The sequence below is a fragment of the Dasypus novemcinctus genome, chromosome 22, assembly GCF_030445035.2.
Source record: "Dasypus novemcinctus isolate mDasNov1 chromosome 22, mDasNov1.1.hap2, whole genome shotgun sequence".
NCBI lineage: Eukaryota > Metazoa > Chordata > Mammalia > Cingulata > Dasypodidae > Dasypus > Dasypus novemcinctus.
The window spans coordinates 70,373,765-70,445,853 of record NC_080694.1 but is presented as its reverse complement, the minus strand read 5'-3'; the positions used below and the strand labels follow the sequence as shown (position 1 = coordinate 70,445,853).

Sequence of the window (72,089 nt, the reverse complement as noted above, 5' to 3'; positions counted from 1 at the left end):
GCCTCTCTTGTTTATTCATTTAATTAATCCTATTTCTTTAACTCTGTACCTCCTTGTACAGAAATGTTTCATTAGGGCTAGCATGTGAAGAATATGTACATCTCTTTGTAAGAGGATTTGATCTAAAAATATCTGTAGTTCAATCAGTATATTTAATTCTTTGTGTCCAATCACCTTTGTCAGCATTTTAAGAGTTATTATCAGCAAGCCAAATGGAAGAATAGCAATTTTTACTCCAAAATGAAAGACAAGCTATCATATAGTTCCCAAGTTTCTTTCTGTATACTGCATAGATATCTCCCATATCCTGTTTTTTTAGAAAGTTTATTGTATAATGGTTGATGGCAAATGGCTTGACACAATTAAGAGCTTTGTGCATATGTTGTGCAAAAATACTCAATATTTGAAAGACCATTCCCACTTCCAATACATTTCATTAAATTTTAATCACTTCATTTCTTACTTTATTGTACAGACTATAATGTTCATGTTAGGAATAGGAGAGAAAGACTAGATTGGTTATCTTAATAAATTTATAGTAGAAAAATAGGAAAGGAAATTCACCTTCAAATAATGTAATGTAATCAGTCATTCTATTAATTGTAACTCATGCTTACCCATTTCAGATATGTTTGGTCAGTGGATATATAGTTAATTTCCCAACAAAGAGTGTTGAAGATAGGATCAAATGTCAGCTGTCTTTTGAGCTAATATTTATCCAATAGTGACTTCTTCCTCTCTCCCAATCTTCACATATTTTAATACAATGAAAAATGTAAACTCCCTTACTTTGTTTATTTTATATTATATACATATATGTATATATTGTATTTTATAATCTATATAATATACATATACATAAATACTATATACATATATGTATATATTTATGTATGTATATTTCATTTTGCAAAGGTATATAGGAAATGGAATTATGTTTCAGTTATCACAAACATCGGAGTTTCTCTAAGAGAACTTCAATATCTGTTTTTTTCTCAAACATGTCCATATTTTACAGTGTTTGCAGTTTGCTAGAAAAGGTGGAAAATAGATTTCGTGATTGACTCTAGGATTTTCAAACACACTGGACTTTTCTGGATTCTCTTTATTGGAATCATAGCGGATGTTCAAGAGAAAGGATTTACTGGTTGCCATTAGATTGAGTTAGTTAGCTAAATTGTTAGGCAGACAGAATTAAAGAGATAATATTGCTGGGTTCACTCCCTATTTGCAGACCTTATATTTAACTAATACAAATAGATGAGTATAGCAGTTTGAAATTATTTTATGAATTCCAAAAAGAGAAAGACTGTGTTTGTGAACTAATCCATTCCTTTCAACTGGACTACATCAGTGAGGGTGACTCAGGTTGAGTCTCTGCCGTTTTGCTGGTCTGATGTAAATGGAGGCACATAGAGACACACAGGAAAAGGGAGCTCTGCCATGTTTGATCCTGCCTGTGAGAGAAAGGTCTCCTGTGTGCCCACAGCTGAGCTGCAAGGAGAGAAGCCCCCAAGAGGCTAAAAGAGGTAAGACCCAGGAAGAAACGGTCCATATGCTGAGAGCTCACAACTGAACTCGGCAAGAAAGCAGATCCACCGAGACTGAGAGAGAAGGCCCGGCAGGAGACAAGCCCTGTGCCAGACTTGCCCACAGCCCCAGAAAGGAGGAGACCTCAGCAGAGATTGGTGGTCATCTTGCTTCAACATGTGTCCCTGACTTTGATGAGAAAACACCTCCTATGGTACCTTGAGGTGGACATATAACAGCCTTGAACCTGTAAGCTATTACCCCAAATAAATCCCCTTTATAAAAGCCAAACTACTTCTAGTACTTTTGCTGCAGCAGTTCTTTGCCAAACTAACACAGTGAGGGCCTCTGGGCAGAGTCTGTTATCTTTCATTGGACATCTTTTGTGACTTTTCAGTGTAGAAGAGGTACAGGATGTCCAATAATTTGAATCCTTGCAGTATTATTTGGCTCTATATCTTGGTCTCATATGGTAACTAGAACCCTAGGAAATTTTCATTAAAAATATTTAACTTCAGGATTGGGTTGGTTATCATTGAACTTAATTGTCTTGTTTCCAGTTTCAAGGATGAAGGCTCTTGCAGGCTTTTTAAGTCAAATTAAGGATGCTCCTTTCTGTACTTAGTAAGCTATATTTTCATTTTAACATGAATGGATGTCACAGTTTATCAAAGTCTTTTCAACAACTATTAAAATGATCATATTATTTTCCACTTACCTTGCTTATACAGTATATTATATCAGTTTATTATCATTAATTTTATCTTGCATTCCTGGAATAAAATAAATTTGTCATTATCTATTTTCCTTTTGATATATTCCGAGATATAAAATGTTAATAATTTGCTCAGGAGTTTTGCATATATTCATGAGAGATGACCCTGTAATTTTGCCCTCTTGTAGCAGAGGTCAGCACCACTGGGAGGGGCCACATTCTCCCAGGGCTTGGCCAGGCTGGGCAAAGAAAGAGAAGCAGGTGAGAGAATAATAGATGGACGTGGGGAGCAGGGAAGGGGTCAGGAGAGGTGGGTAACAGAGTAACAGAAGGGGTGAGGAGTGGGGGTCCAGGAGAAGCAGGTGAGAGAGTAGCACATGGGGGTGAGGAGCAGGGAGTGCAGGAGTGGCAGGTGAGAGAGTAATAGATGGGTGTGGTGAGTGGGGGTCCAGGCAGGAGACCATGATGATGGCTGTGTTAATGCCAGGGTCAGGATGTAGGAAGTTATTTGGAAACAATCTTACTTTTCCAAACAAGAAATTCCTCACTTTATAGATTTTTATCAATTATATACATAATCTCATAACTATCCATACTTTAAAATTGAATGTGATGATATTTGTGTATATTTCATGCATTATAATCAATCTATCTTTATGTCATTTACTTTTTAAAAAAGACTTCATTTATATAAACCCAAGCAGCAATGTTAAGGGGTCTTTTATCTTTCAGTTTGTTGTCCTCATTTCCTTCTATACACCATCATCAGGATCAAATAAAAACAGGAGTCCCACCAGAATAGAGGTTTCACTTCTTAAGCATGATTCTCACCGACCTCAGCAATGAGTTGCAACTCTGCACAATTTCTGTTCCCCTTTTTTTTTCAGAACTTTTGCTCAATGCTTATTATTTGTTCTAGACAAATCAATCCCTTTACTACTCTACTCAGAGCAAGTCCTAACTTCTGGTTCAAAATCGTTGCCAAGTCTAGGTCTCCTCCTTGCTCCCACTGTTCTACTTCCTTTACCTTAACAAATTTACTCACCTGCTAATAATTACTTCTAGACCAAAGTCTTCCAGGAAGCACTCCATCTGTTTTCTAAAAAATACTGCTCTTCTGCCCTACTTTGTTGGTAATCACTTATTATTTATATAAGGCCATTTGAGAAGACCATGTGTCCTCACATGGAAAGTAAACTCCTAAGAGGCAAAGCTATTTCTCTCAAATATTTTTCTTATTGTCATCTGCATGCAGGCTTAGGTTTGGAAAATAGTAGGCATCAAATAAACACAACTTAAGTAAACTAGTGCCTTTACTCATTCTATCAAACTGCTTTTCTCCTATTTCTCCACTCCTTTCTCACAAAATTTATGTGTTTATAACATATATTAAACACATAGCAATATAATACATACATAGTAGTGTTCACTAAAAAGCAAATATGCATTTCAAAGGACACATCACTCACTTCAAGTCTTTAGTCAAGAAGTATCAATGTCCCCAGGAAAATCAGGCCAGTTCTTTAAAATGTTCTGCTGTGAAATACACTTCCCAGAAGTGTTCCGTGTTTCCTGAAGGTAAATAATACTTATAGATAATTAAATACACATGTTTAGTGGTATATATATTTACAAACATTTCTACTGATACAATTTTCATGTCCCTATTTATGTAACTCAATCCAGTTCTACTAATTCTCTCATACTTAAGAAAAGAGAATCCATAAGCATCAAGATTTATTGCATCCCACATTTTAAACTGGTATTTCTCCAATTCTCTACCATTCTTGAGAAAATAACGTGTTCTAGAGTAAAGGAGCAAGAACACATATATACTTATACACATATGTAATTACATACAATCCGCTTCAGTAACACCTATGGATCTAAATTCATGAATAATTGGAAAGAATTTAAGAAAGCTGAGAGAGAAGGAAATTTTCCAAGATATAAAGAAACCCCCCTTTTGGTTTTTCCTCCATTTCTCCTTCTAGAATGTACTTTCTTCAAAATGAAGGCAATTGTACAAATATAGTTTACCTTAAGTAGAACTCCCTTCTCAAATAATAAGTCTAGGTAATATGGTACTCCAAAATAAAAACACTTCATAGAAGGCAGGTATGAAAACTGAGTGAAATATCATTTGGGTGGGTTGAGAAAGTTACATGAGCAGCTGAAAAAAACAATTTTAATATACAGAAATCATAGAGAATTTGTCATTTATGCAGATGTGCAAGAGAAAGGATGGCCCTAATTATTTCCTAATCTCTGAAAATTCTGCCACAAGTCAAGAAGACGCCACTTGTGCATGCACTTTCCAGAACTATGAGGTCCTGAAATAAAGACCAGGTTTGGGGGGGGGTTATTTTTGGAGGCATAAAGCAGTGGACTCCGTAGCTTCAGTAGGAAATGATATCAGCCCAGAATGGGATCTTGAGAACCATCTATGCCCATAGCAGAAAGTAACACCAAGCGCAAGAGTGACCAAGAATAAGGTTTCATGGGAAATTGCATGGAAAGAATTACTTCTAAACACTACTATCGTCAATCTGGATGGCTCTTACAATATGCTATCATACAATCTTAGAGAGTGAAAATAAATCACTACCCTCAGTGAGGTACATGTATGTTTAATTAAATAAGTTTTCACATGTAGTTCTGCTTTGAGAAGCTATAACAGAAGATTTAGTAGTTACATATTTGATTTAGTCAGCATTTCCCAACCTTATCAAAAGTTCATTTGGTCAAATAAGTTTGAGAGACCTTGCGTACACTATTCATAGAAATTCACAAAGTACATTTTTACAGTTCAGGATATGCCAGGATTCATTTGATTTCTTCCAGAATATCCCCAAATATTTTGGCCACAAAACATTAAATTAAGAAACATTTATCAATATCTTGTGTAAATAGGATAGTGGAAGAAAATTTGCAAGACCCTGTCATAGAAATATACATTTAAGAATGAAAAGTAGCATTGAATATTGGCATCCAGTGTAAGTCCCTAGTTATAAACACAAAGAACATGGAACTCATAGAGAGTAGTCAAGAATTTTCAGAAGGGGTGGGAGGGTCAGGCTAGGGTGCACTTAATAAACACATCTCTCATCATTTCGAGAGGATCCTGAAACTTGACTCAGTTCATTACATGTCATAACCTAAAGATAAACTGAAAGTAGATGTCGGAAAACAGATGTATAAAGACATGATCATTGGAAGCTGAAATTGAGTTCTGTCTTGAAAAGATTAATATTTAGCTGGATTTAGGCACAAGGCAAAAAGGATAAATATGTGGCCCAATCTCCTAAATACAGGACATACTCTGTTCTATTTACCGTTCAAGAAATGGGAAAAATTATGTGTGAGAGAGGAAATAGAGATATATTGAATAGGAAGGAAACATGAGAATCACAATCTAAGTCTTGGACGTGAGTGTACATAGATATCCAGTCCAAATTTGGACCAGTTCTTTAGAATTCCTGCAACAAGAACATGGAAACACTTTCTTTTTCAACAATTATCACACCCTAACCAACATGCTACTTACATGTAATGAAATGAGTCAAGTTTCAGGATCCTTTAGAAGTGATGAGAGATGTGTTTATTAACACAGATGTTATTTATAGTTTACCTTTGCCTGATTTTGAACTTTATATAAGTGAATTCATTCTGGGCACAATGTTTCTTGTTGGCTTCTCATTCAATAATTCTAATAGTTTGTATATTTTAAAAATGCTTTCTATACCCAAATGTGGTTTCTGTACCTAATGATATCTTTTTTCTTTCTTTTAACCCCTTTATCATTTTGTTGTTGTTGTTATTGCCTTCTTTTCTTGACTGGTATGGTTAGGACTTCTGAGACAATATGAAATAGAAGCAATACCTAAATATATATTTTTATGCTTAGAGTAAGGATATATCAAACCCATTTCAAAGTAGTCTGCAACATTTCCTATTTACTTTTCTTAAGCTAAAACCTGCCTCTCAGTATATCAACTGGTTAGCACAGGGTGAAGGAAGAGAAAGAATAAGGTCATTCTACATATCTGAGGTCCATTAAAGATTTTATAGACTGTTACAAACTATAAATTCCCAGTGTCTTTAAATATATTACCTTTAGTAGTTCAGTGTGCTCAGAAAATTTAGCAAATGGAGAGCATAAATGCATTCTTGGGAGTTAAGCTATGATGGCCCATATTTGAATAGATTATGAACAGATGAATTAATGGTTTGTCAAATCAAGTTGAACAAATAAGCCAGAATATAAATGAATAGATCATAGATATGAATTATGAGAGAAATTTAAGACACCAAGGAGATACATATGATATATATCCTTTGAAATAGTGGAAATTTAAGAAATTTAAGACACTTAAATATATATATATATACATATATATATATGTATATATCTTTTTGAAAAGAATTTAAAATGGAAGACAAGAGAATAGAAGATGTTAAATTTTTAAAATGTTAATGCTAGATTTATGTCCTTGAACTGAAAAATCATTTTTTACAGATAGGATGTACTTAAACGATAACAATTGGAAAAAATCCACTCATGAAATTCCAGTATAAACTCTGAACTCCAAGGATAAAAAGCAAAACTACAAGTCTCCAGAGATGGAAAACAGGTTGCCTGAAAATAAGGAAAATCCCAGTGGCACTTGCCTGCAATTCTGCAACATGATGAGGAAAAAGTGAATGAATATCTACAATCGTGCATAGAAAAAGAATTATGAACCTAGAAAAAATGCATATAATTAAAAAAGTATTTAAGAGGAAAATATTTTCAGATATTCATTGAATCAGTACACATTCTTACAAATTATTCCTGAGAGTCTTTTAGGAAAGCTGTTCTCAAGCAAAGCAAAAACCTGGATATAAAAATAGGGAATTCAAGGCATGTGGGAGTTTGGTGATAAAATAAACTAGTGAAATATGTGAGTTAATAATTAAGTATAGTAAGATATTTCTAAATAAATGTTTTAAACTAATCAAACTACAAATTAAAAAAAGAAAACAATGGACTATACTTAACAGCAATACTGTATTAATGCCAAAGATATACAGTGTTAATAATAGGGGGTATGGGGAAAATACACCAAATGTATGCTAAAGATCATAGTCAGTGGTAGTGGTCGGGTGGTATTACCGCACGGTCTGCAGCAGATGTTCCACGACAATATGGTGTGCTTGGTGGAGGGTGTTGTATGGGAATTCCATGGCTGAGCATGATTTTTCATAAGTTTGCAACTTCTCTAATAAAAAATTATTTCAAAAAAACCATAGATGAGCATGAGAATTATGAAAGAATGAATAAAAAATGTTAAGCACTAAAATATCCTTAGAAAAAAAGAAGTGTATCAGTTCAAATCACAATTTGGCAGTTAATCTCAGTAAATTAGATCTAGGCTATATAGTGTGTACATCATAAGAAGAAACAATGAATCTCAACCAATTGGTAATAAAGGCAGGAAAAAAATACAGGAATGTGTTTTAAAAAAAGGGGTAAAATTAAAAACTTGTAGTGAATAAAAAAACATCAATAAATTAACGGATAGTTTTACACATTAAAGAAAAAACTCATAATATAGATTTAAAAACAGGAATACAATACTTAAAAGAGATATAATATCATAAATACATGAAATAACTAGCCACATTTACAAATGCTAAAGGGAATGAGTACAAAGTAGAACTCATGGCAGGAGTACTGAACAATAAAAAGACGAAGTGTTTTAATTGCCAAAAGGTGCCAGTCATTAAGATAATATTAGCAATTACAAACTTTTATTCATAAAAATTATAATAGAAATGTGTGAAGCTGAAACTATTAGATATACAATTAATATGACAACAATCATATACTCTGGTAACATACTTCTTTCTGAAAGTAAAGATTAAAGAATAGGTGAGAGGAAAATAGTTACATACGATAAATACCTTTTGGGATATATAAATGCATATATATACATATATTCAGATATACCTCAAAGTAATAAAGGGATATTTCATGTTCGTGGATTTAGAGACATAATGTTAAATTGCAGTACCATCCAAAGCGATCTATAACTACAGTGTAAACCATTGTCCACGTGGTGCAGCAGTGCTCCAAAACGTATTCACCAAATGCAGTGGACATTCCATAAGGATGAAGGAGGGTGTTGATGTGGGAGAAGTGGGGTGAGGGGGGTGGGGGTGTATATGGGGACATCATAATTTTTTAGTGTAACATTTTTTTTTAAATAGAGAAAAAAATTCAAAGCTATTCCTATCAATATTCCATTGACTTTTCTCGACAGAAGTGGAAAATCTGATACTCAAATTGCAAGAGGCCCTAAATAACCAAAACAATATTGAAAAAGAAGAACAGTGTTTAAGGACCCACACTTCCTGATCTCAAAACTTATTACAAATCTACAGTGATAACATGTGTGGTATAGGCATAAAGATAGATATTTAGACCAGTGAAATAGAACTTAAGAGTTCAGAAGTAAACCAGTATTACCAATTCATAATTTATATTTGACATAGATTCTAGAGACCACCCAATAGGGAAAGATTAGTGTCTTCAGCAAACGTTGGTGGGAAAACTCAATATCCACTTGGAAAAAACAAAATTTCACCACTTCTTCACACCATACACAAATATTAACTCAAAATGTGTCAATAGCCTAAATGTAAGAGTTAAAACAATAAAACTCTTAGAAGAAAACATGGGGGGAATCTTCACGACTTTGAGTTTGAGGATGGAATCTTAGATATGACACCAGGAGCAAAAACAACGAAAGAAAAAATAATTAGGACTTCAACAAAATTCAAAGTTTTGTGCATCAAAGGACATTATTAAGGAATTGAAAAGACAACTTGCTGAATGGAAGAAATTATTTTAAAATCATATCTGACAAGGTTCTAGTATCCTGAACATGTTATATAAAGAATTCTTATAATTCAACAATAAAAAGACAAAAAAGATCCCCAATTAAAAATGAACAAAGGACTTGATGGATATTTCTTCCAGGAAGATATATAGTTAAAGGCCCCTGAAAAGATGTTCAATACCATTATCATTAGGGAATTGAAAATCAAACCCACAATAAAATGCCAGTCCCACCCACCATGATGCTATAATAATAAAGTAATAATAATAAAAACAATGGGAAATAAGTGTTGGTGAGGATGTGGAGAAATTGGCGTTATCTTGCCTTTGGGAAGGAAAAGAGTGGAAGTTCAAGCATAATTACGATATGTCCCTGCAGGGAGTTGCTACCCAGCACAGACCTGCTCAGCAAGCGATGGCTTTATTACCACCCGGCACTAAGGGTCCTATAGGGCAGGGGAAGGGGTCGCATCGTGGCCATCTCCAGGGCAGCCCCTCTGCTCAGGTCAGAGGATGGTGCCAGCTCCCACGCCCACTTCACAGTGGACAGGAGAGAAATCTGTGCTCTCCAGGACAGGCATCTACACAGCCCAGGATGAGGGTCCTCCACCAGAAGGCCTGCTGGTAAGCAACGGGCACTGCTTTTTCCAGGTTCTGATTCATGTAAGTCAGGCTGACCTGTTAGATCTAACGCCTGTCTGGGGCTCCAAATCGGAAACATGTTGAAACATCTGCACCTGAAGAAGAGAAGGGGGTAGGCAAAAGCTGCGGGATGGCTACTGAGCAGGTCCCTGGCGTCCCCAGCGACTCATCAATGCCACCCTTATCCACATACTTCCCCAAATTAGAAGCATGTGTTCAAATAAATGCTGTGCACGAATGTTCCTAGCAGCACTATTCACAATAGCCAAGAGATGGAAACAACTGAAATGCCCATCAGTGGATGAATGGGTGGACAAAATGTGGTATATTTGCACAATGGAATTTTAATCCATCATAAAAAGGGTCGAAATACTGATACAAGATGCACCTTGGATGAGCCTGAAAAACATTGTGCTAAGTGACAAAAACCAGATACAAAAGGTCCTATACTGTATTAGTCCTTTTTTATGGAATATCCAGAATAGGTAAAACCAGAGTTACAGAAAGTAGATTGGGCGTTGCCAGGTCAAAGGGAGGGGAGAAAGGGGACTGATGGCTAAATGGGTATTGCTTTCTTTGGGGGTCATGAAAATGTTTCCAAACTTGGTAGAAGTGGTGATTACACAACGTTTTGAATGTAATAAATGTCACTGCATTATAAACTTCAAAATGGTTAATTTTATGTTATGTGAATTTCACCTCAGTAAAAAAATGCATAGGCTTCATCTATATATTTTAACATGTCAAAATCTTTAAAGCAAAACTATGCTGAGTCACTAAACCACTTTATCACATGATGCCGTGTGCTATTATAACAATATTATATATTGCTTATGGAGTCTATAGTTATAAAATATAACCTGGAACTCGGAAACCAACCTCCAGAGTGTAGGTACTTTGGAAGAGGGAATGGGGAGAAGGAACGGAAGCAAGCACGTACAAAAATGCATCTTCAATATTGTGTTTGAAAAAAGACTAAACATGTGTGACAAAACGTCACATATTTGTAGTAATTATATATGAGTATATATAGACAGAGACAGAGAAAGAGAGCAATAATATAGTGTTTAGAATGAAATGGGAGGAAAGATGATTAGTCAAATAATTATATATTCAGTGTAAATTGCAACTTAATGTAAATGAGATGCACCGTGTACTGGAATTAAGAAATCAGTATAAAGAAGGTTTCGGAGACTTCTGAGTGCCACAAAAGTCTTCCAAAAAAAGGGATTTTTAAATCCACTATCTGGCTATTAAGAAATAAATAAACCTGTTCCACCTGGTCTTTGTTCTTTTCCTATTTGCCTTCTGTTTAAATATATCTAAACACTCAAATTAAAGGCAGAGTTTGCTAGGCTCAATAATAAGCAGAGCTAACCACGTGCTGTCTGTTAGAGAAGGATAGCAAATAAAACACGAAGGAAAGTTAAAAGTTAAATGATGGAATAGGATACATACCATGCAAATACTGTTCATAAGAAAGCCAATCAGAGTAGACATAGTGGGTTTTAGGAAAAGGAATATCACCAAGGGAAAATAGTCACATTTCATAATGATTAATACATCAATTCAATAAAAAGACATAATCTTAATAATGCATGCCCCTAATGACAGTACTTCTCAATACCTACCACAAAAACAGACAAATTGAAAGAAGAAATGAAGAAATGCATAATTATAGTTGGATAGTTCCACACAACTGTCAGTAACTGAAAGAAAGAAGAGAGGGAAGCACTAAATTTATGGAATACTGATCAATATTACCAAGAAAATTGATCTAAGTGGCACTTATAGCACATACCATTCATAATAGCATAAAAAAATATTTGCAAGTACACACAGAGGATATTGAGAAATAGACCATATACCAGGTCATAAAGCAAGTTTTCTCAAGAAATTTCAAAGGATTGAAATGATACATACATACCTTGATTCTGACCTCAATAGAATTAAAATAGAAATCATAAATAGAAAAATATCTGGGAAATACTCAAATATTTTGAAATTGAATACTTTTCCATGGAATCTATAAATCAAAGAAGAAAACCAATGGAAATTGGAAAATAGTTTTGACTGAGAAAACACTGAAAGCACATGTATGAAAATTTGTGAGATGCATCTACAATACTCAGAGGGAAAATCATAGCTTTAATGGCTTATTTTTATAATAGATTTAAAAATTTTTTTTAAAGATAGATAATACAAAATGTTACATTAAAATGTTACGCCCACCCACTCCTCCCATATAACCAAACTCTTTCATCACTTCATTTGATGAATACATTTTGGAGCACTGCTACACAGCATAAATTATAGTTTACATTGTACTTTATATTCTCTCCCAGGTCATTCAGTGGGTTATGGCAGGATACCTAATGTATTCCATCTGTCCCTTTAATATCATTCAGAACAACTCCAACTCCTGAAATGCCCCCATATCACGCCTCTTCTCCCTTTCCTTGCCCTCAGCAACTCCGATGGCCACTGTCTCCACATCAGTGATACAGTTTCTTCCATTGTTAGAGTCACAATAATTCTATAGTAGAGTACCAGTAAGTCTACTCTAATCCATATTTTATTCCTCCATCTTAAGAACCCTGGGATGGCAATGTCCATTCCACCTCTAACTTGAGAAGGGGCTAAGATTCCACATAGCTGATGGATGAAATTCTCCTGCTTGCAGTTCTAGACCTTCTCAGTTTCCTGGTATGCTTGTTGGCCATCCCCACCTCCCTCTTAGCTGATCTGGGTAACTCCAACAAACTGGAGAGTAGGTGTTGTAACTCTGCTGAGGTTCAGGGCCCAGGTGGCACTTGAACAGTCCAAGCACACAAGTCTCTTGAGCATACACCAACCCCAGCGCCAAACACAGGTTCAGTAAAAGTAACAGAAGAGTCATGTGTAGAGAAGTCATATCTGAGTCCAACTCCACCACACTAAGGAACACACATCCCAAAGCAGAGCCCACTGGCAAGGCACTGAATTTCAAAGCCATCATGATCCTAGGACCTGAGTGTCTCTGTAGTCCTCAGGAGCACAACTAATTGAGGTTGTACCTACTTTGACTGTCTCTGAGATCCTGCTGAGATATGTGTAATCACAACCCCTCTGATGACCACCCCACTCACTTTCAAGTCTCTTAGCCATATAAATTTGTCTTTACCATTTCCCCCTTATACTCAAGGTCATTTTCTAGTTTCATCACCAGCTGGTGATTGGTAGTGATCCCTTAGCACCAGGGAGGCTCATCGCTGGGAATCATGTCCCAGGCTGGGGGGAAGGTATTGCATTTACATGCTGAGTTTGGCTTAGAGAGTGGCCACATTTGAGCAACAGGGAGGATCTCAGGAGGTAACTCTTAGGCATGCTGCAGCTCTAGCCTAGTAGAAATTTCAAGCACACAGTCCCCTAAGCATTGTCATTAGTATCAAGGACCCATCATTGGATCATCCTTCTTCACTAGTCTTTGCCCTTGAACTTAGGGGATTGTTGCTGCTTCATTGGGGGAGTGCCACAGAATTCCCCAGAATGGGAACACAGCACTCCCTCAGTTGCCATGTGAAACTCTACCGACTACATCAATACCCAAGGAACATCTGAACAGATCTATATACCCTATATGCATGCCCTGGAGAACTCCCACCAGGACATGCACAGATGAAAGCTTTTCAGTCACCCTATGATTCATTTTAATAATCAGGAAAAAGATCTCCAAATTAAACTCAAAATATTTATAAGACATAAAAGAGTAAAAGCAGAAATTGAAACGAATGCAATAGAAAATGGACAAAGAGTAGAGAATGTTGATGAAACCAAACAGTTTTTCTTGGAAAGACAGGTCAAGGAAAACCTTTAGCTAGGCTTATATAAAAAAAGAGACAAGACTCAAATTGCATGATATATATGAAGATTGAAAGAGGGGACATCACTGTAGTGTCCTACAAATATTTGGATGTTAACAATTGGATATGATGAATTAATTTATACTCATTGCAGTTCATTTAAATTCATTCTGTGCCTAAGATTTAAAGCTGATCTTCAGGCCCTGTGATCTATGGTCTGTATTTACCCCACCCTTATTCTCAGGGTGAATTTTTCTGGGTCCTAAGGAGAAAGGCTAGTGTGGTTACTAGCATCTGCTCCATGGTAGGTCCGATTCTCAGGTGCTGGTCCTCAGGTGTGAGCCTGCTAAGCCCACTGCTCAGCTTCAATACATTTCCCAACCCCTTTTGTGGTGGCAGGTACCTGAGGGTAAAGGGATCCCCAAATGCAGGCCCATGTGTTTCCTCATTCTCCACCTCCTGGTCATGTAATTCTGAACTGCTTTGGTAGCTCTCTCATGCCTTCTAAGAGATGTTTAGTTTTTGTACTGTTCCCAGAATGATGGTCAGTCCTAATGACCTAATTTACTATTACTGGGAGAAGAAACATCAATTTCATTTTAAGGATTTGACTACTTATTTCCTAATTATTTTTATTAATTTTTGAATTATTATATGAAAACAGGAGATAGGCCATAAAATAATCCAAAGTTTAAAAATAACTACTATTTTGATAAATTCTTGCTTTATTGGAAAGGTTTGTTGACCAGTTAGAGTGGACTTACTGATATTCTACTATGGAACTATTGTGATTACTAATGGAAGAAAATGTAGCATTGATGTGGAGAAAGTGGCCATGGTAGCTGCTGAGGGTAGGGAGAGGGAAGAAGAGATTTGATGTGAGGGCATTTTCAGGACTTGGAGTTGTCCTGGGTTGTACTGCAAGGACAGTAGCTGGACATTGTATGTCTTGCCATGGCCCACTGGGTGGACTGGGGGAAAGTGTAAACTATAATGTAAACCATTATCTATGTGGTACAGCAGTGCTCAAAAATGTATTCACCGAATGCAATGAATGTCCCATGATGATGAAAGAGGTTGTTGATATGGGAGGAGTGGGGTGAGGGAGGGGGGGGGTATATGGGGACCTCATATTTTTTTAAGGTAACATTTAAAAAAAATAAAGAGAAACAAACAAACAAAAAAAACTAATGATTTTTAGCAGATAACCTTGACTTAAATCTCAGTTCTAGTACATTACTCAGTAAGTATCTTGGACAATCTAACAACAGCTCAAATGAGCTCATTGTTAAATTTTCAGGAATTTTTTGGGCCACTTGTTAAAACATAGGTAGCTGGATATAAGCCATGGGAGTTGTACAAACACAAGGGAAAACAGCAAGTGCTACAGATTAGAGCTTCCTCCTCAACAATACCTGCTTGTTAAACAATTAGCACCACTGCCAAGACAGTTTAACAAGTTTGCTTGTGTGTGTGGAGCTGAGGACATTGCTGGGAGGGACATGACATTCTCTCATGAGATGGGACAGGGCTCCTGACTTCAGCAAAGTCTTCTCTGTGCTGTGTTAGAAGTGAAGATGCTAGCTTTCCATCCTGAATGCTGGAGATAGAGAGGAAATTAGGGAATGTCTCACCTGAAGCAATTTACATCCACTTTTTTTTTCCTTTGGAAATGTATCATTAAAGGTATGTGACCTAGCTGAAGTTTTAAGAAAAGAAGGTTGTAAAAGATGGTAAAGTATGAGAATGGACAGCTGCTACCCAAAGGACATTTTAGTTCTGCCTATTATTTGAATTAGTTTTTCTTTCCTTCTCTGAAGAAAATAATAATTCACTCAGCTTCCTAGTGTTGATGCCATGAAATTGCTCAATGTAGTTTAAAGATAATGCTTTCATTGGAAGTTATCTCCCTTTCGTTGGAGAATAGAGACACCTAGATTTATCCTCTGCATGATTATCCCATTAAATGATACAGTAGTTTCTGCTGGGTTATATTAAGGGGTCACTAGCTAAATGTTAGGTCCTTGTTGAAGTTGCTATGGGGAAATTGTGGCAAGCAATGGGTGATCACTTTTATAATCTTTAATGACAAATTTATGCAAGTTAAACATCTGATTAAAGTTTTGTAGAAATGATTACACAATAATGAAGGTTAATACTTATCAAGTGTTTCTCGTATGTCTGGTACTGTACTTAGTGTTTCATATTCACTTCTAAAGTACTTTACATATTTTCCTATAGCTAATAGAAAACAAAGAAAACTTTATTATGAAAACCGGATTAACAGTGGACTGAGCAATACAAGGACGTTTCTAATTATGTGGAGCTGACCCAAAAAGCATCACTTTCCTGAATTTTTCCCGCAAAGAACTATATAAAATATGCTTGCTTGGATATTGTGGCTGGTACAGTGGCAGGTGACTCCAAACCACTTAGAATTTAAATGTCTCTCATCTCCCTTTCTATTTCTTTTATTCTTCCAGCAATCACCAAAGTCCATCTCATGATTAAAATCCTTAGAACCTTGCCATGTTCAGCAGCCAACTCATCTTCTAAAGCCTTGAGGAGGAATCTACATTATAATTGACCATTGACAGTAACTTCTTATTTCTTCTGATATGTACATGGCCAGTTAGAATAACTTGACTACTGAGCCTTAACATCTGTTATGGTATGGATTGATAATAACAGAATATCCTGTTCAGTTTCCCATGAGCTTGTCAATGTGAGGCTTTGAAGGGCAGGAGGTTTGACATAGATAAAGTGTGTTTTCATGGCTGTGCCATATTTTTCATTCCTGGTTTGCTACTACAATTTCTACATTTGTAACACAGAACAACCCAACAAGAGACATAGGATGGGCCACATTAACTTCCTTTACCAGGAAGTTTGTCAAGAAGATGTGGCAGGTGAGAGAGCAGCGTTGCATTACCAGTTTGCTGCACTGCCTGATACCACTCTTCTCGATAGGTCCCTGATATCTGCCTTGAGCATCTCATGCTCTTCAGTGTAGGTGTCCAAGCAAACTCATGAGCTATACCAAAGCTAATCTCTTCCCCGCAGACCTCAGGCTCCCAAACGAAGTTCAACAGAAGAGGACATTCAAAGGTCACTTGAAAACATAATAAAAACTCAAAATTTACATGGTAATTTAGTAATATTCCAAGTGGCAGTTAGAAAAGGATAAGAGAATTTGCTATATTGTAGTTTTTCCTCCAGTGACTCCTATAAATTCATATTCATATGATTTATTATTTATTGAAGGTCACAATACCAATCTTTTTCAGGTTAAATATTTAAAAATAGAGAACTTTACTCCCCCGGAACCCTATTTTTCCATTTGTGTTCGATCAGCTTTGTGAGGTCTTGGAATGCACTTACACAGGTTACTGTGTTCACTCATCCTGTGAGTCCTACAAATACGAAATTATTGACCCCGGGCACTTGCCTCTGTCAATCAGCCCCTGCCAAGCCCCCACAGACTCTTCCCATTCCCCAGCATCCCTGGCCCTGGCCCTGGCACAGGCATTTGCATTTTCCTTCCACTAGTTAAGAAAGGGTCAGGCATTCCCTTTTGGACCCTGTTCCATGTCCTCATGTCAGTTTCACATAGGAAGCTGCAATTTACCCCAAAGGCATGAAGATATAATGGGTAAGGCAAATATTTGCAAACTTAACTCACAGCTTGGATGCCAGCCTCTCCACATCCGGAGCTCTTCATGCAAGTGCATGCATGACCTATGAAGAGGAGTCAATAGTTTAAGGAAATATTTTGAATAATAACAAAGATAAGTAAGCCCTCATTTCTGTGTTTCTCCTTTCTTTACCTGAACCTTACTGAACTGTGTTGATTCAAGGGAAAGATGAATACTAAAATGGATAAATTGCAAGGGGAATGTTTAGAAGTGCTTTCATATAAGTATAAATGAAATGTAATTGTCTCCTATACTTGCAAGCAATTGTTTACAAGTGCCAAAGCTTTGAGGGAACATGAATTCATTCAGAGTAGCTATGTGACATTTAAGTGTGTTTTGAACCAGTCAATTTGTTCTTCATGCTTAATGTTTTGGATCTTTCACATAACTCAGTGGATACTCAAGATTAGTATATTCAACACGAATCTACTAATTTTTCTATAGTACACAATTATTTTTTCCAAGGATATGACATCTAGGTGAACTTTTGGTGGTTGTTTGCTGTTTGTGCATCTTTAATGCTTTCGCCTCTTCATGATGGTCCAGGAACACAAAAAAATGAAACACAGAGGAAGACAGTGAATAGACAGGTTTGGGGATCAGGAGGCAAACGTTTCCAAAGGGGGCATAAATGAAGGTAAGCTTATTGCAGCAATGCCTGTGTACTTGGACACACACACAGACACTGCAGCATTTGGTACATAGTGAACATTTAACACTCTTTAAGTGTGTGTGGGATTTAACTACCTAATCCTGATAGCAACGCCATGAGGGATTTACTATTAAAATTTCCTTGTATAAATGGGCAATCTGAGGAACAGACAGTTTAAGTAAGTGTCAAAATTGCCACATGTGTTAGATGACTGTACCAGGACTTGAACCCATATCAAATATCTCCAGATATGCATATGGAGGTGTGTTTGTTTGTGGGTGTACACATCTACTTGCATTCACAAGAATGGACATTACTGGATGCATCTTTTTGTGAATGCACCTAGTATGTTTGTTTATTCATAATAATTATGTCTTCAAAAAGCATATTTTTGCTTTAAAAATTCCAGCTTAAAGAATGTTTTGAAAGTTGCAAAAAGGTTTTATATCCCATTTCTACCACTTGCTAGTTTTCTGTCTGATCTCAAAAATATACCTTTATCAATTTGAGCCTCTATTCTTACCCATAACTTAAATTTCTGCTCTGCCTCCTTTGTGTTAGTTATGGATTACTGTTCAGTGAATGTTTAACTGTTGAATCACAGCTAAAATGTATGGATCTTAGAATTGTTACCTTGGAAAGTATAAGATGTCTTTACGTTCTTAAAAAAATAAATCATTATTGACAAACATATGATTAAATCAGAATTCCCTAAATTTCAAAAGTATTCAATGATAGGTAGAACTTAAAAACAGGTAAGATGATACTGTTAAATACTTATATGGCTGTATGTGACATGCTTCCTGCAGTGTGGACTAAAACCACACAAATACAAAAGTACTAGGCCTGAATGTAAAGTCATAGCACTTTGTCTGGAAATGCTGAACTGTTTAGATTGATGATTTGCACAATGAGTTCTAAGTTTTGGGTCTTGTCTTATGCTATATAATAACATAACCTCAGTTTACACTAATGGGAAAATAGAGGCCACAGCAAAGGAGGGGAAATCCTTTCCAGAGCAAAGAACATTGTTTAGACTTCTGGTGAATTATATATCAAAAAGAAGAATCCAAACTTCAATACATCTACAGAAATAAAATGGAAATTTTTTGTCATTTTGATAATCATTGGGTTGAGAAAAAATAACTGTCATATTTGAGGAGATCAGATTTATTTTAATTGACTTCAGGAAATACAATATTCACAAATGGGCATCACACAGGCAGCTGGAGTATAAACTTTAGCATTAGAACTTTTTTTTAAAGTTACATAGCCTTTGTTAAATTATCAGAGTTGTGGCATAAAGTTAAATATGAATAGATTCTGACCCCTTTTGTCTAGGCTACTTAGAGGAAAAAATTAATAAGTAATTTTCATCAGAGTGGAGCAAGTGCTGTCATAGCAGTGACAGGGCAAAGGAAAGGGGAAGGGATTTCTGGAGAGAGGACTTGGAATATAGATTTGTTAATCTGGTGGACCAGCAGGGAAGCAAATTTCAAGCCCCCACGGGGAAAGGAGTCCAATTAAAAGGAAATCAGTGTAAGCAAGGCATGCCCTAAAAGGGGAGAGTAGTTTGATTTGACTGTGACTGGGTCCATTTGGGTAAGTGGTGGGATTTAAAGTTGCAGAGAGTCAGTGACCTAATGCTCAGATATTCTTGAATTACAAGAACTTTGAATCTTAACTTGAAGGCAGTGGTACTATCCATTTAATAGAGAAGACTTAGGTGGAGAAACAATGACAGAGGAGAAGATTGGAGGTAAAAAGATATTATGATATGGAGTTAACTCAGTAAGACTGCACCAGTTCCCATCTTCCACCCATCAGGCTGTGCACTTGTCCTTAAGAGCCCTCGCTGACCACACAATCCAAACTGGTCAGCACAGACTCCGGTTTTAATTCTCAGCACTGCACTACTCATTAGAGTATTGAATGGTTAATTTCTGCTTTTCTTAACTAAAGTGTATGCTCCATAGTGAGGAATAAGGTGTTTTGTTCATTGGTATACCCCAGCACCTAAGACAGTAACTGTCAAATACCCTTTCACAATAAATACTTTTTGGGGGATGGATGGATGAAAGAGGAAAAAAAGAAAGAAATACCAGTGGCATACAAATGGACAGGCATGAGAACTATAGGAATCATTTATTTGGTAGCACTTGAAAAAGTGTTAAAGGAAGAGAAAATTGAGGTGATACAATACTTTCTTTCAATGTATACCAGGGGACTAAGTATATTTTGGACACATCAGTTAGGATAGTTATCATAGAAGGGGATAAAGTTCAAAAAGACATATGGGGATGAGTATCATTTTAGAACTTCTGGTTTTTAACTATAGGTAAGGAAGAGTGAACCTCATCTCGTTTCTGACATACCGGAGCTCTTTGAAGTTGTGGAAATGATCTTCCCATCATCTGAGTGAGTCCCTGGGATGACCGTACCCTCCTCTCTTACAGGCTATGAGCCTCAACTGCTCCTTGTGGCAGGAGAACAGCTTGTCCGTCCAGCGCTTTGCCTTTGCCCGGTTCTCTGAGCTCCCTGAGCAGGGCGCCCTCCTCTTCACCCTCGTCCTGCTCCTGTTCCTGACGTCGCTGACCGGCAATGCTCTCATAGCCCTCGCCATCTGGAGCAGCCCCGGCCTTCACACGCCCATGTACTTCTTCCTGGCCAACTTGTCCCTCTTGGAGATCGGCTATACTTGCTCCGTCACCCCCAAGATGCTGCAGAGCCTCGTGAGTGAGGCCCGAGGGATCTCTCGAAAAGGCTGTGCCACACAGATGTTCTTCTTCACGTTTTTTGCTATTAGTGAGTGCTGCCTTCTGGCAGCCATGGCTTTTGACCGTTATTTGGCCATCTGCGCCCCACTCCACTATGCAACACGAATGAGTCGTGGGGTGTGTGTCCACCTGGCAGGGGTTTCTTGGGGGGTGGGATGCCTGGTGGGCTTGGGCCAGACCAACTATATTTTCTCCTTGGACTTCTGTGGTCCCTGTGAAATAAACCACTTCTTCTGTGACCTCCCACCCATCCTGGCACTGGCCTGTGGGGATACATCCCATAATGAGGCTGCGGTCTTTGTCGTGGCTGTCCTTTGCATATCTAGCCCATTTTTGCTGATCATTGCTTCCTATGGCAGAATTCTAGCTGCTGTGCTGGTCATGCCCTCACCTGAAGGCCGCCATAAAGCTCTTTCCACCTGCTCCTCCCACCTGCTGGTAGTGACACTCTTCTATGGCTCAGGGTCCATCACCTACTTGAGGCCCAAGGCCAACCATTCTCCAGGCATGGACAAACTCCTTGCCCTCTTCTATACAGTGGTGACATCCATGCTCAACCCCATCATCTACAGTTTACGGAACAAAGAAGTCAAGGCAGCCCTCTGGAGAGTCCTGGGCAGGAAAAAGCTCTGAGCCTTGGGTAGGCTCTTGAGGAACATGCAAATGTGATGCTCATTAACCCAAGAGCAAACAAAAAAAAAAAACACCCAAAATTGCACATTCATCAAACAGTTCTAACAACTTCTTTAATAACAGTGATGGTAATTTTGGAGCCATACCTGTTCTTGGAACCAGAGTTGTGATTGCCAAATTCTGGAAGGAGGTTGGCTCCTAAAGAATTGTATAAGGTGAACCCAATACTAGACAGGCTTTTCAAAATATTTTAGTCTATGTTCAGAATATAAAATTCCACGTTCTTCATGAGAAGCCCGGAAAATTCTCATTCTACTCTCTCAAGCATTTTCTAGCCCCTTGGGTGCACATTTGAGTTCTGCCCTTTTCCCACATGTATCTATCTGATGTGACTTTTAATTCCCTAGTAGGTGTATGAAGTACATAATTTCCTTCCATAAAAATGTTAGAATAATTTTCTTCAGCTTTATTCATTGGTACACAATATGGAGTCTCAAAAATTATATTTTTCAGGAATAATCACAGGAGTACAGATTAAACATTACATTTTCTACATTTTCAATTTTCTTTAAATTAAAATTAAGAAAGATAAAATTATTGAGCTTAGGTTATTAAAACACTTTTTACAGGTTTTTTTTTTTTTTAAGATTTTTATTTATTTATTTATTTCTCTCCCCTTTCCCCCCACCCCGGGGGTCTGTTCTCTGTGTCCATTCGCTGTGTCTTCTTTGTCTGCTTCTGTTTTTGTCAGCAGCACGGGAACCTCTGTTTCCTTTTGTTGCGTTATCTTGTTGTGTCAGCTCTCCGTGTTTGCGGCACCATTCCTGGGCAGGCTGCACTTTCTTTCGCGCTGGGCTGCTCTCCTTACGGGGTGCACTCCTTGCGCATAGGGCTCCCCTATGTGGGGGACACCCCTGCGTGGCAGGGCACTCCTTACACGCATCAGCACTGCACGTGGGCCAGCGCCACACTGGTCAAGGAGGCCCGGGGTTTGAACCATGGACCTCCCATGTGGTAGACGGACGCCCTAACCACTGGGCCAAGTCCGCCACCCTTTACAGGTGTTTAATATTTCATATTTCCTTTCCTAAATTATTATGCAATTCTCTATTGCTCCCAGTTTTGCCAATATGGGAATTTTTCATTTCTTGTATCTTGCATTAAATATGAGAACACCTATTGTACCATATTCAAGTAGATTGATTCGGTTTGAATCCTAGTTGTACATTTACCTTCTCTGAAGTGACTTTGATTAGGTATAGCATCATTTTGAACTTTTGACTTCTCAAAATGAGAATATTGTTGATTGAATTATTCATATAAAGTGCTCAGTTTATGACTACAAAATAATAACTCCTTGATGTTAAGTCTCCATCATCATCATTAATGTCTTTTTTAAAATTTTGTCACAAAGTATTTCAGAAAATTTAAGTTAACATTTTCTATTTCATTTCATAATGCCAATATGGCCTCAATGACAAAATCTGACATAGAAAAAAGAGAAAAATAACTTTTATCATCCCAATATATTCAGAAAAATATTTGATAAACTTCAATGTCCATTCATGATGACACCACTAATTTACTCAACATTCTCAGATAAGAAGGAAACTTTTCCTTAATAAAGAGTATCTATACCATGAAATAATTCCCCTGTGAGTTGAGGAATAAGATAAGAAAGACTCTTACCGATACTTTACTCAACAGTAAAGTAAAAGAAAATCCACTAAAATCAAGTTATAAAATTTGAAAATAGATGTCATGGATGAGTATAAAAATAGAAAACAAATTACATTCTAATTATTAGAATTAATTAGTATATAGTGATAATGTAAGAAAATTATAAAAAACATACAAACTCAGTAGCATCAAAAGCTCTAAATATCTAGACATATATCTATTTGAACATTTGCAAAACCTCTATATTGAATACTACAAAACATTGCTCAAAATTACTGTTGATGTGTAATTTGGGAATTATAGCATTTTCATAAATTAGAAGTTACAATATTGTTAAGTTGTCAATTCATTCCAAATAGATCTATAAATTTTATGTGATTCCTATTAAAGTTCTAGTAGTTTTTTTTTTTTTGTAAATTGACAAGATGTTTCTATAATCAATATTTAAACACCGAGCAACACCATGATCAGAAGAAGAACAAAGCTGGAGACTTTACACCACTAGACATCAAAATTTATAAAGCTATGATCATTAAGTAGAACAGTGGTACAGAATCAGATGGACATATATCCCATCAACAGAATTATAATAAATTTGCTACCGCAGTGTAGTGGGGGAAAGGATGGTCTTTCCAATAAACTACTTTGAGAAAAATGAATATGCATATGAAAAATACTATGCTGTTCACAAATCAATTTCAGATGCATCTAGACCTAAATGTGCAATGTGAAAAAATAAATTGCCTGAAAAAAAAAAAACCTGCAAGACCACAGTTTAGGCAATTTTTTTTTTTCTTCTGGATGCAAAATGTATTAACCAGAAAAACAAAGATAAATAAATTGGACCCCACCAAAAGTGAGAAATTCTTAATTTAAAATAGTTATTCAATTTTAAAATTCATTAATAAATTTACTAATTTTAAATGTTTAAAATTCTCTGAAAAGGAAATATGAATTTCCAATCAATATTTTAAAAGTTTTTCATCTTTATAATACTCAGGGAAAATAAATTATGTAGGCAATGAGAGGCCATCAGAAAATATCAGATCTTTGAAATTTAATGATGCAGTATTATTTGCCAAAATTGTGAGAAGCAGCTAAACAGGTATTTGATGATAATTTACAGTCATGTTTATTCATACCAGAAAAACATTCTGAACATTGATACGGTGTTGCACTGAGCTAACAGCAGGACTCACCCCAAAAGAAGTAGGGGGTGACCCTGCCAGGACTGCCCCAGACTGTCCCACAAAGGGGCCTAGTGGGATTCTGAAGACAGAGGCACTAAGTGCCAGGGTGCTCATTCCTTACACATTATAGGTGAACTGATTTCCAGAGAGCTGCCTCTCCCTAGCAGTAGACAATGAGACCTGTTACAGAGTATGAGATGATGATAAGCTCACTTGACATGATCACGCCTATGACAACCTCTCCTTAGATTATGTAGGGCTGGGAGACAACTGTGGCTGAAAACCAGAGGCAAGTTTAGGGAAAACATCTGGGTATGTGCTCCTTTCTCAAAACAAGATGTACCTAGGCAGGTAGCATTCAGTGGTATAGCACCAAAAACTGGGCATGCTTCCATGGAGTTATGTGGAGGGATGACTGGGGACAGGGCGCAGGTGACAAGGCTGGGCAAGGGCGAGAATAATTCTTGGTCAGGTAAGAGATGCATACAGATCATACAATTGACAGAATGAGTATCTAACTTAAAATTAGAGATAAAATCAGAGAATCTCAAACTGAGTAAAATATGATACAGAAATACATGTAGTAGCAGAAGTTATTAAAACGAACACCCAAGAATGACAGAGGGGCTTAAACCTTTTTCATAAAATACTTTCAAAATGTCAAATTTCTGACAAAATGTTCTAAGAATAAATATTACAATGTTCTAATTAATAATATTTTGAATGAAAAGGGACTAAAACGTCAGATAAGTGTGAAAAATAAGCTAATAATAGAACAAAATATGTAACTCTTTGACAAGACATTTGAAAAATTAGTTGCTAGGGTTATTAACTGAAGAATTAAAAGAAAATGCTGGGTTTCTTACTTATGCATTCCAAGAATGCTTCCACTGCTGGACTTTGCATTTTCTGTTTTCTCTGCCAGGAATATTCTCCCCCAAATGTCTACTTGGCCACTCCTTTCCTTCAAGTTTCTTTAACATATGGTGTTATTAGTAAAGGCTGTACTGTATCAGATGACCTACTTCCTGCCCTGTCTCACTTGCTCTGCTTTCTTCTATTATATCTAAAAGAGCAAGTTTACATGTTTAATGTTAATGATTTCTCTCCCACAATAAATTATGAGGATATAAATTTGCCTATTTTCTCACCTCTATATTTTCCCTCGGTGTTCAAATAAATGAAGTTAAATGGTTGATGAATGAAAAAATTAAAAAATGTCTGAGATCTTAATGATACATAAAAAACATTGCATGCAAGCCAACATCAAATATAATGAAAAACTTAACAAAAATGAAATAGACAGCATTTCTTAAACAGGTAAAGGGTTTGAAGCAGACTGCTGCTTTGGTGACCTCGAAAAATAATCATGCCTCCTAATTGTCATGTCCATTGCACAAAGACTCTAAGCTTGGGCATGTGGCAAGTTAAATCAATGTGATAGGTGCAAGCAAAGGCTTAATACTACTTGTACACGGGGCCTGTTTCTGGGAACATTTGTTCTTTGGATTATCCTTGGGATCATGATCAACCAAGCCAAGCAAAAATAAGAACTGGGATTCTTTGGAGAACTAAGGACCAGCAGCTCCATCTTAACTTTTAGCTAAAAGCTTATACTAGCATTCTTGGAGCAGAGGCAATTTGGTTCTACCAAGCTCTGAAAAATAAATAAATATTGTTGTATTAATTCACTGAGTTTTCCATAGCTTATTGTGGAGAAGTAGACAACTGAAACAGTTGTTTAACTAAAGCTAGTGGAAGATATGTGTTCAGTGAGGTTGAGACAGGACTGCGGGTGTCATACTTCTATTCAACATTGTCTGATTGTTTTACCTAGTGCACTAAGGCAAAGAAAATAAGGCACAGCTGTAGGGATTAGAGCAGAAGAAAAAGTTCCCTTAATCACAGAAAATACATTTTCCTATATAGAATTACTCTAAGAATGTACACATAAAGCATTAGAAAAATGAGATAATTTAGTACATTTCTTGTGTCAAAGATCAAATTTAATGCTATATGCCAGAAATAAAAGAGAGAAATATATTTTTAATGTAATTTTAATGACTATTCAAATAAAAATTTCCAGAAGCAAATCTAATAAAGCATAAAAACACCTTTACAGGGAATATAAAACTTTACTGAAAGGCTTTAAAGAAGAACTAAGTAATTAAGGGCATTCACTATGATAATGGTTGTGGAGATAATGTCTTTACTAATTTAATACCTTTGTTGGTATATGTATGCAATTCAGTTCTTTCATCTAGAGCAATTAGGATACTGTCATGATAGCACAGGGTTAGATACAGCAGTGGAAGAGAACAGAGGGCCCACAAGAGACTCTAGCATAAATGGACATCACCAAAGAGTAAACAGTACAAAAACAATTGGTTATCCATTTCAAGAAAAGAAAGATAGACTGAAATCTTCCTGACTTTTAATTCAAAAATCTGTTTCAGATAGAGTAAAGTTTTATGTATTAAAGTCAAAATTTTATAACTTTAAAAAGTAGCGATTAGTGATTATCTTTATGACTTTGGGATTGCATAGGAAATAATTTGTAATAAAAGAGATAACAAGTATTAACCATAAAGAAATGTCTAATTTTAATATATCCAACAAACTAAAATTAGTATACATGTGCACCTCAGAAGTAACCATAAAGTGAATAAAAGTCAAGCTACAGAATGGGCAAGGATATTTACCACTGTGTTAAGTGACAAGGTTTAGTAGGCTAAAGATACAAATAATCCTTACAATTCTAAAGAAAAAGAAGATGAAGATGACCACAATCCATGAATAAGCTGAAATGGCAATAAACACACAGATAAATGTGAAACACTCTATTATTTTATACCTATAAGTTATCATAACACCAAACAAAGATAGTAAAGCTATGAAGTCTCTTCCGCAAATTTGATGAGGGTATAAATTGTTGAAACAACTTTGGAGTGCAATTTCATGATAGATAGCAAAGTTTCAGATGGGAAAGAAGAAGCATGGCCTTCTGGGAAATATATATTGGATGCATTTGGGGAAAATGAAGGAGAAAAAGGAGCCTCTAGTGGTGTATAAAGGAAAATAAGCATTATTCATATTTACTTACATCTTTTAAAAACTTCACTATCAAATATTAAAACTGTATTAGCAATGAAAGATGTTGTTAATGTGGAAAATATATGAAGAGTAAGGCGTGGGGTATATCGGAATGCTCCATAATTTTATTTAACATTAATTTAAGTATTTTTTTAAAAAATTAAAGTATATTATAATAAATAAATAAATAAATAAATAAATATAAGCAAAATTATTGCCACACCTTAAGAAAAACTGTATGTTAGGATTTTCCAGAGAAACAGAACTGGCAGGATTTATTGATTGCTTGATTTAATCTTATTTATTATAGAAATTGACTCACTAAGAAAAGGGATTGACAAGTCTGAATTCCATAGGGCAGTCTGATGAGGTTTTGATGACTTCCCCAGGAGAAGATGGCTGGATGAGGAGAGCTTCAGATGCTTCTTTATAACTGCTGAAATCCTCACTTCTCACTTTAAGGTCTTCAACTGCTTAGATGAGACTTCTCTCATTGCTGAAGGCAATATTCTTTGTTAATTGTATGTGTAATCAGCCATAGATACAATCAATTAACTAATAACTGAAATCCATGAAGTATCCTTAAACTCACAATCAGGTCAGTGCTTGCTTGCTGGACCGAAAAATTGGGCACCATAACCAAGCCAAATTGACCCATGAACTTAACCATTATAGACCTTCTTTCTGCAACTGGTCTCATGGTCAAGATCATATTTCTAACTACCTTCCTCCACTAGCCATTCCATAATGCTTTTTCAGGAGGTAGCAGGTACTGAGCCCATGACTTAATACATGAGAAGCAGGCATGCAATCACTGAGCTACATCCGCTCACCATTACATAATTTTCTTATTCTCAGCAAACAACATACCTGGCTGTGCTTCTTTGCCTGGGGGTCGAGGGGGTGGCCAAGCTTCATTCCTGAGGATCATAGGCCAATAGTATTCCTGCCTGGATTGGGTAGTTGCAGTTTTCCTTGACTTTCATCACTGGGCATGGTAGTACTAAGAGATACCCTAAGGGGTTCCCTGTTTTCCAGGCAAACTCTCTTTCTTCCATTGTACAGGTGCAGTATTAACTCCCCCTGATAGTCAGGATCAGTCAGCCAATACAGTAATTCCCCTCTTTGCCTGTTGATTCAGAGGCATGAGGAATTCAAAATGTCCAGGTTGCTATCTTAACTTCCAATGAAATCAAATCATTTTTCTGTCTCCTCACATTGGGAATAAGACCTGTAGACAAGCAGAACTTAAGATCATCAGGACAAAAGGCAAAACTTTTCTAGTGGATCAATAGGGGTAATTATGATTTATGCTGCTCCCCATTCAGCCTCTTGCTTCCTGAACCTGTGAATCCAGGAAGGAACAGCACCATGGAGTGGATGCTGATTTAGAACCCATACCACCTCCTGGAAAACGTTGTCCCTGCAAGGTATTGCCACACAGTTGGCGCCATAATTGAGGCTTCAAAAGGCCATTCCGCCATTCTATCAATATATCTAACTCAGGATGATGGAACATAGTAAAACTATTGAATTCCATGTACATGTGCTCATTCTCACATTCCATTTGCTGTGAAGCAGGTTCATTGAACAGAAACGTGGAATACCATGTCATTGGTTGAGGCATTCTGGAAGCCCATGGATGGTAGTTTTGGCAAAAACATTGTATTCAGTGAAGGCAAATCTGTATAGACAATATGTATCATTCCTACATTCCATTAAGACCAAAATGCTGTCCCCTCTATGATGTAAGTCCAATGCAAATAACCTGCCTGTAGGTAACAAGCTGATCACCTCAGGGAATAATGCCATATCAGGGGCTGAGTGTGGCTCTCTACTGCTGGCAGATTGGGCTTCTAGCAATGGTTGTGTTCAAGTTAACCTTGGTGATTGTACGACCATATTGCTGAGCCTGTGCATAACTTCCATCCCCCCAACCATGGCAACTTTGTTCATGAGCCCATTGAACAATGACCGGAATGTGTGTGGGGGGGAAGAGGCCAACTGTTTTCACAGAATAGGTCATCCCATCCACTTGATCACTAAAATCCTCTTCTGTTGAGGCCACCCTTTGGTAAGCGTTCACACAAGATATGAATACCTCCATGTTTTTCACCGATTGAGAAAGGTCTACCCAGTGAACTCTCTCCCAGACCTTTACAATCGTGTTCCTTTCAAGTCCCTGGCAATCCAGTCAAGCCATTGTACACATTGCATAAATCAGTGTACAAACACACTTCCAGCCATTTCTTCTTCAAGCAGAATGAACAACCAGGTGCCTTGCTGAAAGTTCTGCCCACTGGGAGAATTTCCCTTCACCAGTATCCTTTAGGGATATCCCAGAAATGGGCATTAGTGCTACAGCTGTCCATTAATGAGGTGTCACTTTATATCATGCAGAGATATTTGTGAACCAGGCCCAATTGCTCCTTTCCTCAGTCAACAGATTGTAAAGAACTGCCCAAGAGATCACAGGTGCCGTCTGGCAAGGACTTGAATTAAACAAGAACTGTGAAATGTGTCTGCTCCCTTAAGAAATTTAAAATCAGAGGATAGAATAAAAAAGGATGAGGTATGGGGGGGGTAAATGGGGACCTCGTATTTTTTTTAATGTAACATTTAAAAAAAATAAAGAGAAAGGAAAAGAAAAAAGAAAAAGAAAAAAAAAAAACCCAATATGTGGTCCTTACTTTCCTTAACCATAATATATGAAATATTAGCCAGGAAATATCAAAAATAAAATGTAGAAAAGTGAATTTATGACATTCTATTTGTAATTCCAGCCTGTTCCCACCTTCTCTTGGCCATTTATGACATCACCAAACCCTAAAATTACCAGATGATAAAAATAAATCTATATTTGGTGCCTTTTCTTTGTATCTGCATTTAATTCTTGGATTCTCCAGTTACAAGCCCTTAATCTCATTTCCTCTCTTAATTTTTTAAATTTTTTTGGAGCTCATTTTCTCCACCATATAAAATCTTTATTATCTAGACTCTCTTACAAATATAATGAAAAATTTTAAATAGGCAATTACTAAGTGGGATGAAATGTGAATTTGAAGCTGGGAAAATTGAACTAGCCAGCAGGGGTGTTTGTCTTACCATTTGTTTCTCCTTTCCAGAACTTTATTTTTAAGTAACAAGTAGAAGGGCGTGGGAGAGCAAAACTCTGAGCTGAATCCTTGATTGACGGTGCTCAATATAGGGAGTATGGTAGTTAAGGAAGGCCAGTCATATGTTAACTGATTTTCCGTAGACCTGGATTCAGAAGAGAGCTCAAATTCCCAAGAGAGCAGGAGGGTATATTTTTATGAGGGAGTCCTGGGTAAAATAGGATACCTGGGCAGAAAAACATTTATGAAATAAATTATTTCTTGAAATAACTAATGAGTGTATTACAAATATTACCTTCTTACATGGAAAAGTTAGAAAAATATGAGTAGTTCAGGGAAATGGTGCTGAAGTAGTTAGGCACAGTCTGCTCCTCTCACAAAAAATAGAGAGAGCTCAGGGACCTATTTAAAGGAGCTACATTGGCTATATATAGTAGAATGGGAGGGTGCCCTGTGTCATCTAGGAGGGTACTGGACAGGTAAAGAAGCAAAAAGAAAGCCATGAGTTGCTCACACCTGTAGCTGGAAACAGCATTTTACCCTAACCTCATAGCAAGTAGCCTTGGTGGAGCCCCTGGCTCGCTGCTGCCAATGGACTGGGAGTGGACATTACCTGGGTGGAAGAGGGGTCCGAGAGAGGGTGGAGAATGGTTTCTTTGCAGTGAGTTTGGCCAGCTGAGCTACTTTTAAATCTCAGAAGAGACCCTTACGAAATGGGGAGAGGGGAGGGGGTATATGTTCAGGCAGGATGTCACAGTGAGCCACACAATGAGGGAAAGGAACTAGATTAGAGAAGGGGCAGGGACCGGCCCTTACTCACAGGACTCTAGAAAACTGTAGAAGTCTGAAACACCTGGGGAACAGGGGCAGATAGCTTTCTGAAGCCTAATTAAAATAAGGAGACAATTTAGCTCACTGGGAGGAATTCCAGTCTTGCATATTTAGGTTGCTGGTTTGATTCCTGGTTCTCCTTAGAGAAATGATTCATACAGTGATCCAATAGGTTATCAGGCATCCAGCTGATACCTTATGACAGGGAACATATAGACATTCTTTTCATTTTAGGTTTTCTTAGATCTGCTATTTTTTTAAGGTTTCTTCCCCCCGTCCCCTTATTTTACTCACTAAAATTTGGTACATCACCTGCAAAAGGCAGGCTACAGGGTGATTGATTGACACCAGCAGCCTGAGAACCTTCGTAGGGGCCAAAGATGGAAAGCTGGTAGTGTTTTTTTGTTTGTTTTGTCTGTATTTTGTTTTGTTTTGTTTTACTTGCTACTGTTTGTTTCTTATTTGTTGGGTTTCTCCTTACTTTGTTTCCCCTTTTTTCTTTTACGATTTTTTCTATCTATGTTCTTTTTTATTTCCTTCATTTTTCTGTCTTCTGTTTTCTGTTGTTTTTCTTTCATTCCACCCCTTTTTGTTTGGTCTTCAATCTCTCTCTCTCTCTCTCTCTCTCTCTCTCTCTCTCTCTCTCTCTCTCTCTCTCTCTCTCTCTCTCTCCTCTTCTTTATTTACTTTTTTCTTTTTTCCTTTTCTTTTCCTCTCTTCTCATCATTCTGACCTCTTAATTCATTCTGTATATTTTCTCATTACATTTTTTCTGTGCACTTTTTTATTCTTATTCCTCTGTATTACTTACAAATTTTTACTCAAGTCAGTGATTTATTTTACTAGGTCTTGTATGTTCCTTTTCTATCTTTTTTATTATTACTATTACTCTTTTTCTTCTCCTATCTCTTTCATTTTCTTTGGTCCTATTTTTTTTCAAGAGAAAATAGACAACAGCAAGGATAGAATAAGAGGAATGAAATGTCAAAGTGAAACCTTACCACAAACACAAAAACAACAAAATAAAACCGTAGAGTAGAAAGAGAAGCCAACCAGCCAAATAAACCCATCAAAATAAATAGATGTCTAGACAGTAACAAAAAATTACAAGCCTACAAGCCATACTAAGAAACAGGAAGACACAACCCAGTCCAACAAACAAACTGAAAAAACAGGAGGAGTTACAGAATATGGAACAACTAATCAGAGATGTCCAAAAAATATCATGAATCAACTTAATGGAGTGAGGGAAGAAATTAAGGATATTAAGAAGACATTGGGAAAACATACCAAAGAAATTGTAGACATACATAAAAAGATAATGAATACGATGGTGGTGAATGACACAATGCAAGAAATCAAAAATACACTTGAGTGTATAACAGCCGATTTAAACAGGCAGTGGAAAGAATCAGTGACATGGAAGACAATACACCTGAAATCAAACAGACAGTAGAAGAGATAGGTAAAAAGAAAAAATCCAGCAGAAACTTAGGGACATGAATGACAACAAAAAAATACTCAAACATACACATTATAGGCATTCCAGAGGAAGAAGAGAATGAAAGGGGGCAGCAGGAATGTTGGATGAAGTAACAGCTGAAAATTTCCTAACTCTATAAAGGGATATGAATGTATATGTCCCAGAAGCACAGTGTAAATCCTAAAAGGCTTGCCCCAAGACACATACTTGTCAAATTTTTCAATGCTCAAAACAAAGAGAGAATGCTGAAAATAGTAAGAGAAAAGAGGTCCATCGTATGCAACAGAAGTTTGATAAGATTAAGTGCTGATTCCTCTTCTGAAAACCATGGAGGCAACAGAGCAGTGGTATTACATAGGTAAAGTGCTAGAAGAAAAAAAAAAAACAAACCTCCAGTCAAGAATTCTCTATCTAGCAGAGCTAGATAATAAGTGAGAAAATAAGGGAGAGTTCAAAATATTCAGATAAACAGAGATTAAGAGAATTTGTCATTAAGAAACCTGCATTTCAAGAAATACTAAAGGGAATTCTGCAGGTTAAAAGAAAAAAAAAAAACAGGAGACAGAGAGTTGGAGGAGAGTGTAAGAATAGCTAAAATGATAAAATCAGAAATAAAAACATTATATGGCATACATAAACCTAAAGAATATATGGCTAATGTAAATAATTCCTGGACAGTATGGCTAATGTAAATAATTGAATGTTAATGGCTTAAATTCTTCAATGAACAGACACAGAATGGCAGAATGGATAAGGAAATATGACACTTCTGTATGCTGTTTACAAGAAGCACACCTTACACTCAGGGATGCAGGGATGCTGAACATGAATTGCTTGAAAACAATTCTACATGCAAACAATGACCAAAACGGGGCAGGAGCAGCTATAATAATATCATACAAAATAGACTTTAAATATGAAACTATTGAAAGAGACAAAACAGGTCACTATGTATACAAATGAAAGGTGTAATCTATTAAGAAGAACAGTCATAAATATTTCTGTACCTAACCAGGGTACCTCAAAATATGTGAAGGGAACATTAAAAAACCTAAGTGGAGAAATAGATAACTCTACAATTATACTGGGGGACTTTAATAGATCATTATCACCATTATAAAGAACATCTCAAAAGAAACTCAAAGAAGAAAAAAAGCCCTTGAATAATAGTGGATCTGTACCTAATAGCTATATAAAGAACATTGCTTCCAAATACAGTGAGATATAAATTCCTCTTGAGTGCAGATGGACATTCTCCAGGATAGAGCACATGCTAGACCAGAGAACAACTCTGAATGAATTCAGAAAGATTGAAACTATACAAAGTAATTTCTCTGACCACAAGGTAGTGAACCTGGATATCAGTAAGGCACAGAAAAGCAGTTCAGGCACAAAGATGTGGCAGCAAAACAACACACACAATTCCACTTTCATTCAAGAATAAAGAAACCCCAGAACATCAAAAATGTGTGACATGGCTTACTGAGTATCTACCTTGTGAGATTAGCTACCACATGGACTTGTCATAAAGACACTTCAACTGAGGACTGATGTTCTTTCATTTTATTTAAAAGCATGTATGGTGAATTTTCAGTGACTTACAATATTAACTCAATTATGACATTTTTAAAAAAACCTTAACTTAATTTTATATATGAGTAAATAGACAAATATAGATGCAAAGTAATGTGGCCAATTTTACAGTCTCAAGGTTTCTAGAAATGTACAAATATTGAGACTGTACTTGACAATGATAGACTACAAACTTACACAAAGTGGCTGAAGATTTCTCCTTAAACAGCACATTAGCTTTCACTCAGTTCTAAAAAGTTTTCAGCATTTATCTCCCTGAACACTGTCTCACCCTCACTGTCCATATTTCCTTCTTCTGGATCCAATTCCTATTAGATGTAGTGGGAACCTCTCAAACTATTCTCTATGCCCCTAACCATTCTTTTTTAAACTCAATCAATTGATTATCAAGAACCACATTTTGATTTTTTCCCTCAAATCTAAGTTCCAATTTTGTATTATTCTCTTTAGCTTAATTCAAACAGCAATTTGAATTATTCATCAAGTTTTTTATTTCAACAACTGTGCTACAATTTTAGAAACTTTTCTTGGTTATTTTTGAAAATTGTATTTTTTTTCTTTAATGTCTTTTTCTTTCTTGTGGTTTCTAAATCCTCATTTTATCCATTTAATAATTTTAATCAGTATACTTTCAGATGCTTTTATATCAAATACTAAACATTCTACTCTACTGTTATATATGACCATATAGAATCATCCTCAATTTTTTTCCTGACATGCTTGCAATATTTTTTGTACACTAAGCTTTAACAGGAATTATTTTTTGTGGAAATCTATTGCCGACTGAATTGTCAAAATATTCTCCCATTGTTACTTTATTTTTTGCTTTTATTGGCAATAGGTCAATGGAGTAAAACATGATTATATTAATAGCTATATGGAAAGAATTTGATGAAAATCAATACGATTTTGTAAGAATTATATAAGGTAATTCATGAAAAGAATTCAGAACCAGTTCCACTTAAAAAAAATGACAGTAAGAAGAATTCTGCAAATCCACTTCCTACCTAAAAAAGCATAGCAGAAGAAAACTTTATCAAAAGAAATCATAATTGTCTCTAGAAATATTTAAAGACATACAGCAAATGAATAAATATTCATTCAAGAACATCTACCAAAACATGGTAAGAACAACCAGATTACATGGCCCACTCCTTTCCACCTCGACCTTCATCCTCAATCTCCTCCCAGCTCAAATAGATGGAAGCTCAGCAACATACGGGTGTGAATAAGAAGGCAAGCTCCCTTTCCCCTCAGCTCCCAATACAGACTCTCTTAATCCACCCAAGATGAGCTTGCCATCAACACACTTAATAAACTCTATCTCCTCATTGAAGAGGCTAAATTCCTGGTGCATGTGGCCTACAAATTTGAGAAACCACAGAAAGAGATCCAAGAGTATGCTCACTCCAAAAGACCATACTGTAGCAGTTCCAGTCTGAGAGAGAAGACAAGCAGCTATTGTCCCTCAGAGGGCCTAGAGTAGTGGGTCAGAGTTGTCCCCAGGAGAGACTGCCCATAAGAAAAGAGAGCTCTGATGCTTTCATCAAAGATCTGCCTTCGTTTGAAGGACAGTGTGGAAGATTAAAGCCTAATCATGCTCTTGAAAACACAGGTACTCTTTATGAAGAGAAATAAGCAATGCATTAGGACAGATAGTTCATCAGAGAAATATAAGAAATTGTAGATATGAGGAAATTCTCGAGGTCAAAACATCCTTATACACTGCCCTAAAATACTACCCATGACTGAATTTATTTATTTATTTATTTATTAAATATTTATTTTTTATTTATTTCTCTCCCTCCTTTCCCCCTTGTCTGCTCTCTGAGTCCATTCATTGTGTCTTTTTCTTTGTCCGCTTTTATTCTTGTCAGCAGCACCAGGAATCTGTCTCTATTTTTGTTGCATCATCTTGCTACATCAACTCTCAGTGTGTGTGGTGCCACCCCTGGGCAGGCTGAACGTTTTTTTTTCATGTGGGGCGACACTGCTTGAGAGGTGCACTCCTTGTGCAAGGGGCTCCCGTATGCGGGGGATACCCCGTGTGGCATGCACTCCTTGCGCACATCAACACTGCACATAGGCTAGCTGACCACACAGGTCAGGAGGCCCTTGGTTTGAAGCCTGGACCTCCTATATGATAGGCAGACTCTCGGTCATGGGGAAATCCACTTACCCATGACTGAATTTAATTGGACAACATGCAGAGCAATTTATGACCCAAGGCATTGAAAAAATCATAGAACAGTCAGTTAGTTATTAGTGGAAACTAATAAGAGAGTTGTATACTAAATGAGCTAGACAGCTTAACAGAAACATCAGGGAAAGAGAGAGTCAAAGAGGGCCATGCTAAAAACATGAAGCAAGAGGGAGTGAGCGTCATGCCCAAGTCTGCACCCTCAAAGAAGGGATATGAAAGCCTTAACATAAAGTGCAAAATAGATTTCATTAAAATAGCCTCATCAATTCAAAAAACTAATGAATAAGAAAGCAACAATAGCAAGCAATGGAGAAAGAGAGAAAAGGTAAAGTATCTATTGAATTGCTACAGCACACTACCTAAAAATTCCAGGTAAAGCAACAGGAGCATATGGCTCAAACATAGAAAACAAAGTAAACAATAGAGACTGCCTGTGTAAGGGAATAGATGTCACATTTTAATAGAAAAAGCTTCAAAACACACATCAAAATATGTTCAAAGAACTAAAAGAAACCTTGTCCAAAAAAGTAAAAGATGAGAATATTCCTCACCTAATAAAGAATATCAATTAAGAGAAAAGCAATATTAAAAAGGAAAAAAAAATAGATATACTGGATTTGAAAGGTGTAATGACTGGAATGAAATTTTCACTAAAGGAATTCAATAGCAGATTGAACATGCAAAAGAGACAATGAGCAAATCTGAAGACAGGTCAATTAAGATTATATAGTCCAAGGAACAGAAAGTGAAAAGAATGAAGAAGAAAGGAGAGAGCATTAGATGTGTGGAACATCATCAAACATACCAACATACACATAATGGGAGACCTAGAAGGAGAGAAGAGCCAAAAAGGAGCTGAAAGAATACTTTTTTAAATAATGGCTGAAAACTTCCTACATTTAATAGAAAGACAGTAAATATTCTGAGAGGTCCAAGAGTTCTCAATTGGTGTAAATGCAAATTCCAAATAAGCCTCATTGAAAAGATGACAGTGAGCAAAGAAGAAAATAGAGCAAAGTTGCTAAGGCTAAAGCATGGTTGCTGGGGTTGAGAACAGTGAGGCTGGTGGAACTATTTCAGAGTGAAGGAGAAGTTAGTCAGAGGACAGGAGGTTACAGGTGATGGGCATTCAGACAGTGTTTGACTTTAGAGGGCATTGCAAGAATTTTGGATTTTGGGTGGAGCCATTGCTGGCTTTTAAGGGAAGTGGCATGACCTGATATATACTTTTAAAGGATTACTCTAGCTATCATGGTAGCAATAGTCTATAACAGGGAAGGGTTAGTTTAATTAGGAGACTACTGCAATCACTCAAGTGAGAGGTAATGGCTCATACCAGGGGAGAGTGCCATTACCACTTGTTGTATTTGTGATATTTAGTGGATGAAATAAGAATCATTTCCTGGTAACTCCTATGGGAAGTGTGAGAGAAAGACCCATGTTTTCGAGTGAAGGATGCAATTGCAAACATATTTGAAAAAGGGTGTCACATATCAATGCTGCCATAACATATTACCTCAAATTTGGTGGCTTAAAACAACACAATTTAATATCTCAGAGTTCTGACATCCAAAATTAGTCTGCAGGGGCTAAAATCAAAGTGTCGGAGGCTCCCGTCCTTTCTGGTGCCTGTAGGATAATATAAGATTCCTGCTCATTTGGCTTATTGTTCAGATTCAGTTCCTCGTTGTAAAACTGAGGCCCCTACTTTCTCGCTGCCAACATACTGAAAGCCATAAGCTTCTGGAAGCAATCCTGTGCCCTTGTCATCCATACCCCAAAAGCCACAAACAGCAGGCTGTGTCCTTGTTGCATTCCCTCTCTCCCACTGCACTATGACAGGTTCCCCACTTTCTAGGACTATTTGGACCACCGACATAATTTGAGAAAATCCACCATCTAAAGATCATACTCTAATCCCATCTGCAAACACACTTTTCAATGTAAGGTGATATATTTGCAGGTTCTGGGGATCAGGATGTCATCATCTCTGGGGGTCATTATTTTTTCTATGAAAGGAACACTCTTCATGGAGCAATTCTCTCAGGTGGATGCCAAGAGTTAATTCTTTGTCAGGTTAAATTATATATCCAAGTGGAGTAAGCACCTGGCACACAAGAGTTTGAACTGGGGAGAAAGGTCTGCCTTGGCTTCTTTGGAGGAAATTCAGGCAAGGGACTGAGCAGACAGCATCATGTACCACAGGTTAGAGAAATCACCAAGAATTACGTTTTGATTTTAAACATTCACATCTGTTTGTTTTTAGGTGGTCCTGGGAATTGAATCTGGGACCTTGTACAGAGGAAGCAAGGACTCAAACACTGAGCTACATCTGCTCCGTTCCCCTTTACTCTAAGTTTTAAGGTCCATATTTCCTTGGTTCACTTAAAAATTCATTTACTACATCCTTACTCTTTTTTCCTATTGATTATATTACATACTGAAAATATGGAGCAAATAATTCACTTATCTGGATTTGGATAGTCAAAAGTTTCATTTTCAGCATTTCATTTTAGTGAGTGTATAGTTGGGTCATATTATATAATTAACTTCTATTTAGCACTTTTTCACATATTTATAAACCGTTTGAATATTCTCTTTTGAAACATGTCTATTCAAGCATTTTGCTAGTTTTTCTGCTAGGTTGCTCCTTTAATGCATTTGGGTGCTATGAATCTAGTTATACATTCTCTGTCAGACTGATAGATAGATAGCAAATATATTCTCCCACTCTTAGGCTGAATTTTTATTTCCCTGATAGTGCTTTGAAGTATGGAAATTCATAAGAATTCTTTCAATTTTCTTAGTCCTGAAACTTACCCAAATGGGGTTATTAAAGTTTTAAAAATTAAAGATGAACAAACCTTTTCAAGAAATTAAGTGACATAAATACATGTGGCATTTCACCTCACTAATTTGTTACTACTTCAGGTATAAACATATTGAATATATAAACTTATCTGACTGTATTATAGTAATCAGAAAAAAAATCATTGAATTTATTTCAGTTTAGCAAATGGTTATGAATTTTTAATTTCCATAAACAGTATCATTCATGTCCAAAGTATTTGTCTACCTGTGGACTCCACAGGAGATCTAACAGCTATCAATTCTGGAGGAAAATTGTTGGTAAGTTTGTTGTTGCCACATAAAGTCTTGAAAAAAACAAAGGACCATTAAATAGAAACACTAATAAAAAGCAAAAATTACATGAAAAATCCCCGAAAATCAACAAACTATTTGGAAAGTATCTAATTGAATTAGAGAATGATTTATGACTTTAATTATACAATCCAGGATCAGTTTATATTTTAATTCAGTTAAAGGGTAAAAGGATAATTATTAAATAAGTTGTTTCATTGTACTGGTTGTTAAGTATTCTTCATGACACATCTGGATGTGTACCATTGGAAATATTTAATTCAGCCAGTTGTTCCAGAGATACAACCACCCTGATATCAATTTTTATGCTAAATCTTGTTTTGAGAGTCCCAAAGGTTCTCCATTGGTGCATGGCAAATCCAACCACCTTGAAGGGCAGGGCTAAAATTACACCTTTAAAAAAATTTACAATTTAGACTACAATAGAACTTCTTTATTGGCTCCCTCTGTCTGCACACAGATTTCTTTCACTCCTTTCCTTTATCTTCAAGCTTTCTAGCTTTACTCTGTTTCCAATTTTAACCAACTCCCTTGTGTTAGACCATTCTTTTTGGAGGAGGGAGTTATGTTTGACAATGAAACTCCTAAGGAAAAGATCTGTCAAACCACCTCAAGGCATTTTAAATAATGTGAATAAATGTCAGACTGACCTATGAAGTATTAAGGCTAAAAAGAAAGTCATGTTAATTAAAATACACTTTGTTACTAGCACAGAAACAGAAGAGTCGCTGGAAAAAATGGAAAGTAGAGGAACAGATAGTGTATTTAAGAAGAGTCAGAACATTTAAGAATGATATCACACATCTGTGGAGAAAGAAAAGCTAGTCTGTGTGATTCTGCACAAAGTATAGCCAATTCTAGTTGATTATCTCCCAATATAAGTAAGTGAAATTCTAAAAGAACTACAGAGGTAAATAGCAAATCTAACTCTCAAAAACTAAAAACCAGGGTCCACTACATAATTTGTGGGAATTGGTGCAAAATAAAAGAGAACTCTTCGTTCAAGTATTAAGAAGTGTATTAAGATGTTGACAGCAAAGTATTAAACAAGGAAGGTGGGGCCATCTGAGCACAGGACCCTGTGTGACTGTGTAGGTTTCAAGTCCATGAAGCTAGCATTGCTATTACAAGAAAATTTGAGACATTATCATTATTACTAAAGGAGGGTAATTAATTCATAAACAAGAGCCCAAAATGACCAAACATAAAGAGGAAACTTACTGGTCATGATCTCATTGAAATAATAGACTATTAGTCTACAAATAAATTCATCAAAAAAATTAACATGGTGACATTTCCAAAAAGATGGAGACAACATGGCAGTTGTCTCTAGAACTCTAGAGCCTGAGACTGAATCTTAGTTTCAGATTTAATCTCAAGAAACATACATTTACTTAACTCACCGACCCCTCAGTTTTCTTATGTTAAAATGGTAATAGTGTCAGTACTTTCTTTGTTGGGTTTGTAATCAATAAGTGAACTAATATTCATGAACAAAGAACAATAACTTACACTTACAAAACAAACATTAAATGTTATTTGTTTTTTTATCATATTTGCAACATATAACAAAATGGTGACATTAATATGATGGATATAAACTGAACTCTCCTTCAAAAGAATAAGAATGGAAACAATACAAAGAAGGAAAAAGAACACTGCACTTATAACCCTGACTAGAAAGTTTGTCTAGATGGCAAGATCACATGGCAATAACCCTTTGATGAAAAAAAATAGTATTTTCTTTCCTAAAGGATACAGTAAGATTTGGAGATACATACAGGTTATTTCCCCACAGAGAAATGTGATCTTTTAAATCAAAAATTTAAAACAAATACCATAGTACCATAGTAAAGAGTCACATTTAGCAGGGACAAAACCAATCCTATTTTTTCTTGAATGTTTTTGAGCAAATAGCTCGCTGCCTGATGTGCACAGAAGCTAATATTATGACACTAGGATTTTGAAAAAAGAGGGAATTTTATTGCAAGGTTGACAAGCAAGGAAAGAGAAAGCAAGCACAAATCTGGCTCCTCAATCTGAGAATTTAGAAGAGTTTTATGGCATTTGAACAAAGGAAGGTGAGGCAGTGCTGGAGACTTGGGATGGCGCATTTTCATAAGTTGTTCATAGTATTGTCTGTAGGTGGTATAGGTCTGTGCGCCAGATCTTTCTTGTTGAGGGACCCATCACTTTTTTTTTTTTTTTTTTTAAGATTGGCAGCTATGAAAAAAACCCCATCACTTTTTAATTTCTTCTGATGACCTCTCACCCTCCTAATCTTGGTTCCAAAGAAGGTGAGTTCTGCTACTGCTGTCTCAAGGGCAGCCTGAAGGGCAAGAGTCAGTCTTTTATGTGCAGGTTCATATTATATGACCTGCAGTAAAATAAGCTCAGAAGGAAAGGTTACAGGAACAGAAAACATCACTCCTAACTAAGTTTTAGCCCGCCCATGACTACAATTCCTCTTTCTTTGGTTTCCACAGAACTACAGTAATAAAAAAGAGAGAGTATATTAAAGATAATCATATTCTTATATTAATCAATAGGATTATTGATTAATAATAGAGACCACATTCCCTAACACTTATTGCCAATTTTCTTTCCACTGTATAAACCAAAGTGTATTGTCCAAGAGAGCCCTCAAATGAGAAATCGAATCCAAACCTCTGTGCCAGGAAATAAGAAGAATAAACAATGGAAACATTTCAGATAATTGAGGCTTGTGTTCTGTCCATGGTACCGAAGTAAAGGGCAAAGCATTCCAAGGGAAGAAGGGAAAATGGAATTTAAGATAGGAATTCCACAAAGCTATTTCCTCATATTGTGGGGAAGCGGGATTACCCTGTTTATTCTTACAAAAGTTCTTCTTAGCACCCAGAGGTCGTATTCTCTCTGGATTTTCATGGCTAGACATCTTTGCCTCATAAAAAGGCATGCAGAATTTTAGAAAGGCAGGCAGAATTTTTGGAAGGTGTAAAATTGATGCTGATATCCCAGCATGAATTCTCACTTCAATTTGTTTTAAATTATTTTTTTATAATCACTGGGAGTATAAACCTAAAAAGCATCCTTGCCTGTTGATCTGAACAATTAATCAGGTAAGAACTAAAGAGGAAACAGACGGGGAAGTTACCCGTATATTCTTCTTGTTACTGAATGGTATGTCTTCTTTCTATATTAAAGTGAAAAGCCCAGGATTTAAAACAAATTTCCTACTTTATGGTAAACCACAATGTATGTGGTGGGTTATGAAGCCACCTTACTTCCCATATTTTTATTGCCATGTCTTATTTTCTACTGCAACACCCTGGTTCTCCAGATGTTCTCCAAAACATTACATAAACTCCTAAGATTTTGAAAAATACATGAAAATCTTTAAGAATTGACTTTAATTTCTAATTTTATTTAAATATCAGGATATTATTTTTAAAAGGATTTTCATGAAATTACATTTTGTGGGTCAGAGAGTTAGTAACGGTGTTGGGCATATCATGTGTATTTTAAACCGGATGGTAAAATTCTTCAGATATACAACTTATATATGACAATGGAAAAGGTATTGAGATGTTTTGAAAGCAACCCTCATTGGAAGTTTAGTAGGGGTATGAAAACTTCTCAAAAATTTTTCCACCTATAAAACCTGGAATCCAATGTGCTCCCTAAATCTGCTTCCTAGGACACTCACTGTTTTACTGTCACCATTTCAAAACATTTCCTTCTCCTGTCATTGTTTTGTCAAATGCTATTACAGAAAGCTCCACAATCTGCATCACCTTTCAGGTTTGAATTTAGTTTTTTATTGTTCTTTCAGTGCCTCCCACACCTGTAAAGGTTCCTTGTCCTTCCTTCTTCCCTCCTAACTACAAGAACTAATCGACTACATCTGGAAATGAAAGAATTGAAAAGAAGCCAAAACACAAAATATGCCATCTTTTGTCCAAGTACATAAAGGAGATAATACCAGGTTTTTGCAAATAATGAAGGAAAGAAGATTCAAAAGTTTTTCTGACTTTCTGAAAACAACCCAAATTTAGCAAACTATTAAACCTCATTACAATTAACTTATTTACATTCCTCAAGACTTTGACATCACTGAAGAAACAATATAATTATAGAAGTGCAAATGAGATGAAAATTAATGAACTACTTTTGTAGGAAACATGAGTTTTATTTGATGGAAAAAGGAACATAAAGAGAAAGCACATTTTTCAAATGAGAAGAGCTGAAACTTATGGTGACTTCAGAGGGAGCCGAAATGAGACAAATGCTTTACTGGGGAGATTGTAGCCAATGCTGCTACCAGTGGCATATTAATGAAATTAAGGTGAAGAAGAAAGTGTATCTCATTTAAAGTGGACTACTCCTTAATATCTGAAGAGTCAGTTTCTTTAACAGAAAATAAAAACAGGATTTAAGGAAATATATCGTTCAAGAAGATAGGATTTCACGGGGCTGTAGTCACAGATATCTGAAGGAGAAGTCAGTATTTTGTGATCTAAGGAAGGAATTCCTGGGATCATTGGAGACAGGAATTTTCAGGAGGTGATCAGTAAGAAGTCACCTTTAGCCCTGTTTACATTCTAACTAAGATAAGGAAAAGCTATGAAAACTTTTTAAATGTTCTTTTTCATGTATTTAAAGATCAGGTAGCTATAATTAGTTTATCCCTGTCTATTTCCTTAAGATAAAATCCTTTAGGTGGTCTTTTCCTGAGGGTTATTGATGTAGCATGGTGGAGTAAGTAAAATTGTCACCCTGTTAGACTACGTAGGAAGAGGACAGGGAAGTTGCATCAAAATGAAAATGTACACAGAACTGATAGACTGAAAGCATGGATCTCTGAGAAAATATTAATGCGACTTTAACGTGAAAAATTGACTAAATCTCAGTCTATATATAACCTTAATGTCTAACAGTCTAATGGCCCATGATCTGTAAAATCTCTGTGTTTGCTGTCATTTAAAACAACCTCGCTCTCCCTGAAAGCAATTTTGTCTTGGAAAAACCACATGGGCTGGAAGGATTTGACCCTCAGTTGTGTGTTTCCCAGATCGTATTTTGTCTTTTCTCCCAGTGGTGCTGAATCAAACTTCAGTCACTGTTTTTTTCTTCCTGGGACTGGCAGATATCCAAGAGCCTCTACTTTTTGTGGTTTTCCTCACTATCTACATTAGCAGCATGGTTGGGAATGGGGTCATCCTGATGATTGTCATCTCTAATCCAAGACTCCACTCTCCTATGTACTTCTTCCTGGGAAACCGCTCATGCCTAGACATCGGCTACTCCACGGTGACACTGCCAAAAATGCTGGAGAACATAGTCTCTCCACACAAAGCAATTTCCTTCTTGGGATGCATGAGCCAGCTGCATTTCTTCCACTTCCTGGGCCACATGGAAGCCTTGCTGTTGGGCATGATGGCCTTGGACCACTCTGTGGCAATCTGCAAACCGCTTCATTATACTGTCATGATGAATCATCAGCTATGTAGCAGATGGCCAGCACAGCCTGGGTCATTTGTTTCTTCCATGCCCTGCTTTACTCCATAATGACCTCTCAGTTGAACAGCTATGGTTCCAACCATATCCATCACTTCTGTGCTGTTAAGCCACGGCTGGAACTGGTCTGTGGGAATGTTGACCTCAACTAATGGCTTCTTAATATTGTCACAGGCACCATTGCTATGGTCCCCTTCTCTCTGACACTTCTCTCCTATTTCTACATTCTTACCTATCTCTTCAAGAATCATTCTTGCAGAATGCTTCAGAAAGCACAGTACACCTGTGCCTCCCACTTCATGGTAGATTTTCTTTTCTATATTTCTGTTCTCTTCACCTATATTCGTCCTGCTTCAGGCAGCTTCATTGAACAGGATGTGGTCATTGCCCTCATGTACAGTGTAATCACTCCTGAACTAAATCCACTGATCTATACCTTGAGGTACAGGGAGGTGAAGCAGGCATTGAGTAGGGTGATCAGAAGGAAATTCTGACATAAGTAAACATAGAGAACTCTTCTGAGGCATATATAAGCAGGTGATGAGAAAGTGGAAAGTACATAAAGATAAATGGGAATGTCTAGACTAGCAATCTTAAGTAATGCATTCCTAGGTAATATAAAGAAAACTTGAACAGATGGATACTAGCCATGGAACCCTAATGTGAATTTGTTTTAGAATACCAGTTGTATAATGGATTTATTAGATGTTCTAATATATTCTTACACAAAATCAGATGCAGAAATATGCCTGCACTATTCACGAGGATAGACTTAGGCTTGTTTGTGTGTGTGATCCCTCTAGGTTAATTATTTTAATATGACTAATAAAGTATTATTATTTTTTATTACATTAATAGCAGTAATAGGTACTCAATTATAAATGCAAGTGCTTAATCACATAGAAATGTAGGAGAATATTTAAAAAGTATGTCAGGTTTTTTGTTCTCCAATCAGGGAAGCAGGCAGTAATTAAGCCAAAAAAATTGTAATCACTAATTAACATAAATTTTAAAAAAACTAATGGTTCGCCAAAAACAGGGGTTCTTGAACTTTTTTTTTTCCTCAAACACTTTGCCAGTCAGTTGAAATTCATGGACCCCTTCTCAGAATGTAGTAGCAGATAGTTTTATGACACTCAACATGGCATGTCTTCAAATTAAATTTTAGGATTATCCAAAATGATGGTTTACAGCTTTCTCATAATTTCAATACCTGACAACTTGACACAGTCAAACATCTGTTCAAATGTCCATTTTTGGCAAACATTTAGAGCTTTGAGTTTTCTCACAGCATTATAAAACCATCTACACCATTCTTACAAACCTTTTTTCAGGCAGTTATTCACTGCCCTGGGAACTTGCTACATCAAAACAAAAATCATACTAAGTCCACACTATGCTGCATAATATTTAATAAATATATCACACCTGTTCCAACACATCCACGGAAGAATAATGATTTTTTTTAAATTTTCAATTCAAAGTCACGAACCCCCTGCCTAAGAACCCCTCACCTAGAGGTTCTGGAACTCTATCCAGAACACTTTTGAAAGTCTCTTGACAAGCATGAAGTATACAAAAGGAAATATATGAAGGAAATGAAGAGGTGGAAAAGGGGACGAGGACAAGGAAGAGGAAGTGCTGAGGATAGAACATGGCTGCTGGGGTTGAAGAACAGTGAGGAGGGTGGTGGGGTTATTTCAGAGTTGGGGGGTGGTGAGTAGTCAGAGAAGATGGTAGAGAGTTAGTGGGTAGCCAAATCGTGTTGACCCGGAAGGCCACTGAGAGAACTTGGATTTGTGGGGAGAAATTGCTGGGCTTTGAGAAAAGTGACACATGACCTTATTTATATTTTTGAAGGATGACTAGCTATTCTGATGAGAACAGAGGTTTAGATCAATGAGGAGGCTCTGGCAGTAGTTCAGATGAGAGGTGATGGCTGAGTCCAAGGCAATAGATGCAGGTGGATCTGGGTATTTACAGGAGAGGAAACCAGAATCATTTCCTGATGGCTCTGATGTGAGGTAAGAGAGAAAAAAGTCAGGAATGATGCTCACCTTGCTGATCCGAGCACCTGGAAGGATGAAATTGTCAACCATAGACATAGAGAAGGAATTAGTTTTCTATTCCGCCATGAAAATTACCACAACTTTAGTGACTTAGAAGAGTACAAATGTACTGCCTTTCAATTCTGATGGGCAAGTCTGAAATGGGTCTCACCAGGATAAAATTGAGTGTTGGCAAGCTACTGTCCTTTCTGGAGCTCTGAGGAAAGCTAATCCATGCTCTTTGGAATTGCTGGCAGAATGCAGTCCTGTGCAGTTATAGGACTGACATCCTCATGGTTTTGTGGCTCATGAGTAGAAGGTGGTGGCTTCTAGAAGCATGCCTTGGCCAGAGGCCCTCTTTCTCCAAATTCAAGCCAGTACCAGCACCCTGTCCTTATTTGCATCTCTCTAACCATACTTAACCACTTTCAAGACTTAGTGATTGCAATGCACACACCAGATAATCCAGGATATCTCACCATCTAAAGATCCAATCCCTAATTGCCTTTGCAAAGAAATTTTTGCCATGTAAGGTAGCATATTTGCAGATTCTCAGGATAGGGGTGTGGACATCTCAGGGGGAATTGTTTGTCTTCCACAGAAGAGTGTTTGGTGAACAGATGTTTAGGGGACACCAAGAGTTCTTTTTTTAAAGAATTGAAGTATTTTTACTGTCTATTCTTTTAAAGATACATAGATCACACAAAATATTACATTAAAAAGTATAAGAGGTTCCAATATACCTCACTCCCCACCCCATCCACTCCTCCTACATCAACAATGTCTTTAATGAGTGTGGTACAAACATTGAATTTGGTGAAAACATTTGGAGCAGTGTTACACTGATGGATTATGGTTTACATTGTAGTTTACACTCTCCCTCAGTCCCTTCAGTGGATTATGGCAGGATAGATAGCATCCTGCATCTGTTCCTGTAATATCATTCAGGACAACTCAAATCCCAAAAATGCCCACATGTCACACCACTTCTTCCATTTCCTTGCCCTCACCAACTCCCATGGCCACTGTCTCCACCTCAAAGATACATTTTTTTCCATTACTAGAAGTACAATTTTCTACAGATTACTAGTAAGCCCACTCTAAACCATATTTTATTCCTCCATCCTGTGGAACATGGGATAGTGATGTTCACTCCACCTCTAAATCAAGAGGGGGCTTATATCACACATGGCTAATGAATGTGATTCTCCTGCTGGCAGTTGTAGATTCTTTTAGTTCCCTGTTGCAGTGGTTGACCATACTCACCTCCCTTTTAGGTGACTGAGTTAGTACAATGATCCAGAGAATAGCTGATGCAACATTGCTGAGGCTCAGGGCCCAGCTGGCACATGAACATTCCAGAGATTCAAGTCTCCTTGAATACAGTAACCCCGGTGCCAACCACAAGTTCAGTAAAAGTGACAGAAGAGGCATGAATAGAGAAGTCCCATCTGAGTCCAACTCCATCACACTCAGGAGCACAAATTCCAAAGCAGGGCCACTGGCAAGGCACTAAACTCCACAGCCATCTGCTATGAGTGGAGAACCTGTGTGTATTCATAACCCTCAGGATCACCACTACCTGAAGTTGTATCTACTCTGGCTGTCTCTGGGATCCTTTTGAGAAGTGCATAAGCATGTCCCCTCTGATGACCTCCCAACTCATTTTTTAAGTTTCTTTGTGAGAATGCTGTGACCTTGGTTAAGGTGCAGTCATCATCTGGGACAAAAGACACAAAGAAAGCAGTCATCTTCTGGGAAAAGGGCACAAAGAATGATGATTCAGAGAATAACCACATGTACTTGGGATTAAAAGGAACTCAGCATTCTCCTAACTCCTGTTCTATGTCTAAGAGAAGATGGGAAGAGAGGCTGAAGTAACAATCATTGTCAGAGCTGGATAAGGAGAATGGATTTGGTAGGTCAGCAAAAAGATATAAAAGGATAGCGTAATAAAGATGAAATTGCCTCATTTCTTTGGAGATGATGGTCCCCTGAGCCCCATTGCATTATTTCTTTTGTGTTTTTTTTTTTTCCATTACCACATTCGTACAGGTTTCTGCAACATCTCTTAGCCATATAAACTCAGTTGGCTTTACCATTTTCCCCTTTTATTCAAGGTCTTTTACTAGTTGCATCACCAGCTGGTTCATGGTAGTAATCCCTAAGCACCAGAGAGGCTTCTCCTGGGAGTCATGTCCCACACTGGGGAGAAGGTAATGTATTTACATGGTGAGTTTGGCTTAGAGAGTGGCCACATTTGAGTAACATGGAGGCTCTCAGGAGGTAACTCTCAGGTACCCTGCTGCTCCTGGACTAGTTGATATTTCAAGCACACAGGCTCATAAGCATAGTCCTCAGTATCAAGGGTCCATTATTGGACCATCCTTCTTCAGTGCTCATTGCCCTTGAACTTGAGGACTGTTGCTGTTCCATTGGGGAATGAGAAAGAGCTTCCCAGGATGGGAACTCAGCACTCCCTCAGTTGCCATGTATAACTCTATCCACTATGACAATATCCAAATAACATTCAAACATATTTATATGCCCTATATACATTCCCTGGAGAACTCTCTCCCAACCATGTGTCCCGCATCAATGATGCTCCATGCTAGCGATCCTCCCCGGCAATATTTGAATACTTTCTGATCGAAATTTCTTCAAAAATGAAGTCTAATATATCACCAAATTCAACTAACAGGAAAATGAAATAGTAATGATAGGATTAAAGATTAGAAAGAGAACATATAATAATTTATAAAAACTAAAAATTAAATAAAAAATAAATTAAGGTATTAAAAAATGAAAAATATCATAAAACTTTGTTTTTGATATTTTGCCTTTCATCACTGTAATAGGTGTTGGCCTGTATAAACAGGGCAAGGAAATCACTTCCATTCCTTCCTCAGTGTCTACATCCTTTTTTTATTTTTAATTTTGTCTTCAAAAAAGTTTTAGATCACAGTAAAGTCACATATACAATATAGGGGACTCCCATATACCCAACATCAAATCATTTTACCCCTTCCCCAGCAGTGTTCTTTTTAAATGTGGATGTTATATTTGCTACAGCTTATGTACAGATATTGAAACATAACTACTAAACATTGTTCTTTATAGTTTTCATTGTGGTTCGTATTTTAGTCTGTATGCTTTCTTAAATTTTTTGTTATCGTATGATTTACATTTTAAGCTACACCATTTTATAAATTTTTGGTGAAATTTAACATGGCCTATATACATCATTGCATGATCTTGTGGAACACTTCCATAGCCCCCCAGTACCTCCTCTTCCATCTATTCTATTCCTCATTCCCTCTCCCCTAAGGGCCTACAGTGAAAACCAAGTTTCACTGCTTAAAGGACAAGATTCATAGATACTTGCAGCAATACTGAGGGCTTGATACACTAGACTGTCCTCCCTCATTGAGAGCCAATCGTGCTCTTGAGAGATACACTCTCCTCTGTTGAGAACATCAGGTCTCCCCTGGATGGGGCTACAATACCTTCCCACTCATTGTATGGGTCTCCACCCACTTATATAACACACTATGACAAGATGAGTGCTCACATACTCCCTAGAAACCTGCCCAGGTGCACCCTGTGCCAGATACCCCCTGTCAAACACTTTAAGGAAGTAACCCTTCCTTATTATATTTTCTAAAGACTTTTCTCAAAATTATAGTTTCAACCATGTAGCTGACAATCTCGTATGTTCATCTGCTCCCCTGGAACTTTGCCCCCAATTACATGGACCATCTGACCCATCCTCCCAACCCTAGACCCCTCAAACCTGCAAAGCCCCTCCAATAACATTTGTATGCTATCGTATCCCTTCACTGCACAACTATTTACCTCTCCTTTATCATAGATTTCATCTTTGTAGGCATCAGCACACAGCCTTCCTCTTCACGACTATTTCCTGTAAGCCTATCATCCAGTCTCTGGCTATCTGAGAGAGCCTGATTAAGTGAATTCAGACCAGAGAGATCATGTAATATTCATCTATCAATGCCTGGCTTGCTTCACTCAATATAAGGTTCTCAAGATTCATCCATTTTATCCCATGTGTTAGTACTATATTCCTTCTTACAGCTGAGTAGCATTCCATTGTATGTATATACCACATTTTGTTTATCCAATAATCTGTTGATGGGCATTGGGTTGATTCCAACTTTTGGTAATAGTGAGTAATGCCGCTATGAATTTTTGTGTTCATATATACATTTTTGTCATTGTTTTCAGTTCTGGGTACAAACTCAGCAGTGGAATTGCTGGGTAATATGACAAATCTATAGCTAGTTCTTTGAGGAACCACCAAATTGTCCTCCACAATAGCTGGATCCTTCTATTTTCCCACCAGTAGTGGATGAGGGTTCCCATTTCTCCACATTCACTCCAACATTTGTACTTCTCTGTTTTTTAATAGTTGCCAGTTTAATGGGTGTAAGGTGGTATCTCATTGTAATTTTGATTGGCATTTCCCTGTGTTTGTTCAAATCTCTTGCCCTTTTTTTAAATGTGTTGTTTGATTTTGTATTTTCAAGATATAGAATTTCTTTATATATGTTGGATATCAGGCTCCTAAACATATATGTTTACCAAATGTTTTCTACCATTGTGTAGGCTGTCTTTTCACTTTCTTGATAAACTCCTTTGAGGTGCAAAAGGTTTTAATTTTGAGGAGGTCTCATTTTTCTGCTTTTTCTTTCACTGGTCATTGTTTGGGTGTGAAATTCATGAAGTTATTTCCTATTACAAGGTCCTGTAGATGCTTCCTTTCATTGTCTTCCAAGGTCTTTATTGTCTTGGGTCTTATATTTAGATCTTTGATCCATCTTGAGTTAATTTTTGTATAAGGTGTGAGATGGAAATCCTGTCTCATTCTTTTGCATATGGATATCTGATTGTCCCAGGACCATTTGTTGAAGAGATCATTCTCTTCCAGTTGAGTGGCCTTGATTGCCTTGTCAAATATTATATCTCTCTATTTGACTCCATTGCTCAGTATGTCTATCCTTGTGATAATACCATGCAATTTAAGAACTGTAACTCTGTAGTATGTTTTAGAATTAGGTAGTGTGGTTCCTCTGATTTCATTTTTCTTTTTTTCTATTTCAATATGTCCTTGGCTTTTTGGGGTCCCTTTACCTTCCAAATAAATTTCATAGTTAGTTTTTCCTGTTCCTTAAAGAATGCTGTGTTAATTTTTATTGGAATTGTATTAAATCTGTAGGTCACTTTGGTTAGGATAGACTCATGATGATATTTAGTCTTCCTATTCATGAACAGGGAGTATTCTTCCATTTACTTAAGTCTTTTTTGATTTCCTTTAACAGTGCCGTGTAGTATTCTGTGTATAACTCTTCACGTCTTTAGTTAAATTTATTCCTAGGTATTTAAGTTTTCAATTTACTATTGTATATGGCATTTTTTCTTGACTTACTCCTCAGATTGATTGTTATTGGTGTACAGAAATGCTCTTGATCTTAGAGAGAAATATTTTAGGATTTCAACATTGTAAATGATACTAGCTGTACCCTTTATCATGTTCAGAAAGTTTCCTTCTATTCCTGTCTTTAGCAGTGTTTTTATCAGGAAAGCTTGCTGTATTTTATCAAATGCTTTTTCTCCATCTACAGATATTTGCATGTGATTTTTTCCTTTGATCTGTTTATGTGGTATATTACATTGATTAATTTTCCTATGTGGGCCCATCTATGCATATCAGGGATGAAACCTACTTGGTCATGGTGTATAATTCATTTGATGTGTTCTGGAATATTATTAGCAAGTATTTTGTTGAGGATTTTAGCATCAATTTTCATTACAGAGAATGTTCTTTAATTTTCCTTTCTTGTGGTGTCTTTGTTTGGCTTTGGTATGAGGGTAATGTTGGCATCAGTGAATGAGTTAGGTAATGTTCTTTCTATTTTGATTTTTTTAAAGAGTGTAAGCAGATTACTATTATTTCTTTCTGGAATGTTTGGTAGAATTCACCTCTAAAGTCATCTGACCAAAGGCTTAGTTTGTTGAGATCTTCAATTTCTTCTTTCATTAGTGTAGGCTGCTTATGTGTTTCTAGGAATTTGTCCATTTCCTCTAAATTGTCCTTCTTGTTGGCATAAAGTTTTTGAAATTTTTCTCTTATGAAACTCTGTATTTTTGTGGGATCAGTGGTGATACCTCTTTCTTGTTTCATATTTTGTGTATTTCCATCTCCTTTCTTTTTTTCTTTCTCAGTCTAACTAAGGGTTTTTCAATTTTATTGATCTTCTCAAAGAACCAGCTCTTTGTTTTCTTTATTTATGCTAGCACTTTCTTATTTTCTTTTTCATTTAATTCTGCTCTGATCTTTGTTCTTTCTTTCTTCTTCCTTTGGGATAGTTTGCTATTTTTTTAAACTAATTTCTCCAGATGTGCAGTTAGGTCCTCGACTTTAGCTCTTTCTTCTTTTTTGATGTATGAATTTATGTCTATTAATTTCTCTCACAGTAAAGCTTTTGCTGCACCCTATACATTTTTATATGTTGTGTTGAAATTTTCATTGGTTTCAAGATAGTTATTGATTTGAGATTTCATTCTTAACTCACTGTTTTCTATGTGTGTGTTGTAAAACTTCCATATCTTTGTGCCTAATCTGGTTCTCTGGCCATTGCAGACTTCTAGCTTCATTCCCCTGTCGTCAGAAAAATTATTTTGTATGCGTTCCATCTTTCTGAATTCATTGAGTCTTTCTCTGTGGCCTAGCATGTGATATATCTTGGAGAATGATTCAGGTGCACTTAAGAAGAATGCATACCCTGCTGTTTTTGGATGTAAGGTTCTGTATATGTCTATTAGGTCCAGATCCTCTAATATATTATTCAGAGTCTTTGTTTCTTTACTGATTCTCTTATGAGAAGTTCTGTCTAGTCATGATAACAGTGTATTGAAGTCCCCCACTGTAATTATACTGGCATCTATTCCTTCAGTTAATTTTTCCAGTGTTTGCCTCATGTCTTTGAAAGCACCCTGGTTAGGTGCATAAATGTTTATGATTGTAGTTTCTTATAGAGAGATTACCCCTTTTACTAATATGTAGTGTCCATCTTTGTATCTCACAATAGTTTTGCATTTAAAGCCTGTTTTGTCTGATGTTAGTATAGTTGTTCCTTCCCTTTTTTGGTATTGTTTGATTGTAAGATTATTTTCCAGCTTTTCATGTTCAAACCTCCTTAAGGCTCTGTGTCTAAGGTGGATTTCTTGTAGATAGCATATAGATGTGCCACATTTCCCTATCCATTCTGCCAATCTGTGTCTTTTGACAGGTGAGTTTAAATGATTAATATTCAGGGTAATTACTCTCAGGGAATTACTTGCATTAGCCATATTTTCTTTGGATTTCTGTATCCCATACATTGTTTTTGTATAACATTTTCTCTTTGTGTTTTTAATTGTTCTTTCACTCTCCTCCAACTCTGTCTTTTCTGTTTTTCTCTTTCCTTCTGCAGAACTTTCTTTAAGATTTCTTGAAGGGTAAGTTTCTTGTTGACATGTTCTCATAATTTCTGTTTATCTGTTAATATCTTGAACTCTCTATCATTATTGAAGGCCAGCTTTGCTGGATAGAGTATGCTTGGCTGGAATTTTTTTTTCTTTCACTACCTTGACTGTGTCATACCACTACATTCTTGCTTCCTTGGTTCAATATGAGAAATCAGCTCTTAATCTTATTGAGTTTCACTTGTATGTGATAGTTCTCTTTTTCTTGCTGCCTTCAGTATTTTCTCTTTGTTTAAGCATTGACTAATTTGACAAGTATATGATTTGGGGTAGGCCTTTGGGATTTATGCTGTTTAGGATGCATTGCACTTCATGGACATGTACACCCAATTCCTTCTCTAAGTTTGGAAAGTTTTCAGCCATTATTTCTTCCAACACCCCTTCTGTACCCTTTCCCTTCTCTTCTTCTTCAGGGATGCCTATAATTCATATGTCTGTGTAATTTGTGTTGTCATTCAGATCCCTATGCCTCTGCTGGATTTTTTTCTATGTTTTAATCTATCAATTTTACTACCTGTTTGATTGATTTCAGATGTACTCTCTTCCACATCACTATTTCCTTCTTCTGCCTTTTCAATTCTGCTGAGTATATTTTTGATTTCTTGGATTGTAACATTCATCATCATCATATCAGTTATCTTTTTGCATAGGTTTAAAATTTCTTCTGTATGCTCTCCAAGTATTTTCTTAATACCCTTAATCTCTTCCTTCACTTCATTAAGTTGGCCAATCATATTTGTTTGGAAAGCTTTGATTAGTAGTTTGATATTCTGCTCCTCTTCTTGGTCTTCAGTCTGTTCATTGGATTGGACCTTGTCTTCCTGATAATTGATAAGGTTTGTAATTATTTCTTGCTGTCTGGTCATCATTTTATCTTGATTGGTTTGTTCAGTTGATTAGTTTCCCTACTTAGTCTTGGGTCTTACTTAGGTGCTGTTTTTGTGTGTATGTTAAGTCTTTTCTTTAACACTTTGTTTTTCTTATTCTATTTCCATTTTGTTGTCTAAGTTCCCTTGAAGGAAAATGATTAGGACCAAGGAAAGTAAAAGAGGTAAGAAAAGACAATGTATAATAGTAGTATTGATAGTAAATATTAGTAGAAAAACCATATAAGAGCCAAGAGAATGCATATTAAACTCATGTAAACTGTGTAGAGTTATAGGAATAAAAAAGTGGAGTACTTACAATAAGATGGGAAATTGAATATGGAGAAGAATATAGTGTGAAATAAAAAGCCAGTGTGCTCAGGAGAGAGGGAAAGAGTAAAGAAAGGACAATTGTTGGAGTTGCAGACCTGAAGGGTATCAGGAATGAAAGACAAAGAGAGAATGGGATCAGGGGATCTGAGAGCATTGAAGCCTCAAGCTCATCAGACAAATTTACTAATCTCAGGGGCTTCTTTATATACCCCAAGCAATCGTGAGAAGCAGCAACTATTCTAGCTAGCTATTCCCATTATCTCATTCTTAATAACACAGTGGATAAGATAGTAACCAAAACTCACAATGCTCTAGTATGTTACTGAAACAAATATACTCATATATCTTGTTGCCCAGGTTGTTTCGTTCTATCAAGTCCTGGTTCTACCAGAATGTTATGTCTGGTTCTGCCAGAATGTTACATCTCCTTGAAAGATTAGTGACCTGCACGTATATCTCTAGGGACAGCATGACCCAGTGGTCAGGGAATAACTTGCTATTATGGAAACAACATGCCTTTGTTTCCCACAGACAATACCACAAAGAGTGAATAAAAGATAGAAAACAGAATGGAGGGGTTTGAAATAAAAAGCCAAAATAATGGGGGGTAAACAAAGACAGGTGGAATGTAAGAACAACAGAAGGTGGAAGATAGGAAGATGTAAAGGAAAGGAGACAGCATTGGTAGCCAAAATCACTACACACAGAAGAGTGGAAAGCAAGGATGAGAATGCAGAGCAAACAAGAAACACCACCAGAAATCATTAATAGAAAAAGAAAGAAAGAAAAAGTAAAGAAAAAAGAAAAAATGGGGTTTTTGGGGGATAAAGAGAAAGGAAAGCCAAGAAAACAAACAAAAACAAAACCAGACAAGCACTCAAGCAAGAAGTCCTCTTTGCAATTGAATAAACTGATTAGGAATATGTCCTTACCTCTTTCTCCCTTCCTAACTTCCTTCTCTCCCTGGGTAGCAGGAAGCCCATGTGAGAGCTCCCCTCTGAGATTCAAATGGGACCCTGGTGAACCAACTCACCACAGAAAATAATGACAGTCTTTCTCTTTGTGAGAGAATACCCACACCTTGCCGGGAAACCTAAATATTCTATTAGAAGCCTACCAAGCACTGCCTACTGTACCCCTTCCTTAGATGTGTTGCACAGAACTAGTTAATTACATGACCCAACCTTATCCCAGACCAATTTTCCGTATCCCAGGGCAATTAGGTAAATCATGCTGCCTCAGCGGATTCACCTCTCATCTCTTCCTAGCCTCTCCCCAAGCCAGCTGGGATGCTCCTCCAAGCTCAAAAGGGGGGGGGGGGGGAGAAGACAATTGAACCCACACTCCTCGGGCCCCTCTGCATCCCTCAACAGAACCTTCCCACTCTCAGAGTTCCTCTGGGATTCCTGTGGGGGTTCAGGGAGCAGTAGGTTCAGGGAACACGGGCTCAGGAAACACAGGTTTGGGGAATATAGGTCTCAGGAACACTGCTGTGTTATCATCGGTGTTCAGGGAATGCCACAGCCATCAGCCTTAGGGGAAGGGTTTAGCCTTCCCACAGCTTTGGGCACAAGCACCAGAAACCCATGGTTTTACCTTGAGCAATCACTCCTTTATCAAACTCTCTTCAGATAGATGTCCAGAAGTCTCTGTCTTTGTGGGTTCACAAAATGCTCACTCAGACAGGATTCTGTCTCTACTTAGCCATTTTTTTTGAAGAAGGGATGAGCGTTCATTCACTTTGACCCCATCTTGCCCCCCCTCCTCAAGAGTTCATTTTTATACGGATTAAATTTTACCTCCAAAGATTTTTCTCAACATTGCAGTTTCAACCATGTACCTGAAAATCTTCCATGTACACCTGCTCCCCTCAAATCCTCCCCACAATTCCTTGGGCCATCTGATCCATCCTCCCAACCCCAGCCCCTCTCAGGCCTGCAAAGTTCCAACCAATCATATCCCTATGACCCCGTCTTATGCTACACTGCACAATTGCTTACCTCCACTACTATAGATTTCACCCATTTAGTCATCAGCTCATAACCTTTCTCTCCCCTCCAATTTCCTGTAAGCCTCTGAGCTCTCTGAGACACCTTGATATGCTCAATTCATATCAGACAGGTCATACAGTATTTGTCCTTCAATGCCTGGCTTGCTTCACTCAACATAAGGTCCTCACGATTCATCTATTTTATCCCATGTGTTAATACTGTATTCTTCCTTACAGCTGAATAGCATTCCATTGTATGTATATTCCACATTTTGTTTCTGCATCTGTTGATGGGCATTGGGTTGATAACAACTTTTGGCAATAGTGAATAATACCACTATAAACATTGGTGTGCATATATAGGTTTGTGTCCTTGTTTTCAGTTCTTCTGAGTATATACCCAGCAATGGAATTGCTTATTGCAAATCTATAGCTGGTTTTTTGAAGAAGTGTCAAACTGTCCTCCAGAATGACTGGATCCTTCTGCATTTCCAGCAGCAGTGGACGACAAGGAAGGGTTACTTGTTTAGAGTGTTTGATGGGGGCATCTGGCACAGGGTGCATCTAGTGCAGGATTCCAGGGAGTGTGAGTGCTCATCTTGTCATAATTTGTTGTACAATTGGGTGGAGACCCATATAATGAGTGGGAAGATGTTGTACCCCCATCCTGGGGATCCCTGATGTTCCCAAACAGAGGGAAGGTGTCTCTAGAGAGCATTGGTGGCTCACAACTAGTGGAGGACAGAGTAGTGTGTCAAACCCTCAGTATTGTTGCAAGTACCTGTGAATCTGGTCCTTCAAGCAGTGAAGCTGGGCTGCCACTGTAGGCCCTGAGGGGAGGGAGAGAGAGGAATAGAATAGATGGAAGAGGAGGTAACTGGGGAGCAATTGAAATGTTCCACAAAATCCTGCAACGATGGATATAGGCCATGTTAAATTTCATCAAAACTTTATAAAAGTGTATAGTATAAAACTTAAGCCATAAGTAACTGAAAATTTAGAAAAGTGTACACTCTAAAATATAAATCATAACATAAACCATAATGAAACCATGGTTATTAGCTATGTCTCAATATCTATACATCAGCTGTAGCAAATATAACATCCACATGTAAAAAGATCATTGCTAGGGAAGAAGGAAAAGGGTTTGATGATGGATATATGGGAATCCCCTGTCTTTTATATGTGACTTTACTGTGATCTAAAACTTTTTTGAAGACAAAATTAAAAATTTTAAAAATGGTGTGGACACTGAGGAAGGAATGGTAGAGATTGCCTTGCCACTGAACGTATAGGCCAACACCTATTACAGTGATGAAAGGCAAAACATCAAAAACAAAGTTTTATGATATATTTCATTTTTTAATATCCCAATTTATTTTTTACATTGTTTTAGTTTTTCTATATTATTGTGTATTTTATATCTAATCTTTATCCTATCATTACTATTTCATTTTCCTACTAATGGAATTTGGCAATATATTAGGCACCATTTTTTTTATCCACCCCCCCCCCCTTGTGGCTTTTGACTTGCTGTCTGCTCTCTATGTCCATTCACTGTGCATTCTTCTGTGTCTGTGTTTATTTATTTTATTTCCCTGTCCCCCTTGCGGCTTGCTTGCTGTCTGCTCTCTGTGTCCATTTGCTGTGCAATCTTCTGTGTTTTTGCTTATCTCCCTTTTTTTTGTTGTGTCATCATGCTGAGTTGGTTCTTTGTGGCACTTGTGGACTGGGTGGTGCTCCGTGGTGCTTGCAGGCTGGCCAGCACTAAGTGGTGTCTGTGGGCCAGGAGGCACTCTGTGGCGCTTGAAGGCTGGGCAGCACTCTGTGGTGTCTGTGGGCTGGCCAGTACTCAATGGTGCTTGCAAGCCAGGTGGTTCTCCACAGCATGTGGTGAGCCTGCTTTCACAAGGAGGTCCCAGGAAGGGAATCCAGGGCCTCCCATATGGTAGATGGCAGTCCAACTGATTGAGCCACAGCTGTTTCCCTAGGCTTCATTTTTAAAGAAATTTTGGATCACAAAGGGGTTCAACCATAGAAGGGAAGGAGCATTGGTGTGGGGTGTCATTGATGGGGGACACATGGTTGGGAGGGAGTTTTCCAGGGCATGTGTATAGGGTATATAAAAATGTTCAGATATTCATTGGGCATCGTCATAGTAGGTAAAGTTATACATGACAACTGAGGGACTGCTGAGTTCCTAGGTGGGCAAGCTCTGTCACATCCTGCAATAGAACAGCAACATACCCCAAGGATAAGGGCAAAGACAAGTGAAGAAGTATGGTTAAATGATGGGCACCTGATACTGATGACTATGCTTATAAGCATGTATGTATAAAATTTCTACTAAACTTAGAGCTGCAGAGTGCTTAATTGTTACCTTCTGAGAGCTTCCATGTTGCTCAAATGTGGCCAATCTCTAAGCCAAACTCAGCATGTAAATGTACTACCTTCCCCTGAGCATGGGATGTGACTCCTGGGGATGAGCCTCCCTGGCACTGAGGGAATACTACCAATCACCTAATGGTGATGCAACTAGAAAAAGACCTTGAATAAAAGGGGGGAATGATAAGGACAAATGAGTTTATATGTCTAAGAGACTTAAAAATGTGTTTGGAATTCATTAGAGGGGTCAAGGTTTTGCACGTCTCAGCAGGATCCCAGAGATAGTCAAAGTACTTACAGACTCAGGTACTAGTTTTCCTGAGGGCTATGGAGACATACATGTTCTAAAGTCATGGCAAATGCCTCTGAGGTTCAGTGCCTTGCCAGTAGTCCCTTTTTGGAATTTGTGCTCCTGACTGTGATGGAGTTGGACTCAGGTGTGACCTCACTTCACTTGCCCCTTCTGTCTCTTTTACTGAAAATTTGGTTGGCTCTGGGGTTGGTGTATGCTCAGAAGACTTGAATCCCTCTACTGTCCATGCCAGCTGAACCCTGAACCTCAGAAGAGTTGCAACACCTACTCTCTGATTCATTGAACTTACTCAGGACAGCTTAAAGTGAGGTGAGGATGGTTAATCACCACACCAGGGAACTGAGAGTGTCTATAACTGCAAGCAGGAGAATTCCATCTATCAGCCACGTGGGATCTAATCCCCCTCTCAATTTAGAGGTGGAGTGAACATCACCATCCCAGGGTTGACAGGACGGAGAAATAAAATATGGATTAAAGTAGACTTATTGGTATTCTACTATAGAACTATTATTACTCTAGTAATGGAAAAACTTGTATGATTGATGTAGAGACAGTAGCCACGGGAGTTTCTGTGGGCAGGGAGAGGGAAGAAAAGGTGTGATATGGTGCCATTTTCAGGACTTGGAGTTGTCCTGAATGATATTGCAGGAACAGATGGAGGACATTATATAGTCTTCCTTAACCCACTGAATGGACTGGGGGAGACTGTAAACTATAATCCATGCAGTGTAGCTGTTCTCCAAAATGAATTCATCAAATGCAAAATGTATTCACCAAATGCAATGAATGTGCCATAATGAGGAAAGAGACTGTTGTGGGAGAAGTGGAGGAGGTAAAGTGTGGGTTATATGGGAGCATCTTATATTTTTTAATGTAACAATTTTTGTGATAGGACAATTAAAAATTTTTCTATAAAAATAAGATATAAAAATAAAAAGCATAAGTTAAAAAAATATTGTACCTCTAATTGTAGTATTGGTGTCTGGAGCTGAGGAGGAAGGTCTGAATGGAGGACAGGAACTTCGGAGGATTTGCAACCAAGGAACCAAAAGGCATGTTCAAGTTTAGAAAAATTGCCAGGAATCACATGCTAAATTTATAAACTCAAATTCATCAATGTTAATATTGTTCTAAATTTTATGTTCAATATTTTCTCAGTTTATGTTTACATATTCATTTAATATGTCCTTATTTTTCTGGCCATTTTGTTAATAATAGGAAGATATAATGTATATACTGCCACTATGTGGTTTTATGAGTATACATCATGATCCTATAAATTTTATTTTAAGGTCATGTTATTATCAAAAAAGCTTAGAATTGTTGTTTTACCTAGGTAAATGATTTATCATTAGAAACTAGTGCTCTGTATTATAAAATCACTTCACTGAATTAGTAGTGTAGTAATGAAAAACACTTTTGGTTAGTTGTATTCTTGGTAGACATTTTCTTTGTTTTTATTTTCCAAACTTTTTGAATGCTTTAGTATCAAGAATATTTCATGTAAACAGCAAATAATAAAATGCTTTTATACAAATTTTACATTATTGTCTTTCAGTTAGCTCAGTTAATCCATTTCTATTTGCTGCAATTCTAACAATTTTGGATTTACACCAGCCATATTATTTTGTGTTTTCTAGTTACCCTGTTTTTTCCTTGCTTAACATGTTCTCTTTCCCAAATTATACAAAAAAAGATGGAATTTTTAAATATTATTTTCTTCTCCCTAATTTTTAAATAATAATATATTCTTTTCTAATTTTAGTAAAAACTTTTATGGTTATCTTAATCAACAAAGTCCAGAGCTATCCAATATTACTATCAACCCCCTCAAATTTAATTACAAGGACCTCAGAACATTTTTAACTCCAATCCTTCAATTATATAGCTCTTTGTTATCCAAGAATTTTGTCCTACCTCGGATGAATATATTCTAAATTGGACAATATTTTGTTTGGACACTCATTGCTTGATTAATTTATATATATATAATTTTATTATCATTAATTATCATTAATTTTCATGTCCCACTCCTTCCTATGGATTAAATCTCTTTTCTGAAATTCTTGAGAAACTATTAGTACTTTTAAAAAGTCAGAATTCCTATTTTTCTCTTTTTAATTCAAGAATAGTGTCAATTCAGGAGAGGAATAAACCACAGGAGTAATGCACAATAAATTTTCATAAACTTAACTCACTAGTCTGTGCTGTGAACACCCTTGTACCTGTTCTGAAGGAAACTTCATGTTGAATTTTTAAAAAATATTTATATTTACTTATTTACCCCTCCCCCCTTGCAGCTTACTTGCTATCTGCTCTCTGTGTCCATTTGTTGCATGTTCTGTGTCTCCTTGTCTCCCTTTGTTGTGTCATCCTGCTGTGCCAGCTCTTCATGTATGCAGGCCATCAGCTCTCCACGGGCGTGGGTCAGCTTGCCCTCACAAGGAGGACCTGGGACTTGGACACAGGGTTTCCCATATGGAAGGCGGGACCCCAGATGATTGAGCCACAGCTGCTTCTCCATGTTGACTTTTGTTGAATATACACATGGAGAACAAATGTTCACATATAAATATTCAAATACAAATATAGAAGGAAAATTATTGAATGATAGGGATGGATATACTCAGTTTGCTAAGAAATTGAGAAAAACTTCCTACTGTCATTGCGAGAACTGATTTCTCACCAGGCACATATGAGAGCCCCATGGGTTCCATGCACAGAACAGCATTTGGCATAGTTGGTCATTTTCATTTTAGCCATTTCATCTTAGTGAATGTCTAGTTGGATCACATTATAGCATTAATTTCTATTTCCCTGATGACTAATGAAGTTAAAGTTTTTTCATAATTTTTTGGCCATTTTTCTATTGAATGTCTAACTTTTTAATTTATTTGACATAATATGAATCTAGATATAAATTGTCTGTCAGACAGATAAATAGGTGGCAAATATATTCTCCCAACCTTGCTCTTCTCTTTTATAAAGTCAGGTATGTCTTTTGATCAAAAGAAATTCAGGTGGGTTCTTTTGATTTATTTAAACTTTAATCTTGTCCAAATGAGGTTTTCAGAGGGTTAAGGGTTAAAGATGAACAAAAAGTAATAAGAAATTAAGTCAATTAGTTGCTTGTGACATTCACTTAAATTTATTTTTATAATTGTAATAATTCACTTCACAATGAAATATTAATGATGAAATATTTATATTTGACTTGTTCAGTGGTAAACATATTGAATATATAAAACGTTCACACTCTAATATAAGAGTTAGGAAAAATAAATAACTTAGTACAGTTCAGCAGAAATTGGTAAAAATTTTCCATTCCATGAACACTGTTATTCATGTCAAGAGAAATTCTCTGTTGTTGAACTTATAAGCCACCTAGTGACTGTAATTTAAGAAGAAAGTTAGTGCAAGTTAGTTTCTATTCCCTAATCAAGTCTTGGAGCAGAAATATCTCCATTCACCTAGAAAGAGTAATAAAAAGGAAAATATCACTAGGAAAATTTCCAAAAATCAACAAGTTATTTGAAACTTATCAAACAGTATTTAAGAATACTTTTCCTCTTATTAGATGACCCTGGAAGTTGTTTTTCCCCATGGGATCTGAATGCATGTCTTTGGCATAAAGAATTTCAATTGTTTTATTCATCAAGGAAAAATCCTCACTCTTTATGATTAAATTTTATATTGACTACTATTTTATTCACTTAAAACCTAAACATTGTCAGTTTGAGAAGAAATCCACTGTGATGTATATATAGCTTGATCATGCCATTTAAATTGTAGGGTTTTTTTTTTCTTTTTCCTTTTTGATCCAGGATAAAATTTATCAAAAAAAAAAAACAAGATACATATATATTTGAAAAACATGAACCATTAGAGAATGAGATCTGAAATAGTGATTTCAGTTTTGATGCTTCTGCTTTTTTTTTAAAGTTTCTTAAAGAATGTAGCAGGATAAAAGAATCACTGGCTCCAAGTCTCTTGGAGATAACAAGTGATGAAATAAAAAAAGAAAACCCATACCCTCAAACAAGGTCAGGTAACCCCACTCTCCACCCCCCTTCCCCAGGTAAAAAATATGAATACTTTTAGTAACAATTCAGAATTCATTTTTATCTCTTACCTGCCTTATCAGTGGAAGTTTAAAGTCATGATATTTTAGACAGCTATACTCATGTATATAGACATATAAATTTATATTAGAGGACACTTGATTTTCTAAAAAGTCCGAGTAGAGGAAGCAATCATCTCTATCTAAAACCCTTATACACTTTTTGATTAATGTTCAACCGTTTATCATTTAGCAAAAGGCAAAATTTTATAGTGTTCACCTCAAATCTTATTGCTTTACAACTGTGGTATTCCTTCCATTAAAAATAAAAAGATGAAGCAGTCAATCCAGAGATTATTTTGACATGACTTTCATTGGGTTTGGAGGGAGGGTGGCGAAGAGAAGACCAATAGACAAAAGTTAACTTAAATATACGATAGTTTTTCTTTTAAAAGAGAGAAAACGCATCAACAAATGGTAAAAAACATTCAAAGCCCATAAAGTCAAGCCCTAGCCAAAACCATGTTCCATCTTAAGTACGTTTTCTTTCTTTCCCTTCTTTTTGTCTTTCTTTTTTAAAAATAAAATCTCTCCCCAAACCATCATCACTTTTAATCTTCCCCAGACTGAGCTGCATCTTCGGATCCTCCATCCCAGGTTTTTCGGGCGGAGGGCTTGCAGACGTTTCTTCCCTGGAGGCTCTCTGGCCGCTCATCTTCTTCGGGGGAAGGCGTCTTCTCTGATGCTCTAGAGCTGGGGGACCACCCGCTTTCCTGTGCCCTCACTGGGCTTGGCGTCACGGCGGCCTGCAGCCTGGGTTTGGGCATTTTCTTCTCTTTTCTCCCAGGTTTGACCTTCTTGACCATCTTGTGGTTTTTCTTTTCTGAACTGCCAAGGTCACTACCGTCATCGTCTTCCGTCAGGAAGGCGTCATCGCCGGGGAACCTCCCTCCCGGGAGGGCGGCTCCGCCCCTTCCCCCTCCCCTTCCCCCTCCCCTTCCCCCTCCCCTTCCCCCTCCCCTTCCCCCTCCCCTTCCCCCTCCCCTTCCCCCTCCCCTTCCCCCTCCCCTTCCTCCTCCCCTTCCTCCTCCCCTTCCCCCTCCCCTTCCTCCTCCTCACCGCCCGCCTTCCGGGACCGTCTCTGCGCAGAAGCAGAAGCGGCCTCGGCTGCCGCCTGCGGTGCCGGCGCCCCGTTTATGAGCTGCTTTTCCATCTGCGCTGTCTACTGCTCAGTGAGAATCACCCTTCTCGGGTTTTAGTCTTTTTCTTCTGAGTCCTCACTATCTTCCTGTGAATTCTTTCCAGATCGCCTCTTACTTTGAGCTTCTCGGGAAGACGATGGAGTTTTCTTAGCTGGAGGGCCCGACTCTCTTCCATAATCATCATCAGATTCCTGAAACTGCGGATAATCCACGACCTTCCTATTTCTGACAGGCCGAGACATGTTGGCTGTCGAAAGAGGACCGAGTCGAGAAGCCAAAGACCAGGACCCCCCACCCCGCGCTCGGCGACCCCCCCCCCCCCCATCCCCCGAACTTCGCGAACCCCCAGCTGCAGGCTGCTGGAACTCCGCGGCTCCTTCGTTCAGGGCCCCTTGGTCAGATGAGCCCCCGCTCCCCCGCCTCTTCAAAATCAGAAGCTTTTTTATAGTATGTATTTATGTTAGCGCAACTAGAGGATCAAATGATAATTATTAAGCAGTTTATTTCACTGTACTTGTTAAATACCCTCCATAACGTCTCTAGATGTGCCCCTTCCAAAATATTTACTTCAGAGCTCTGGGACTTGGCCAATCTGCACAATAATTGTTACATCATCTCTAAATTGGGCTCTATACTAGGACCTGAAATGGACAACTCAAAACAGATCACTGTTCTAAGGATTTTACGGGTTTTGTTTTTTGTTTTTGTAATGATAGCTAGTGTTTATTGAATGTTACTGTGTATTCCCTCATTTGATCCTTTCAAGCCTATGTGGGAGAGACTCTCTGTTGTTTCTTTTTTTTAAAGATTTATTTATTTATTTATTTATTTAACCCCCCTCCCCCCACTTCCCGTTCTCTGTTCTCTGTGTCTATTTGCTGGGTCTTGTTTCTTTGTCGGCTTCTGTTGTCCTCACCCGCTGGGGAAATGTGGGTGGCGCCATTCCCAGGCAGGCTGCACCTTCTTTCACTGGGCGGCTCTCTTTATGGGTGCAGTCCTTGCGGGTGGGACTCCCCTATGCGGTGGACACCCCTGTGTGGCAGGGTACTCCTTGCGCACATCAGCACTGGGCGTGGGCCAGCTCCACACGGTCAAGGAGGCCCCGGGGTTTGAACCGCGGACCTCCCATGTGGTAGACCGATGCCCTAACCACTGGGTCAAGTCCGTTTCCCGATTTTACGGTTTTTAAAGATGGCTTTTATACATTTATTTTACTTAATAGTCATAACCGTATATTAGATGGCTTATAAAATTATTGAATTATTATAAAATCATTTTTCCTTTCACAAAGATCTAAATATTTTGGCCAGTTGCTCGGAAAAGAAAGAGAAAACCCTAAACTTCAGTGACATTGTTCTGTCAACTATGACTGTGGATTCCAGAGTCCCTTATGTCCCGTTAGTCAGCCCTGTCACACTCTGGGTTCACCTAGAGTGCTGCACACCACCCCAGGCCTGTATTACAAGTTTCTGTTTTTTTGTATTTCCCTCCTCACTAGGTTTTTGAGAACAGCAAGTACATTATGATTTAATCACAATTCCAAATAAAACCTTTACATATGACTTCTAAAAATTATATATTTACTTCAGCAGACTAGTCCAGGGATAAAGACATTCTGATCTATTTTTATTCAAAATACAGTTAGGTTGATTCTGAGCAGTCTCAAGAGGTGGAAATTCACAGTCCAACCGCTCTGACAGTCAGCCTGCAGGTTCGCCTTCAAAGCCTAGACCACAGCAGACCTTTTTCATAACCTCCTTTTGTCTGTGGTAAACTATGTCTATTATACTCCTTTAGCTACATTATTATTCCTCAAGAATCCAGGCTTTAACCAAGGATCTCAGTTTTAACCCACTCCCTTCTGTTGGCCTTAGATCATCCTTCTCAAAGCAATGAGTTCTCTTAAAAAATGGAAATTGCTTGTGAGCTGTCAAATCATGTCAAGGCATTTTTACAAAAGACCAATAAACATGGGACCCACCCATAAGATATTAAGATTTATAATAATTCTACCAATTATTGAACAGTTTATTGCTGATGAAAAGAGAAAAAACAATGGAACAAAGTAGAATGGGGAGGAACAGGGCTAATATTTATGGATACATGGACTACTTTAGAAATGGCATCCATCATCCATATGGAATCTAAGCCCCCGCTTGATATAGAGGCGGAGTGGACATAAACATTCTAGGGTCCACAGGATGGAAAAATAGAGTATGGATTAAAGTAGACCTACTGATATTCTCTTCTGGAACTATTGTGATTAGTAATGGAAGAAAACATAGCAATGATGTGGACAAAGTGGCCATGGTAGCTGCTGAGTGTAGGGAATGGGAAGAAGAGATATGATGTAGGAGTATTTTCAGGACTTGGAGTTGTCCTGGGTGGTACTGCAGGGACAGATGCTGGACCACTGGGTGGACTGGGGAAGAGTGTAAACTACAATGTAAACCACTATCCTTGTAGTGCAGCAGTGCTCCAAAATGTATTCACCAAATGCAATCAATGCCCCACGATGATGAAAGAGGTTGTTGATGTGGGCAGAGTGGGGTAAGGGGGTGGGGGCTATATGAGGACCTCATATTTTTTAATGTAACATTAAAATAAATAAAGACCAAAAAAGAAAAAAAGAAAGAAATGGCATCGCATCTCTGAAGAATAGCTAGTTGTCTAACTCCACAGAGACAAAGTAGAGCCAATTCTTGGTGACTGTCTCACAGCATAAGTAAGGTAAGTTCTGAGAGGGCTAGGTATGCAAATAATCATATTTAAATTCCTGACGCTTAATAAACAGATCAGCTACATAAATGGTAGGACTAGTAAAATGCAGGGTCCCTTAATCAAAAATTATAAAGAACTTCAAGATAGTGCATGCAAGTCATTCAACCAAGAGACAGGCCCTTCAGGGCACAAGGATCAGAGCAACCAGTTACGTCTGGGTTAAAGAAGCCAGCCTGGCTGATAGAATTCAAGACCATATCAGGATAATTTGAAGAAGAAGAATACTGCAAGTACAACACCCTGAATGAAAATAACATGAAGAAGAAAATCCCTGGTCCTGGCTTCATTGTCATTGTTTATTCTTACAACTTTCTTCCCAGCACGCAGGGGAAACACACTCTGTCAGGAATTTTATGCCTAGAGACAGGTTCTATGGTTATGGCAGATGACTGGAGTTCAGTGTCGTGTCAGTGGACCCTACTTTGGAGTTTGTGTTTCTGAGTGTGATGGAGTTGGACTCAAATGTGACCTTTCTACACATGCCTCTTCATTACTTTTACTGGACCTGTACTTGGCACTGGGATTGGTGTGTACTCAGGAGCCCTGAATCTCTGGGCTGACCACTGACCATATGATAGCCAGGCCCTGAGCCTCAACAGACTTGCAACTCCTATCCTCTGTTTTATTGGACTTATCCCTGACAGCTAACAGGGAGGTGAAGAAGGTCAACCACCACACCAGGGAGCAAAGAGTGTCTACAACTGCATCCATCATTCATGTGAAATCTAAGCCCCCTCTCAATATAGAGGTGGAGTGGACATAACCATCCCATGGTCCACAGGATGGAGGAGCAGAGTATGGATTAGAATGGACTCACTAATATTCTACTATGGAACTATTGTGATTAGTAATGGAAGAAATTATAGCATTGATGTGGAGAAATTCACCACGGTAACTGCTGAGGGTAGGAACAGAGAAAAAGAAATATGATGTGGGGACATTTTCGGGACTTGGAGTTGTCCTAGGTGGTACTGCAGGGGCAGATGCTGGATCTTGTATGTCCTGCCATGGCCCATTGTGTGGACTGGGGAGAGTGTAAACTACAATGTAAACCATTATCCATGTGGTGCAGCAATGCTCCATCATGTATTCACCAAATGCAATGAATGTCCCACGTTGATGAAAGAGGTTGTTGATGTGGGAGGAGCTGGGTGAGGAGGGTGGGGTATACGGGACCTCATATTTTTTAATGTAACATTTTAAAAAACAAAGAGAGGAAATAAATAAATAAATAAATAAGACAGGCATATATCTGAAAAGGACAGATAAGTTTTGAAGATGAAGAAATTATGCTGCAACCCAAACTGAATTGCCACATTAAATAATGTTCTCTTATTTCTAGTCACTGAGAGTGTAAACCTGAAAATCTTTCTTGCCTGGAAATCTGAATGTGCAACTAGGTAAGAATGAAATAGAAAGCAGGCTAGCAGGTGGCCTATATAAATTATCTGTACGGACCAGTCTGTCTGCCTGGTAGTACTAAAGTTAAGTGCCTAGGATATAAAACCAACTTCCTATATTGGAGTTGACTACTCCTTGAGGTTGTGGGTTATGGAGACACTTTGCTAATTTTTTTTCACATTATCTCTATCTCAATAATATGTCTGATACTCCAGACATTCTACAAAGCACGTTAAATAATTTAGTAGAGCGGAGTCTCATTTCTAATATTCTTTAAAACCTAGGAAGAATTTATTTTCAATGGGTTTTTGATACAATTGTTTTATGACAGGGAATCAAAAACAGTATATGGTTTATCACCTCTATTTTAAATAGGGTTGGTAATATCCTTTAAATACACAAAATATATATGGCTTTAAAAAATAAGAGTTTTGAAATCAACACATATCCAAGTGTAGTAAAGATTAGATAGTTTCTCAAATTTCTCACACTTATAAAACATAGAATCACATGTTTTCCCAAAAAATGAGCTTTCAAGTTCATTCAATTTTTTACTCTATCCACATCAGATAATTTTCTTTTCCCCTAAATGATATCTCATACCTTGAATGACTCTCTTTATTTAAAGCTCCCTAATACCTGCATCTCTATTCACAATTCCTTGCAGTTTTTGTTTTTCTAACAGTTCCTCCCACTCCTCTAAGTTTCTCAAATATATTGCTTCTTCCTTCCCAAAACAGTCTCTACAACTAGAAATGAAAATGACAAAGAGGAAGCTACCTCAAAAAGCACATCTCCATTTATGAGTATATGTGAAGGAGGTAATGCCAGGTACTTTGCAAATAAAAGAGTAAAGAAGATTCAAATTTTTTTCTTCCTTCCTGTAAAATTGTCAAAATTTGCTCAAATATTAAACCTTATTTTAATAAACTTACTATCATTTCTTCAATAATTTTAACATCATTGAAAAAACACTATTATTTCAAATATGTAAGGGAAATAAAAATGAATGAATTACTTTGGTAAGAAAGGAGTTTATTAGGTGAAAGAAAGGACATAATATTCAGGACATAAAAATTGTGCAGAATGTCCTTGCAATGACAGATAAGGCCTTTATAATTTACATAACTTGTCATAACTTACAATATCATGTGGGAGAGAGTTTATGGTATAATGTAAACTATAACCCACACTTAGAGGAAATGCTCCAATATGTGTTCATCAATTGTAACTTATGTACCAAACTAATAAAAGATGTTGTTAATGTGGGAAAGTGTGCAAGGGCTAGGGAGGGCAGCATATGGGAACCCCCCACATTTTTCATATAACACTTATGTAATCTAAGTATTTTCAAAAAATTTAAAAAGTATATTTAAAAGGATGGTCATAAAGAGAAACATACTTTTCAAATAAAAAAATCTGGTAAATTAGCAATATTTGGATGGACTGATCTGGAGTCCACATTAATGGAAGTACAGGTGAGGAAGGTGCATTTTACTGGAGGTGATTATGTCTTAATACATGAAGAGCAAGTATTTATCCATCAAAATAAAAATGGGACCTAAGGAAACAGGCATAAAAGAAGATAAGTTTTCAAGGGAGCCGAAGTCTTAGATACTTCAAGGAGAGGTGAGTATTGTGTGATTTAAAGGAGGAACTCTAGAGTCCATTGAGAAAAGATCTTCTTACCTAGGGATGCAGGTATTTATGAAATGGAAAAGAATCCCAGGGAAACCAGAGAAATGCATAAAATACCATTTGTCATCAAGAATTAACTGGGGATCTTGTTTAGTGATGCTATCAAGGTTCAGATTATAAGAAGACTAAAGTTACCAGCAGAAAAGGCAGTGAAAAAATTCCAAATGCACCTCAGGCTAACATCTGACTTATGTGGGCTCAATTCTGACTCCATAATGGACTTCAAAATGCTTGCAGGAAAAGGAGAA

General features: G+C 37.3%; 1 protein-coding gene and 2 pseudogenes across 1 annotated transcript; 2 read left to right on the top strand and 1 right to left on the bottom strand.

Annotated features, from left to right (window-relative positions):
- Window positions 1-20,418: 20,418 nt before the first annotated feature.
- On the top strand, window positions 20,419-21,369 carry LOC101438702 (olfactory receptor 10C1-like). The gene has a single exon (XM_004458697.1). It carries the CDS (start codon window positions 20,419-20,421, stop codon window positions 21,367-21,369), a length of 951 nt encoding a protein of 316 aa, XP_004458754.1.
- Window positions 21,370-24,650: 3,281 nt separating this feature from the next.
- LOC101442165 (olfactory receptor 12D2-like) lies at window positions 24,651-45,713 on the top strand (annotated as a pseudogene).
- A 19,657-nt stretch (window positions 45,714-65,370) lies between these two features.
- LOC101442603 (nuclear ubiquitous casein and cyclin-dependent kinase substrate 1-like) lies at window positions 65,371-66,203 on the bottom strand (annotated as a pseudogene).
- Between the last annotated feature and the right edge of the window lie 5,886 nt (window positions 66,204-72,089).

What these genes read in the sequence shown, in the direction of transcription:
- LOC101438702 (XM_004458697.1), top strand. Translation starts at nt 20,419, where the DNA reads ATGAGCCTCAACTGCTCCTTGTGGCAGGAGAACAGCTTGTCCGTCCAG.